The sequence below is a fragment of the Pinus tabuliformis genome, chromosome 2_1 (assembly GCF_031772625.1).
Source record: "Pinus tabuliformis cultivar Carrire ecotype Pingquan chromosome 2_1, CPIR1, whole genome shotgun sequence".
Classification (NCBI taxonomy): Eukaryota; Viridiplantae; Streptophyta; class Pinopsida; order Pinales; family Pinaceae; genus Pinus; species Pinus tabuliformis.
In genome coordinates this window covers 851,216,767-851,288,855 of record NC_142299.1, presented here as the reverse complement: position 1 = coordinate 851,288,855, position 72,089 = coordinate 851,216,767, and the positions used below count along the sequence as shown (strand labels likewise).

The following is a 72,089-nucleotide window of genomic DNA, read 5'->3' as shown; positions in this document are numbered from 1 at the left end:
GAATTTTAATGAATAAATTTTAATATAAAAAGAATATTAAAATATAATATTATTTTTGAGTTTGTTTCATAGTTTGAGTTTTAAATTTTGTTGGCTTTGAAGATGAATTTAAAAACCACAAAATATTAAAATTGAAGGGAAAAAGAAAGTTAAGGTTATTGCAGTGACAATGGTGTGTGACGGTAATATGATGATCATGACGACAATGAAAATCATAATGATGATGATGATGACAATGCTGATAACAAGGACAACAATAATGATAATGATAACGATGATGATGACAATGATGATAACAACACCAACATTAATGACAATGATAACGATGATGATGACAATGACAACTGTGATGATGATGATGAAAATGAAAATGATGATGGCAATGATGATGATGAGGAGGATGATGACGACGAGAACGATGATGATGACGAGGAGGAAAATTAGGACAATGGTGATGACAACGATGATGATGATGACGATAAAGATGATGAGGATCATGATGACAATGATGAGGACGATGACAATAAGGATGATGAGGATCGTGATGACAATGATTAGGATGATGATGAGGAGGAGGAGGATCGTGATGACAATGATGAGGATGATAATGATGATGACAACAAGGATAACAAAGAAGGAAGAGGATGATGGCGATCATGATGATGATGATGACGACAGTGATGACAATTACAATTCAGATGGCAATGATTAGAATGATGATGATAACAATGACGATGACGATGATGAGAATTACGATGATGATGAGGATGACACTGATGAGAATTAGGATGATGATGATGATGTTGATGAGGTTGATGATAACGATGAAAATGATGATGATAAATATGACAATGAGGAGGAGAAGGATGATGATGATGATGATGAGGACAATGATAATGACGATGACAATGGGGATAACAACAATGATGTTAACAATGATGATGGTTAAAATGACAATGATGATGATGATAATGATGACAACACGGACAATGACAATGATGATGACAAGGATGATGAAGATGACAATGATGACGACAATTATGACGATGATGAACTCAGATCGATATGGTCTATCATACGTTAAGAAAGTAATAGATTATTGACACTTTAGCATTTTACTTCGATGCCTAAGAAGCATTAAGAGGCATTCCAAAATCACAAATTTTGCTAAGCTAAAGGTCAAAAAAATTGGTAAAGTAACAAATATTTTTAAAATTAAATCGAATATGAATATAAGATGGACATTCTAAAATAAAATAATTTTCATCTTCAATCAATTTTAACATCACAAAAATGGTAAAATCTTTACTCTCATATTATTTTAGAATTAACCAACAACCAATTTAACTATTAATTCCATAAAAAATATTATTAATTTTATATATTATTTCCAAAAACTTTAAATTCAAATATTTAAAACAAAATTAAATATATATATATATATGAAAAATAAATCGTTTTATCCCACTTTTAAATGTATTTTCTTATAAATAAAATATCTTCTTATTTTAAAAAATAATATTTATTAATTTTATGAACTTTTGTTGTTATTGAAATATACGCATTCAAAACAATAATTAATTATACGAAATTCCATGTTGACAAAACATATTTTTGTGGAGTGCTCACAGTGAGCTATTAAACAATTATTTAATGGAGAATTGCTAACTTAATGTTATTAAAATTAAAAAGAAAAGTAAAGAAATGAGGATTATAATTAAAGTTATTTTTAAGTTGTTCGTAGAATATCAATTATTATGTTGCTGGTATGGTATAGTTTAGCATTAGGAATTTATTTTTTGTTATTTTTTATTATTATTTAAATTTATTTATCTGTAAAGTGATTGGTTGAAGTTTTATTATCGGTTGTTTAGTAGCTTTCATTTCTATTAGTTTTTAGTTTTATTTCTTTTTTATTTAACTTTTTAATTTTTTCTTTTTCTTTTTTTCTATTATTTCTATTTTCATGAATTATAATTTTTTTTCAATATTTTCAATGTAAAACTACTTATTATTATATATTTTTTTCTCGGGAAAAAATCAAACTTTTTATTAACAAGTATAAAAAGTTACATAGTATATGTTGTTGAGCATTCATTTGACTGTATGATTTTCTGATCATAGAGTTTCCAGGATGATGTTTTGTGGCTTTGTCATCCTTAAAACCTGAAGATTTCGTTGATCAATTGTTAACAGACCTCCTCTTATGAGGAAAACAACCCCTTTGATCAGCTTCTTGGCAAAAACAACGTATGTCCAAAAGTTTAAGCACCCATATCTGTTTGTTGAGTCACCCCTGGGCCTCCTTAGTGAGGAAAACAACCCAAATAGGAGTGTCATCAACTATAAGCATAAAAAGTAAGAGCAAAGTAATTGAATTGTTTTGAGCATACATATATAAAAACAAAAACAAAAATCATTGTCTGATAATAAGACAGTGAGACAACAACTGAAGGCTATGCATATGGTGGTTGATCCGACACATGGATCTCATCCTGGTCCGCCTCCTCTATCCTCCAACTGCCCAAATCTTGTTGCAAACCCATTTTAGAAAGCTGGTCTACTGCAACATTGCGTTCCCTGTAGATGTGGCATAAAGAAAACTCATTAAAAAAATGCTTTAAATGTTTTGTCTCTTCTAGTAAGGGTGATAAAATGTAATTCTGACATCTGCTCTCTCCATTGAACCATTTAATGATATTCAAAGAGTCCCCAAAGATCTGAACCGTGAGAATGCCTAAATGGGTAAGCCAACAAAGAAGTAGTTTGAGGGCTGATAATTCTGCAAAATTGTTTGTTCCATTCCCCAGTCCCACCGAGGCTTTTAGACATCTGTTCTGATTTAGGTAGATTACCAGACCCGCTCCACTTCTATTGTTTTGGGATGCCCCATCGAAATATGCCCAAGGGACTCCTTCCTTAATATACTCCTCTCTTATTGGTCGGGGGATGTCCTCTCTATTTGGCTCAAGAATACTGGAGTAGACTGACGCGCATCTAACTGCTATGTTCCTAAAAGGAGAAATCTATTCCATGAATATACAATTATTCCTTGCTATCCAAATGCCCCAAGTAATGATAAGTGGAAGGTTTTGCATGTTCCCTTCAGGATATAGTTTCCACCATCTTTGACAAACTTCCAGTATCGTTCTCCCTTCCCATCTTACTGACTTCTGAATCAATCTTCCAACCTCCATCCACAACTTCTTAGAAAATGGGCATTCAATAAAAAGGTGTTGGATTGTTTCTAGATCATTTTTACATAATGTGCATCTCCTTGGGCCCGACTTATATCTAGCCTGTAAGATATCCCGAGTTGGTACCTTTTTCTTGAGGATGCACCAGAAGAACAGTGTAATTTTTGTTGCGCATTTCAGCTTCCATAAGAGATTGAACCACCAATCCAGATTCCCCCATCCTTTCTTAGACATGAGGTACTTGTATCCTTGTTTTGGGGAGTAGGATCCTGAATCGACATGTGCCCAAACTAGCTGATCTGGTCTCTCTCTCAAACGAACATTGGATCTGGATAGTTCCTTAATAAAGACATTCCATTCTTCCCACCATTGTGGTATTAGATCTAGGTCCATCCCTGATAACCAGGCTTGTCCCTAAATGGTGGAATGGCCTTGTTTCCCAATTTGATTGAGAAAGTGGGTGCCTTTGCAATCGAGCTGATTGATGAGGCTTGGGGATAGGGTAAATTTTTCGTTGCATCCTACCCAAGGGTCCTTTCCTATCCTGATTTTCTCCCCATTCCCTATTTGCCAGGACAACCCTTGTTCAATGATCTTGAAAGCATCAATGGTGGCCTTCCACACTACTGAGGCATTCCCTTTCTTTTTGTTGGGGCTTCTTATCCATTCTTCCAAAGGAATAGGGTCGATGTATTTCCGCTTGACCACCATCATCCACAGATTCTCCTTCTTAATAATCCTCCATCCTAATTTCGCTGCTAGCGATGGCCCAAAGGTAGTGAGATCTTTGATACCCCACCCACCCCATTCCTTAGGCCTTGCCACCTTCTCCCATGCCACCCATGGGAGAACCGATTCTTCCTTTGATCCTGCCCATAGGAATCTGTTGCATATTCTTCTTATTTTTTCCAGAATTCCTTTTGGTACCCAAGTCAAAGCTGCCCAATAAACTGGGATAGCCAAGATTATAGATTTTATAAGGGTCATCCTTCTAGCTCTTGAGAGCCATTTGAAGCTCCAGTGAGTAATCCTGGCTTCAATTTTTGCTAAAAGCCAATGCCAATCCTATGACTTATTATTATATCAAAAACATATTTAAATAAATTTAATTATAAACAATTATGTATATTAATAAAAATAAAAAACACACATAAATATATGTATGTTAATCTAAACGATATTAGTTAATCCTATTTCTTAATTTTTTGTGATGGCATTCAACAAGACAATATTTCTTAATTTTTGGTGATGGCATTCAACAATACAATATTTTATTAGTTGTTTTATTTTTGTAAAGAAATCTTTATGTTTGTTATTTTTTTGTTTAATTAAATTATATTTACTCTAAAAGGCAGGTACTAGCTATGTTTTTTTATTTTACAAATCATTTTTTGATAACTTAAAAAAACTATTATAATTTTATTAAATTTTTTTAGCTAATATATATTTTAAAATTAATATAAAAATAGTAAAATAATTAATTTATATAAATTTAATAACTCAATGAAATTTATTATTTCAATTACTTTTAATTTAGTTATAAATAAAATTGAAAAAATACTCTAAAATATAATAAAATAAAACATTTAAACTACTTTCTTTACAAATAAGTCCTCCCGTAACTCGAATGTATTACAACCGGGCCCTCCACACACAGAGTAGGCCATCCACCAACCCTAATCTACTGAGTCGGTGAGCGCATGAACGCAAGCATGAATGGCCGCTGGGAACGTGCTTTCAACTACCATCGTCTAATTTTCATGTTCTGTTTTCATTATCACCCTTGCACTGCAAGCTTGTGAACAGGGGAGCCTACCCCCCCACAATTCCTCTCCTTCAGACGGTAACAATACGGAAACGGTTCATGGTGATATTTCCCTCCCGGCATGGATAACAAGTAGCCAGGAAGGAAGCCAGCAAGGTACAGTACAGAGGCACGGACCCTTACTGTGCAGGCTGAGGGAACGTGACTGAAAGAAGGTAGGTAAGCCAACCTCAGTGAATGGCTGAGCCGACTTCAATCACTTTATGGCCAAGGCAACCTGAGGGAATGGGTAAGCCAGGGTTGCTGAATGTCTGAGGACCCTTGGCTGGATTAGGCGGGTGATCCAAAGGTGATATTCAATCAATCAATGAATAGGGTAAGGTCTGTAACAATTGATTCTCATTATTTGGGTCTTAATTTTTCATTATTTTATGGTTGGTTGTACATGTTCTGTTTTCATTGTTTTCGTCATTTGGGTCTTAATTTTTTGCCAATTATTTGTACCAGATGGATCAGAACATGGCCGATGATCAGATGTGAGTAACTAAACTATTCACATTTCCATACCGCAATTAATTGGATGAATTTCTGATCATGAAATTTCAATGAAGCCGGCGTCTGTTTTTCCAATTAAATTCATGTATACGTCCGTTTCTGCAATTTTTGCAGGGAAGGAACCAAAACATGGCATGGCTGTGTTACAAAGGTAATGAAATCTCCGTGTGAGAGAGTATGGAAGTTAAGTGCAGATTTTATAAATTTGCAGAAATATGCGAAAAACGTTGACAAATGCGATCACGTGGAAGGAGAAAGGAATGAAATGGGGTGTGTGAGATACTGCTCTGGAGTCCAGAGCTCTGGATCAGATGAACGTATACTGTGGGCAAAGGAGAAATTATTGAGAATGGACCATGTAAATCGTTGTTATAGTTATTCCATCATCGATGGGAACCTGGGGATAGAAGGGTATGTAGCTAACTTCAAGGTATACAACATGACCAATGGAAACTGCTTTGTAGAATGGAGTTTCCAGGCCAATCCTTCAAAATACTATGAAGAGCAACAATTTATTGGTTTCATAACTGGTCAGATAGAGCAAATGATCCAAGGGCTTGATGAAACTGCAGCATCGGAGGAGTCTGCATAGGGTTTTCTTTCTTCTCCTTTTTTCTTAAAGAGAAAATAATTATGCTCTTATTGCATCTATTAACCTACTGCTTAGGTCGATAGATGTCCACTCAGGTATATCAACAAAAACTTAGATTCATTTGTAAGAAGTTTGCAGCTATTTTATTTATCCTTCATATATTTTCATCTTATAGATTCCATTGCAGCTAATTTATTTATCGTTCAGATCTTTTCATCTTATAGATCGCATGTGAAAATGGATTATTTTTCAAATGTTTACCATATTCGTATCACATAACTTGTATCACCATGTAAAAAGGAAGAAAATGTTGATGTTTTCTTCCATCTTCTGTGTTTTTGCTCAGAAGACAGGCCATAATTGAGAACTAAAACTATATTGTTATTGACTTTCCATGGATGATGTATAGATATGGGTGGAAATTACATTATTTTTAACGGATTCACTTTGATATGAACATGGTTTCAATGCAGCATATCATATCATCTTATTTTATTTTATCCTGTGATCAATTGTAGTCCCAGAATAATAGGATAACTATGATGGCATCTAAAAACTTTATTTTACGGAATAAGGTTGGCTTTGAGGATAGTCTACATACTAAAATGAATTTTTAATTGTCTTTCATAGGTGGTCAGTTTTTATGTGTTGTTTATTATTTTAAGAAAAATGGCCATTTTGGACGGATACTAAGTAATTAAAACGATATTTTTTTATAAAATGTGTATTATTAAAAATTTGTTTTATGGATGTAGTAATTAGCCATTGTTATTGTTAATTTACATTTCTATTTACTTTTCAATTATCTATTATATCAATTTCTTTGAAATTTTTCTATCAAGATTACTGTGTATAAATGTTTATATATAAAGATTGTTGTGTTTTATATATAAATATTATTAAGTTTAAATGTTTATATATCTGTATAGGGAGAGTCTTTACCCTCCCTTGAACTCTTATTCTCGAGTAAAGTATTGAGATGAGGTAAAACTTAGAGTTACTATATTTATGTCAGTGTTATTGTTGGAGGCATAAGTGTATTTATGTTATTTATGTAATTGACATTGTTGGACGAACAAGTGTATTTATGTTATTGTTAGAGGAAGATGGGTTTGCATGTTGCATGTTAATAGTTAATTGAAGCTCCTCATTTTGCTTGAGTTTGCTGAAATGCCTCTATCTAATACTGCTATTTTTATTATGTTATTAATTTACTTTATGATTGATTTACTTTCAAAACTAATTCTTGCAAGTATTCTTAGGAGAGATGTATGCATATGCTAACTACATACCCATGCCTTTGATAATATCATTTGATTAGCATTAAGCTTGGTTAATAGCTAAAGTTGGTTAGTGGTTAATTAATTGATTAACCATTAATCTTGATTAACACGAATCCATTTACATGAATCCATTTTGACTTGATGAACACATTAAAGTAGATATTATTATTTTATTACTAATATTAATTTATTAATTTACCCTTCTACATTGTGACATGGTTTTCTCCTCAAACTAAATACTAGGTGAGAGGAAGAGGAATGGAGATTGCTGACATTAACTCGAGGGGAGCCATATGTGCAGTAAAGAGATTGGGAAGAGGGGGATTCTCATGAACAACTTGGAGAGCGATTTTTATAAGAGACTTGGGGGAGATGTTTTTGGAGTGAGACGGAGAATGAGGGATTCATTTTTGTGTTGGGCATCAAAGGGGTATTGGCATGGGGAATTTAGACACACCATGACTACGGTTCGGACTTAGGCTCGAAGCAATAGAAACATGTGGAGGTTGCCTAGCCTAGGAAGTCACATATGCTTTCCTAGTTGGAAGGATGGCATATTCAGTAGGGTGATCTCAACCAAAGCACCACAACTGAGCCACCATAACGAGGTATTATTCTACTTATTCTGGTTTAGATTTTGTAAAATGAACATGAACTAAAATTACTTTTACATGTTTAAATATGCATTGATATGTTGTGACAAATTATATATTGAGTTGTAAATGCGTTTTTTTTTATGCTGTGAAATTTAATATGAAACTTTAATCAAATTGGATGGCCCCATAATGGGTCCTTAGACATGGTATCAGAGCCCAACTTCAAAATACAGACCCTGTAAGCCAACAAAACAACCTTTAACCACCATGACCGGCTTGTAGAAAATTCTCACCTACAATAGGCAAAACAAGGGGCATAGTTCAACACTAACAATAGTAAGTTCAATAACAACATCTATAGTGTAATAACAACATTAGCATTTCCATCGATATTGAACAGATTATGGGGAGTATAGAAAGTTGCATAAGAAACACTCTAACATCAATATCCAAAGCAAAATTCATGACAAAAAACACAACTAGCAAAATAAAATTGTCTTTCTATTCGGAAATGCATAAATATATTATGGTTCACTCTTCCTACTAGTTGCCCAACATAGATTCAGCATTATGATTAGTATCAATTCTCTCACTACTTAGCAAATATTTAATTAATCTTTATCCAGAAATAAGAGTGGTCAATAAAGGGTCATAAAAAAGAATTGGCTCAACTCTGTTTCTTGGACACTTTATGGTCTAAGTGCAGAACAATTAGGTGACATGGATTCTAAGATGAATGCAATAGAAGGAAAATACAAAATAGTATATTTTATGAGAACCCACTTTGGAATTAGATATAATTTCTTGGGAGTTGTGTTTTCCATGGTGTGAATTCCTCTTTGTTCGCTTTGATGTTTTCATTTTCCATCGAAACATTCAACTTTCATATTTAGGCATCATAGAAGTCGGTGTTGGAAATTAGCTTTATTTCCATGAAGATGAGACTTGGTGTGGAATTCAGTAAAGTATACAAAAATTCTTCACTTTATGAAAGAAATCAAGAAATTATCAAGGATTCAAGCTCTCATGATGTTAGCAAGGAGAAAGGACAAGTGATATAAGAAGAAATCCATTGATAAGATCAACCAACATATTTTAAAGCAACACTCTCCAAGAATGAAATAGGGCAGCCTTGTGTGGATGAAGGAAGGAGGTACATATGAGTTCATTTTTTAGATTCCATTTGCATGAGGACATGCAAAGATCTTAGTGTTGGGGGGATGTTGGGTCACTGAATTTGCCATAATTTTTACTTTTCTTTGTCATTCATTAAGCCATGAATTCCAACCATCCATTTCACCATCTCACTCACTTGCCACTATTTCTACCGTAATTCTTTACAAAGTACCATGACGTGCCTCTATATGTATCAGTGGTTAATTAACATCAGTTTCCTTTATTTTTAGTATATTAAGAAGAATTATGCATGGTTTTAGTAATCATAATTTGACCAATTTCAAGTTTTTGCATCTTAGTCAATTTCCATAGCTATCTCCATGGTTAAGGAAGTAGCATTACTCTAGAAGGAAATATGGCACATGGACATTATTTTTAAAGGTTCCAATATAGATTTGTGTTGGTCAAATTCCACCCAGCTCACATGTGTGGGCTTCCAACATCAAATCAAAGGAAATATGTGCCCGATTTGACCAAGCAACTTCAAATGCATTTTCTGAGCAAATGAAAACAAATTTTGAAAAAAAAAACATGGATTTTCTCTATAACGAGTCCAATTAGGTTCCCCATGAGCCACTTCCTCAAATTCATTACTGTTTGGGAGATTTTACAGGTTCTTTGGAGCCCTATTTTGCAGATTATGTGGGAAAACAATTTTCCAATTTGTGAGTCAACACCCAGTCACAAAAATGATTGGCACGAGTTATTCCTTAGATAATTCATGGCAAGGAGATCATTCTAATTAGGCATAGGCTTATCATTGATCCTAAAATCCTTCAAAATATATTTGATTTTATTTTCAAACTAATTTACTGAAATCTCATGACCAAAACTCAAGAAATAGAATTTTGAGTTTGTTAATTGCTTCAAAGCTCTATAAATTGCAATCTCTTTCATGAGAGGGGGGATTAGATGTCAATGATGAATCTTAACTTGTAATTATTGTTGTTGTTTGAAGAAGACAAATTATATTTTTTTTAGTGAATGCAATATGTGTTATGGCGTAATTTAAATGTGATTGTTGATTTAAATCAAGTGCTCTGAGTTTATCATTTCTCACGCTCACTAGGTGGACCCCTATTCAGTTGTGAGATAACGTAGTTGTTCTTTCAATTTCATTTCCTTCAACACTCGTTTCAATTTAGTTTTTGAATAGTTAGTTTAATGCTCTATTTTCAAGCACAATTTACTTACTTGCCTTTTGTTTGCAATAGGTTGAGTGCTCAATATTAAATTGAAAACTTCAAAAACATTTACTTTAAATTGTTTTTTCCAGATTAGCTTTAGTTTTCTTACTTGCTTTATTTGTCACATTGGATAGATTTAGATGTGCACACTAGTAATTCTCTAATGCTTTCTTTGAAGTTTTGAATGCTCTTTGATTTCCATTTACAAGCTTTATATTCTTTAGATTAGATGTACTTTCATGAATTGATAGATTTAGTTTCCTTTCCAAGTTGATTAGATTAAATTTCTTTTCAAAACAAAATAGAGTAATCTTGCTTTTTAAGTTCATATAATAATCTTGTCTTTCAAGTTCACTAGAATAGAGATTTTTATTGTTAGAATAGATCTTGAAGCCCTTTCTTTAGAATAAGTCTTCTTTGAATTCATTTCCAAGTCTTGTGTTTGAATCGAAAAAAGAACATGTGCAATAAGACATAGATAGATTTCCATTACATTTTAGCAACTTTCCTATTTTCAATTTTTTTTAAAATTGAAAGTAAATTGCCTAGCACATATAGTGCAAGTATGCTTCGCAAGTTCACGAACCTCGGGTTTGACAATTTAATGACAAGTAATTTATCTAACAATTAAATTACCCAACAGTACCCATCTGGTAGAAGTTCTCAAGCAATAGTTCGTCTAGTTATATATGTCTACCTCTATTCATTGATTACATGACCTACCCATAAGCCATCTAAAAAGCAATTGAAATAGATATTCCATAGCTCAAGCCATCTCACCAAGCAATAGATCTTTACCTCGGTCAAGGTAATCTTTCGTACACGACATTTGATCAAGCTATTGAGAAATAATTGTCCGCTACTGCTCAACATCATATTACACCGTCAACTACCTCTCGCAACATCCCATGTTGTGTGAAACATCAATCGGTATAACCCACATCTATTTCACTTCCAATGGCACTTGAACTACTCGTAACTCACACTTTCAAGCTCTACTCACACTCATATTTCCAATTGTAACTTAGTTATTCTATCAAATATTTCTAGCAATCACTACTAGTAACAAATATGTAAGGACTCCCACCTTTAATATAAAATAATTAGAGAACTTGTGATTACTCTAGAAGATAAGTAAAGCAATTTCATCTAGAGACCCATCCCACCACTATGCTCACCTCTCTCGACGTCCCCCACCTCTCTTAACTTCTATTATGCCATGTAAACAAATGTGAAAGCATGGAGTGCGGAGGTATTATTAATCTCAACGATCCAATTATGGGCTCAAATTGGAAGTAAATATATGTAAACAAATGCAAAAATACATAGTGTGGAGGTGCAGAGGTATTGCTAATCTATGTACTTCAACCGTGAACCCAAATACAAAATTCACAAAAGTAAATATATATAAACAAATGCCAAAGCACAAAGTGTGGAGGTATTACTAATCTCCCAACTCCGACTATGGGCCCTCAGCCCTCCGTACTTTTTCCACACTACACACTTACACATTTCCACGGATTTGGTGTGGTTATTTCCCTCACATTTCCACGGATTTGGTGTGGTTATTTCCCTCTATTGCATGGACAAATAATGGACAACTAAATTTGTGTGACACTATTGAATGAGATGTTGAGATTCTATGGAACCTCCATTGAAGAGTACCTATGATATTTCATCCTGTTATCGACATCCATCCTAATATTAATCATATAAATTAGAGCAATACGACCAATACGGAAATAGGGAGCAATGTCAATATTGATAGTATAATATATTGTATTGCTTATTCTCGGAACAATCATAGGATGATTAAATCAAGAATTCTCGTTAGATATTTCTAAGTAGCATTATAGATCTGCCAAACCTATCAAACTATTAAATTAATATGCTCATAAATTAGAAAAAATATGAATTTCCTTTTAAAACTTGGATTATTTTTTAAAAAAATTTGTCACACTAATGAGTCACCATGCCATAAAGCACAACGCTATACATAATCTCAATAAGTGGCATAAAACATCATCGAATTGCTTATAAAAATTTTAAAATGATATTGCTCATAGGACGATTTGAATTACTAGTCAAAATCGAAGCACGTGAAGCATCATCTGGACTGGTCTAACGAAATTTAAATGATTTGCAAGATTCCATTCCCAGCAAAGTAACTTTTAAAATCATTTCCAAAATATAAATTTGTTAATTTATTTTTTCAGAAGAAAAAAGCGTAATATATTCATTAAAGAAGATTACATAGCGCATATGCAAGAAGCAAATGCAGAAATGTGGCCCAAGCCACATGCAAATTTGCTAAAAACAAATCCCAAATAAAGTCCCCAAAGGCCAATATTGCCCCCCAGAAGGCAACCCATAGACATGGACTGAACGACATGCTAATCTGTTAAAACAGATCCCAAATAAAGCCTCGAAAGGCCAAAAGTTGCCCCCCAGACAAGGCAACCCATCATAAGGTGCAGAAAAGGCACCAAGAAACCAAGCAGACAAGCAAAAGAAGGAAGAGCATCATGATCTGACCACCCAATGTGGAGGGAGAGGCACGAAATGAGGAAGAGAGCAACAAAAGAAGCCACTCCTTCCCCGCCCCCTCAAACTCTCCATCCAAATCAAACGAGAAACAGAGGAAGAATGCTGACACAATCCTCCGCATCTGCCTGCAGAAAAGACCAGCAGAGTCATCCATAGAAGCGGCACGAAACAGGGCAGAAGCACCGCTGTTCCCTCAACGCTCCAAAGGATGTGCCGTGACGAGATCAAGCCTGACTGCCGCCGAGGAGAAAAAGACCCACCGGAGCAGAGGCAACTCCGGGGGCAGAGGCGGCAAGGGAAGCCACCAATTTATATTTATATAAATTTGAGGTTAATTCCGGAAGTGCCAAAAAATGGCAAGCAAGTGCCAGATCTTCGAAATTTCAGGGCCTTTCCACTTCACTAACGTCAAATGGTAATAAAATCAATGATCACACCACTGTTAGGTTTGTTTTCTATTTCATCCGCTTTTTAGAGTCATTGGCCATTTTTTTTTATTTTTCTGCTTTCGACCACTCTAGTTTGTTTTCTATTTCATCCGCTTTTTAGAGTCATTGGCCATTTTTTTTTATTTTTCTGCTTTCGACCACTCCCGCTTAGCTAATGTGGATACTCTTCTGTATGTATCTTGTTTATTTGCAGAGAGAGAGTTTTTACATACAAAGCCATTAACACTGTTGAGCCATGAATAACCCTGCCTAATCTATCAATTTTGTTAAAGCATTGTCAATTTCTTTCAATAACATGTATGAATATATCAATTTATTCTAATATATTAATTTAATTTAATATATCAACTTTAGCAAGAGGAAATTGTAAATTTCTTTCAATAACATGCATTAATATAACAATTCATTTTAATATATCAACTTATTTTAATATATCAACTTTAGCAAGGAGTAAATGCTCTCTTAGGACTATGGTTTGGTTTGGTTTTGCTGAAATTTTCTGCCAATAGCATTTGAACAATTAAATGAGTGAAGAAGTGAAGGGCTGAAGGCATTGTGCTTGAAGGCCCCTCAAGAAATGAATGGACTAGTTTTTCCAAGATCAGAGGTCATAAAATGTTGTGTGTGGTGTGCAGAGGAGCCCATGTGCGAAGTGCAGAGGTGAATTACAGAACCCCCGCACAAACATTGATTTACAAAACTCTTGCGCAAATATAGGTTTTGTTTCACTACTGATGTAGCAGAAACTATGGTTTTAATAAAACCCAAATGGATCTTTAAACCCACAATCACCCCTCTTCTCTATCAGAACCCAACTCCTTTGAAAACAATGATTTTCCCCTTTCGGGATCCAAAAGACCCTTCAACTATTAAAACTGCGCTTTAATCCTTCTCGAGACCCAAAACTTTTGGAAAAGGCTTAACAATGCTTTTCTTCCTTTAAACACATATGTGGGGTTTTATCTGTAGACCCAAATCTGACCAATTGGACGGTTAGGATCCAATCGCAGTATCAGCGATCGGTCAACCACAAGGTTTCTTATATCAGTGATTCCCTTTGGTCCGATGCGATATCGCTATCGCTATGGGCGATTTACAATGGCCGCCTAATACTTTATGAACTCCACTCCTAAAACACTGATGCGATATATTGGCGATTGCATATCGCCAAGTGTTGGGCACATGACTTTCCACGTGCCCAATGGTTTGAGCGATGCGATATATATATATTACCGGACCCGATAAGTCCCAAAATCAACCTTTATATTATTTCAAGTCCGTTCAATGGTTCCACAAAGTGTTTTTGCGTCGATTCTCTATGTTAATGGGCTTTTCGCTCGTGAACCCAAGTTATGCCAGATTTGCCTTAATCACGGGAATTCTTACTGTTAAGAATAAAAACACAAGGCCACAACCACTTCAATTGAATACATGGAAAACAAACACTCAAGCCTCCATGGACTCGTCATACGATTATGCACACAACATTGATTTCATTCATAATATACAAAAGAACAGAGTCTTGGCCTTAGGCCAGATTATACAGGAAAATGACCTCTGTTTACACAAAATATAGTGCACACACTCTCTAAGCTCTCGCTCCACTCCAAGCCTCTCCTCTCTCGCTCATTACATTTTCCTATCTTTTATCACTCAAATAATTCCTCTAACAATATCTAACATAGATCTTCTATTCTCAAGAGATCTAACAGCAAATCCTCTATTTCTTAGCTCTCCCTCACACCTATGCTAACAACTCTATCTCTAAATCTAAAATAAGATAGTCTCTAACTTATTACAATAATGAATTATAACAAATTGTTTGAGAGATCCAACCCTCTCAGTAAAAACCGGTTTTGACCCAACAGTCAATGAATTTCAACCTGTTTAGCCACAACATGTGAATAATTTTTCACATTGCTGGCTAATCCCGATGCTCCTACATCAGACTTTCGGGGAAGAAAAGACTTGTTCTTCAAGCTGTCAAGACTTACTCCATATTTCTGGAGTTCAGATGTTGTCAACCAACTGGAATCTTCCATTGGTTGCTCCTTCCACTTGACTAGATACTGGAAATATGTCTGTCCTCTGGTTTTCTTGGATATTCTTTGATCCAAGATGGCTTCTACTTCTTTCTTGACTGATTTTGGTACCTGTTCCTCCCAGTTCATGGTTTGAACTTCATCACTTGTCTCTTATTTCTTCAACTCTGTTGCTGCTTCTTTGAATGGATATAAGTCTGCAACATTAAAAATGGGGGATATGCCAATCCCTTATGGTAACTCAATCTCATATGCATTGGCTGAAAATTTCCTTTTAATTTTACAAGGTCCTATCTTCTTCATTTTCAGCTTGTTATAAGTTTTAGTAGGAAATCTCTCTTTCCTCAAATATGCCATGACTAAATCTCCTACTTGGAACTCCTTTTCTCTTATTTTAAGATCTACTCTCTGCTTGTATTTGTTGTTGTTCTCCTGCAATTTGCCTTTGACTTCTTCATGTAATCTTTGCATTTGTTCGGCAAAATATTCAGCGCTTGCACTCTTGGCTTCCTGTTTTCCCAAATCTCTAAGCTGATACACTCCTCTCGTATGAATTCCAAAGACAATCTAAAATGGACTCATTCCAGTGCTTCGGTTTGGTGTATCATTGTAAGCGAACTGAGCTTGAGCTAATGCCAAATCCCACTGTTTGGGATTTTGATATACTAAACTCTTTAATATATTCCCCAAGATTTTGTTCACTACTTCAATTTGTCCATCTATTTGAGGATGGTATGCTAAACTAAAACTGAGGTTAGTTCCCAGTTTCTTCCAAAGTGTCCTCCAGAAATGGCCCACAAACTTGGTATTTTGATCTGATACAATACTTACAGGTAAACCATGCAATCTTACAATCTCTAAAAAGAATAAATTAGCTATGTGTGTTGCATCTAGTTTTCCTACATGCTATGAAATGTGCCATTTTATAAAACCTATCCACTACAACATAAATAGAATCATTTCCTCTCTCAGTTTTTGGTAAACCCAAAACAAAGTCCATGCTAACTACATCCCACAGTCGATCTGGTATGGGCAATGGCTGATATAGTCTTGTATTCTGACTCCTTCCTTTGGCATGCTGACATATCCTGCATTTCTCAACAAACTTTTTAACATCAGTTTGCATTTTGGGCCAGTAATAAAAAGCATTCACCTGGGCAAAGGTTTTATCTTGTCCAAAATGACTAGATAACCCTCCACTATGTTTCTCCTTGATTATGTTCTCCCTCATGGAACATTTTGGAATACATAACTTGTTGTTTTTAAATAATAGGCCTCCTTGAATGAGGTAGTCCATCCACTGACTTCTGTTATGGCTCGTTGGATTTAAACTATTGTGTAGATATCTCTAAAATCTTCATCATCCTTGTACATTTCTATCATTTCCTCAAATCCTATAGCACCCACTTTAAACTCTTTCAAAATAAAACTTACCCTCCTCAACACATCTGCTACTTTATTAGACTTACCACTCTTATGCTTTATTACAAAAGTGAAACTTTGCAGAAATTCTACCGATTTAGCATGCTTCTGATTTATCTTTGTTTGGTTATTAATAAACTGTGAAGCGTGATTGTCTGAATATAAGATGAATTCTTTAGGCAGCAAGTAATGCCTCCACTTTTTTAATGCCTACAGAATAGCATAAAAATCCTTGTCATAAGAAGAATATTTCTTCTTTGCATCATTCAGTTTCTCGCTGAAATATGCTATTGGCCTTTGCTCTTGACTCAGTTCCACACCAACTGCTACTCCACTTGAATCTGTCTCTACTTGAAAGACTTTCTCAAAATTAGGCAATGCTAGGATTGGCTCTTCTGTTATCTTCTTTTTCAGCAAATTAAAGTTTCTGTCCGTTGCTTCTTTCCATCGAAATGGCTAATTGACCTCCTTGATTGTCTCAAGGATTGGTGCACAAACTTGACTAAACCCTCTTATAAATTTTCTATAAAAACTAGCAAGTCCATGGAAGCTTCTTACCTCAAATATGCTTCTAGGAGTAGGCCAGTTCCGGATTGCTTGTACCTTCTCCAGATCCATCTTCAAGCCCTCTTTGGAAACCACAAATCCCAAGTACACCAGCTCCTCCTTCATGAAACTACACTTCTTCAAATTGATTAGTAGTTTCTCCTTCTGTAGAGTTCTCAGGACCAACTTAAGATGTTCTAAATGCTCCTCTTTACTTTTGCTAAAAATCAGAATATCATCAAGGTAAACAATGACAAATTTACCTGCATACTCCTTCAAGACTTCGTTCATTAGTCTCATGAACATGCTGGGTGCATTAGTGAGCCCAAAAGGCATCACTAACCACTCATACAGTCCACTATTTGTTTTGAAGGTAGTTTTCCATTCATCGCCTTCCCGAATCCTTATCTGATGATACCCGCTCTTCAAATCTATCTTAGTAAAGTATCTGGATCCACTTAAATATTCCATTAAATCATCCATTCTGGGCAAAGGAAATCTGTACCTAATCATTATCTTGTTGATAGCTCTAGAATCTGTGCACATGCGCCATTCTCCTCCCTTCTTCAAACTAAGTACTGTTGGCACAACACATGGGCTCAAACTCTCTCTGATCAGCCCCTTGTCCATCAGTTCCTATACTTGCCTTGCAACCTCTGCGTTTTCCTAAGGAGTTAGTCTATATGCAGCTTTATTGGGTAGACTTGCCCCTAGTATTAAGTTAATATGGTGGCTAACACTTCTAACCGGTGGTAATACATTCGGTAATTAATCCACAATGATATCCATAAAATTATCTAACACAGCTTTAATTTCTTCACGCAAATCATTTAAATTCATGGACGTTAAGATTACCTTGGGCCTCCCTAGGATAACAAAGTGCAACTCCTCACTTTTTTGACCTCCTGTAGCAATTCTTTACCACTTATCAACATGATATTGTTTTCAGACAATCCTTTATCAACATCATTCTTCAATGGAAATAATGTGTGCTTGTTTCCATCCTTCCCTATGGTATAGGTGTTCCTTCTCCTGTCATGAATCGCTTTCCGGTCAAATTGCCATGGTCTCCCCAATAGTATATGACATACATCCATGGGCATTATGTCACATAGAATCACGTCTTTGTATGTGCCTGTTTGCATCTCATCACTGCATTGTTCTGTCACAATGTTCTGCAACCAAGACACTCTGTAGGCTGCAAGATGTATTGTCTTCACTAACCCAAGCTTATCCACCATCTCTGTGGACACAAGATTGTCAGTACTCCCACTTTCAATTATGACCTTATAGCACTTACCCTTTGATTTACATGTGGTTCTAAACAAGTTCTTTCTTTGCGCAGGTTCTCCAGTCTCCTTTTCTGCTCTAAGCAAAGTTCTTCTAAATAGCAGTGATTCATCTTCTTCAGTGGGTTCTTCTTTCTCCACAAGTCGAGGTGGTTCTGGCTTTTCCTCAGCCACGTTTGAACCCCTCTGGCTTGCTGATTTGTTATGAGGACAGTCTCACAACATGTGTCCCCACTCTCCACAGGTATAACACCTAACATCTCTTCCTCGCCCTCTTCCTCTAAGCGCGAATCTTCCTCTGCTAGATTCGCCCCTCTATGGTGGTCTGTCACTTGAGCTTCCTGCTTCATGCCGATGTTGTGTTCCTCTAGATCTAGCAGCTCCTCTTCCTCTCACTGAACTCTTTCCTCTGTTTCCTCAATATTTTCTCCTCCGCCTTCAGACTTGCTTGATAGGCATCCTCAATAATTTTTAGACTTAACAAGCTAATATCGTCTTGTATCTCATACCTTAACCCATTTATATATCTATCTATATTTTCAACATCATCTTCTACATGCCCTGCTCTAATACTTTATCTATAGAATTCTTCCGTATACTCCTTAATAGACATTCCTTTCTGTTTCAAATTTTGCAATTGCTTAAAAAGATTGAAATGATAGTCTTTAGGCAAAAACTTGGCTTTTAGTTTACTTACCATTTTATTCCATTGCTTGCTCTTAGATTTCCCTTTCCTCGTTCTTAATGTTTGTACCTCGTCCCACCAGATGGTTGCATAACCTTTCAATCTGGTGACTGCAAACTTCACCATCTTATTGTCCTCAACTTCTTCATAGTCAAAGTATTGATCTATGGATTTGATCCAATCCATAAGCTCCTCTGCATTCAAACTCCCTTCATACATAGGCATCTCCATCTTGGGTTTGCTTCCTACTTTTGCCAGCATCTTGAGGACTTTAGCAATTTCATTGTCTTCTTCTACTTTTTCCACATCTATAGAAAATTCTTCTGAAGAAAACTCAACTCCATCATCAAGCGCTCTTCTTTGGGCTATCTCCATTGTCTCCATTCGTGCACGCAAACTCCACACTTCTTCCAACAGAATTGCATTTGGTTCTGGTCTTCCTCGGCCAATTCCTCTCCGTGGTGGCATCTTCGCTGCAAACACCTCTTTCTTATGCTCTAGTACCAAAAAATTGATGCAGCAGAAATGATGGTTTTAGTAAAACCCAAATGGATCTTTAAACCCACAATCACCCCTCTTCTCTATCAGAACCCAACTCCTTTGAGAACAATGATTTTTCCCCTTTCAGGATCCAAAAGACCCTTCAACTATTAAAATTGCGCTTTAATCCTTCTCAGGACCCAAAACCTTTAGAAAAGGCTTAACAACACTTTTCCGCCTTTAGACACATATGTGGGGTTTTATCCGCAGATCCGGATCTGACCAATTGGACGGTTAGGATCCAATCGCAGGATCGACAATCGATCAACCACAAGGCTTCTTATATCGGCGATTCCATTTGGTCCGATGTGATATTGCTATCGCTATCGGCGATTTACAATGGCTGCCTAATACTTTATGAACTCCACGCCTGAAACGCCGATGCGATATATCAGTGATCGCATATCACCAAAGGTTGGGGACAAGACTTGCCACACACCAAATGGTTTGAGCGATGTGATATATTTATGAATTACTAGACCCGATAAGTCCCAAAATCAACCTTTATATTATTTCAAGTCCATTCAATGGTTCCACAAAGTGTTTTTGCGCCGGTTCTCTATGTTAATAGGCTTTCCGTTCGTAGACCCAAGCTATACCAAATTTTCCTTAATCACAATAATTCTTACTATTAAGAATAAAAACACAAGGCCACAACCACTTCAATCGAATACATGGAAAAGCAAACACTCAAGCCTCCATGGGCTCGTCATACGATTATGCACACAACATTTATTTCATGCATAATATACAGAAGAACAGAGTCTCAGCCTTAGGCCAGATTATACAGGAAAATGACCTCTGTTTACACAAAATATAGTCCACACACTCTCTGAGCTCTCGCTCCACTCCAAGCCTCTCCTATCTCGCTCATTACATTTTCCTATCTTTTATCACTCAAATAATTCCTCTAACAATATCTAACAACAATCTTCTATTCTCAAGAGATCTAACAACAAATCCTTTATTTCTTAGCTCTCCCTCACACCTATGCTAACAACTCTATCTCTAAATTTAAATAAGATAGTCTTTAACTTATTACAATAATGAATTACAAAAAATTTCTTGAGAGATCCAACCCTTTCAGTAAAAATCGGTTTTGACCCAACAGTCAATGAATTTCAACCTGTTTAGCCACAACATGTGAACAAGTTTTCACATTGCTGGCTAATGCCGATGCTCCTGCATCAACTAGGCAGGGAGATTTGTGCAAATTCATTTAATCAATTAATTAGCGGTAGAGGTAGGGATTATGCTGCATTGCAGTTATTACCCTTGTTAAAAATAAGCTTTATCAATGTAGCAAGTATATTAAAAGTTGGGCAATTTATATTGCTAATTTACATCTCTAGTTACTCCTCAATTGCTAGTTATGTCAAAAATTGAGTTCTCTTCGATTAAGACTACTATGTCTAAATGTTTATATACTCTAGAAAACTTATAAAATTTGGAAACATTTGTAGATTACAATTTTAGCTCCTCGAATAGGGTGTTTTTTGAGACCATGGAAACACACCCATATGGTAGGTGAATAAATTTGCACTACACCAAAAGATGCACACTGATTGTCATTCGAAGCCTTAACATTCTGAGAATCCTCCACTTAGTGCCTAAGTGTAATTCATGCCAACAATCTATCAGTTGGGACTCCACTTTTGCATACTACCATCCAATGCCAATTATGGCCATAGCCTCACACATTCTTTCTCATACCAAGCTCAACTTCAAAACAAATGGTGACCAGTGCAACAGGTCTGTCTTGCCAAGAATGACCTGTGGCAGTTGTAATTTCCATTCTTTGCTAACCTGCTTCCTCGCATTTTGGCTTGGAAAAAAGTGGCATTTCTCATTGAGAAACCACCAATTTAGTGGATTTGTTCCTTCTTCAGTTGTTTGACACTGTAGTGTAGATGGTAATTTCCATAGTTCTCACAAATTTAAGCTTGTTTTGAAATTTATTTCTTTTTACAGGTGAGAAGGAAGTCTAGTAGTTCTTGCACACAAGCTCCTCTGCAATCAACGTTTGAGTACTGATTCTCACAAGTCGAAGGGTCCAAACAAAACTCCACTAGACTCCTCCTTTCCTGACAATCTTTTATGGCTCCTTGTACCCTCTCTTGTTCTATAATTTTCCTCCATCCCTTCTAAGTTTCTCTCTTTGTTTCACTTTTATTGGCCCCTCTCTTTATACACCTGTATATCCTGCTCTTTTCTCTATGTCCTCAAACTTTGGACCTTTTCTCTAGTTGGTTTTCCATTCAATGTATCGCTCCTCTCTGGTTGGCTCCCCTTCCTCTTACATTGGATGTTGTTGATGGTTTCACCTTGTCGTAGCTTGTGTCATGTTGTTGTCTCTCTTACTCGTGTCTCTGTTATGTGACCCCCGCCCCACAAGGGAGGTCTGTAGCACTTGTCTCCCCTCCCCCGACCCTATGCCTTTTACTCATCTCTAGCCTCTCCTTCATGCCTCGTCAATTCATTTATGTCCACAAGGGTGTTGCTTATTACAAAGAGTGGACCCATAGAGGCAATACATGTATGCATCAATGCTTGAAGGAAATCACTACCCATTCTTGCAAGCTTCCTGTGGGTGCCATCCAAGAGGAATTAATTAGTGTTGAGGAGGAAGGCACCTCTCATAGGCTCTAGCAGTCAAACAAAACAGTTCTAGCTGATACGGTTGACTGGGTTTTGGACGCTAGGAACACTCATGGATGCTTCAACTAGTATATGCACACAATTTCTTTATATTGGCACATGAAGTTCCTCTTAGACATAGCCTTATTGGATCGACACAAGCATTAGGAGGATGTCTTCCATTCACTTGAGCATTTTTATTACCTCATGGAGGACCTGAATTGAAGGATGGAACGTATTAAACAATAATTTTGCATCCCACCCCCAGTTGGAGGCACATTGTTGGGTATGTGTTATATTCTTTGCATGACTAGTTATACGTGCAATACAATGCACTTAGTATGACAAGGGGGTCATAGGGGGGATGGAGGCACCCATTGTTGTGGGCTTTGTAGGGAGGGAATAGGCCCCCAACTTAAGGTTCAGGGAAACACCCAACAGAAATAATTGGGGTGCTTTTGCCCATAGCTTTGCACATGGTTTTACGCATGGTTGTTTTTCCCATGGTTTTACACATGGTTGTTTTGCCCATGGTTTTGTAGATCTAGTCAAAGGAACTATATTTATATTCTAATCCTTCGTTAATCGATTTAGGATTTATGAATTCTCTGGCATGTATATAATGTATTGTAACATTGAAATGAATATAATGAAAATTCAATCTTGTCTTCTTTGTTTTCAATCCCAAGAGAAAAATATTTGTGTATAATTTATATGATTTTCATTGTATCATTGCCAAGGGAATGGTGATGTTAAAGTTTTACAAGTATATCAATATATTGTGAGATCTCTAACAATGTATGTATCGACACCACAATCACCTTTAGAATTCAAAATCGTTCCAACCAATAACAATATATTTGGGATGAATTTGTATAGAGAAAGCTAACCTATAATAATGACAAGGACATAATAAGTTGACTTAATGCCTTATCATTTTCATACTAAGAATATTTTATCAAATTGAAATTTCAACCATACATATTTTTTTTAAGCAAAATCAAAAAACTTTCTTAACTAATGATATTCATTTTATCAAACTGAAATCTAAACAATACACTTTATTTTTCATCAAAATTAAAAATCTTTCATAAATAGTGATAAGCATTCTACCCAAATGGTGCGTCGAGAATATTATTGTTCCATTAGTAAGATCTGCATTTAACTGTATAATTATATTATATATATTTCTTCGTGAATTGACATTGTCAAAAATGAAAAATTATATATACGAATTCTTTCTGCTTCTTCCCTCATTAGTACCTTTTATAATTGAAATGAACTCAGTATTGTATTATAATTAAATAATGTTAAGGCCCACTAATATTACTTATTGTAATGATTAAGATTACAACTCTGATAAAAATGGCAATATTTGTATTAAAGAAATAAAACCCACTGATCATCTCTACGAAAGAGAGTCTGAACCAGGAGAGTCTGGCTCTGCAGAACGCTCTACATTGTTCATGCACATTACACATTAAATAGAAAACATGGTTTTAAGGAAGTTAAAACAACATCCTAAGAAATAAAAACTAATTCCTATCCTGAGGTTACGTGAACCAACTCTACCTATTCTAGGATATTCTCCATTATCTTCAACACTCCCCCTTAATGGAGAATGGGTTCACAAATATGCCTAACATCTCCCTAAACATTTGAAACTTAACTTTTCCAAGAGGCTTAGTGAAAATGTCTGCAACATTATCACATGTATTACAATATTCCAAATGGATTTCTTTGGATTGCACTTTCTCCCTGACAAAGTGGAATTGCGTATCAATATGTTTAGTGTTTTTGTGAAACATCGGATTATTGGCAAGTTTGATTGAACTCTGATTGTTGCATCTGATTATTGTTGCGTCTATCTGTTCTTCCCCAACATCCTGGAGAAGTCTCCGCAATGAAACTACCTCACACGTTGCTGCACACATGGCTTGATACTCTGCTTCTGCTGAGGACAAGAAGACTGTGTTTTGCTTCTTGTTGTTCCATGTGATCACCCCAGATCCAATGCTAAATGCATAACCTGTTATAGATCTGCGATCATCTACATTTCCAGCCCAATTTGAATCTACAAATCCTGCCAATCTAACATCAGAGGAGTTAATGTAAATAATACCGTAATCTATAGTACCTTGTAGATACCTCAAAACACTTTTCGTTGCATTCCAATGGCTTTGAAGTGGTTAGACATAAATTGACTTAGCATGTTGATTGCATAAGCCAAATCAGGTCTGGTAGTGGTTAGGTAGATTAGACTCCCAACCAGCTATTTGTAAAGTGTTGCATCCGCTACTTTTGAGCCATCCTCACACTGCAATTTGATAAACTGCTGCAATGGTACCGTTGCAGGCTTACACTGATCCATCCTAAACTTTTCTAACAGGCCTTTGACATACTTTGCTATGGACAGAAATGTTTGACCTGAATTTCTCCAGATCTCAAGTCCTAAACAGTATTTGATTTCACCGAGGTGTTTCATTTCAAACACATGTGACATCTGTTGCTTGATTTCATTGATTAGATATGTAGCATCACTTGTAATGATCAAATCATCTACATATAACGAAATCAACACTACGCACCCTTGTTCATCTTTCATGGTGTAAATATTAGGGTCATTTTTACTTCTATTATAGCCAGTTTGCAGAAAAAATGAATCAAGCTTCTCATACCAAGACCTGGGAGCTTGTTTTAGTCCATAAAGTGCTTTCTTCAATCTACTGACTAAATGTTCTTTTCCTTTCTAGACAAACCCTTCTGGTTGCTCTAGATAGACCTCTTCTTTTAGTTCTCCATTCAAAAATGCACACTTCACATCTAGTTGGTGCATCATCCAATGTTTCTTAGTAGCTAAAGCAATTAACATTCTGATAGTGTTCAATTTAGCTACAGGGGTGAAGGTTTCTTCATATTCTATCCCTTCTTTTTGTGAATACCCCTTTGCTACCAACCTAGCTTTTAGTTTTTCTATGGTTCCATATGCATTAATATTCGGTTCATATAACCATTTACAACCTATGGTTTGTTTTCTTCTAGTAAGTTCAACCAATTCCCAAGTGTTATTTCTGATTATTGAATCATATTCTTGTTCCATGGTTGTTTTCCATTCACTACATTCATTTGCTTCTTTATAACTAGACGGTTCAACCACATTAATCATACTAGTTATAAAAGAATTTTCCCTATATCTTGCAGGCATTTTAGCTTTCCTACCTGATCTCCTGAGTGGTGGGGTGGATTCAAACCTTATTTGCTCATCTTTTTCTTCCTGCTGATGTTGTTGTTGCTACTATTGTTGTTGCTCTTGTTGTTGTTGTTGCTGTTGTTGTTGCTATTGTTGTTCATCCTCTGCCTTTGTCTGTTGCTGACCTTGATTGTTCTCTGCTTCTTCTTCCACCAAGTATAGAATGTCCCATTCCTCATTGTTCTCATCAGATTCTTCATGATCCCACTCATGGAATTTGACATCTCTACTAACAAAAATCTTGTAAGCAGAGGGGTTAAATAATCTATAAGCTTTATACTATGAACAATACCCTATAAAGGTACATCTGATGGCTTTTGAATCTAATGGAATGTGGGCAAATGCTTTAGATCCAAATATTCTTAAGTGTTTTACTACAGGCTTAATCCATATAATGCTTCATAAGGAGTTTTAAACTCAAGACTCTTTGTAGGACTCCTATTTTTCAAATAAACTGCAGTATTCACTGCTTCAACCCAAAAACCATTCGAAAGATTCTTACCTTTCAACATAATTCTAGCACATTCCACCAATGTTTTGTTCTTTCTTTCTGTTACTCCATTCTGTTGTGGAGTATGGGATACTATGAACTGCTGCAAAATTCCATGATCTTTACAATACCTGATAAGCTCATCCTTCCTGTATTCTCCCCCTTGATCAGAACGGAGAATTTTTATTTGTTTCCCTGTTTGTCTTTCAATCATATTTTTAAACTGCTTAAAGTATTCGAATGTATGGCTCTTCTTACTTAAGAAATACACCCTAGAAAACTTCGTACAGTCATCAATAAACAATAGAAAATATAGTGCACATCCTAATGATTTTTCCTGCATGGGTCCACAAAGGTTTGTGTGCACTAATTCAAGTATATCCCTCTGCTTCTTTTCTACTCAAACAGGGAATTCTTCTCTATGCATTTTTCCTAATGTACAGGAATCACAATCATTATGTACTTGCTTTAGCATAGGAAGATCTCTTACCATTTCCTTCTTTTGTATTAACAACAAATCATTGTAGTTTATGTGGCCAAATCTATGATGCCATAGCTCTTTTGTAGTCAAGCTCGCTGCTGTCAATACTCGAACTGGTGTAGGTCTTACATCCAACCTATACAGTCCTCCTGTTCGGATACCTGTAGCAATTGTCTTCATGCCATCTAACAGATCTTTAATATAATAGTTAGATTTAAAGAATTCAACTTTCAAATCTTGTTCTATAATCATGGATACAAAAATCAAGTTCTTTGTTACACCAGGCACATACATAACATTATGAATTTGTTTGACATTACCATTAGGTAGAATGACATAAACTTTCCCACACCCTTTGATTTGATGACTTCTATCATCACCTAGGTAAATCTGTGCACCTTCATTGATTTCTTTAAAATCTTCGAACCAATGCTTGTTCCCTGTCATGTGTGTTGACGCTCCTGAATCTACATACCAGATGTCTGCATCAACATTCTCATCACGATCTGCCATGAACAATCTGAAATTCTGCACATGATTGTCATTCGCGAGATGACCTGCATGTCTTTTCTGCTTCTTCTGTTCTTCGTGATATTTATTTTTCCTACACTCCTTGGAAATATGACCTAGTTTTCCACAATAAAAACATTTAGTTTCAAAGTAGTTTCTATTCGGATGCATACCTTGGGTCTGATTCAGTCTTTTGTGTGAGTTTGCTCCGTTTTGCTATTGTGGACTTCCTTTCCCTTTGAAGAAGTTTTTCTTCGCCATCAATGCAAGATCGACACTCTGGGGCTTCAAAGTCAATCTTCTTTCTTCTTCCTGCATCAGTATTCCTGTCAGCTCTTCAAATTTCGGGATCTTCTCTCTGGCATTTATCCCAGTGATGAACATTTGGTAATCATCAGTGACACCATTCATTGTAATGGTTACAAGATCTGTATCGTCAACTGTATGACCAATGTCTGCCAATTTGTTCTTCAGATCTTTGATCCTTGCTATGAATGAAGCAATTGTTTCATTCTCGTCCATCTTCAGGGATAGGATCTTACTCTTGCGGAACAGAAGACGATTTGAATTCTTGATGTCATATAACTCCTTCAGAATTCCCCAGATCTTGTTAGCTGTATTACAATCTCTAATGTGTGGTATGATGCAGTGTTTCAATGACATTTTCAACAATGTACTTGCTTTACCTTCTCGCTTCTCCCAATCTGGGATCGATGCTGATCCAGCCGCGGGCCTCGGCCCATCCCCATTCGTAATCGTCCAAGCACTCTACATGTCTAGCAGAGTCTGCATCTTGAATTTCCAATTTGCATAATTGGAACCATCGAGCTTGTTATTCTCATTCAAGCATGCTTCAAACATGTTGTTATTCATCTTAGCAATTTAGAAAAAAAAATCGACAGATAAAAGAAGATGTTAGATTTACCCTAGATCTGTGATAGAGATAGATCACTGATCTTCAATGTTGTTTGATCTTGCAGCACACTCGCTGATCACTGTGGCTTCCTTCACAACCTCCAGACAACCTTCTGTTGTCAGCCTCTGCAGCCTTATCCAAGATGCAACCTTCTCTTGGAGCCTTTTTGTTGTTTACACGATCTTCGCAGATGTACATCAATTTTCTGAGACGTGTCGCAGATGTACACCTAATATCCGAGACGTCGTCGCAGATGTACGCCTAATATCCGACACTATCGCAGATATACACCTAATATCTGAGATTGTCGCAGATGTACACTTAAAACCTGTGACGGTCATCGTCGCGCTTATTCACTCAAAACCAACGACGATTTCGGTTTAGTCGCACCCACGAGACAGCGTACAGGTTCCTCAGCCCTGACGCTCTGATACCATGATAAAAATGGCAATGTTTGTATTAAAGAAATAAAACCCACTGGTCAGCTCTATGAAAGAGAGTATGAACGAGAAGAGTCTGGCTCTGCAGAACACTCTACATTGTTCATGCACATTACACATTAAATAGAAAACATGGTTTTAGGGAAGTTAGAACAACATCCTAAGAAATAGAAACTAATTCCTATCCTAAGGTTACGTGAACCAACTCTACCTATTCTAGGACATTCTCCATTATCTTCAACAAACTCAAAAGCAGTAAAAGAAACTATTAACTTAAGAAACATATGCAGGGATAACTAGAACTGTTTAGAAGAATTGAGCTTTATCTTTAAAATAAAATAAAATAAAATAATTAGAAAAAATAATATAATAACTAGAGTTGTTTAGAAGAATTAGACCTTATCTTTAAAATAAAATAAAATAAAATAATTAGAAAAAATAACCATCAATAAAAATGAAAATGGTATCGAGAGGTTCCAAAAAAGGTTGATTGTGAGGTAAAACCCTTTTTTTTTTCCGGATTAGGTTAATATGGACTGTAACTTCTTGGCAGAAGTTGATTGTGTATTCTTTAGCCGCCAGTTCGACCAGAGACAATATATACCTGATATATCAAATTCACAAATTCCAAAAGTATTTTAAAATCTAATGCACAAATGCCCATAATCTAATGGTTAAAGTCCCTACATCTGCAATCAACATAACGCCCTAAAAACCTTTGACTCGTCTCAATTATAACGTACCTCCCACACATCACTAGTTTCAACATACTCGCTTTGCGGTTCAGTTGGGTAGAACGATGCGTTGGTCCGTGACGCCCTAAAAACTTTGAGTCGTCTTAGTTGGGTAGAACGATGCCCACAAAAATAAATAAATATTGAGCGCATCATTTGAAGGTGACAGCCACATAAACAAATAGGGAACCCAATCATCAGCGGCATCCACCGTTGAACGTGGTACATGTCTTAATTAACTAATTTCACATTTTTTTTGGATGGAAAACTAGAGTTAAAAAATCAACGCTTGACCATGAAACTCTCTTTCATGGTTGTAGGTTTAGGAAAACACATTTGGAGAATGACAAAGAATCATAAGTCTGCTTCATTTTAAAATTGATATTTATATGTTATATTAATTTTTAATAAAAATAATTATATTAAATAATTGTAATATTTAAGGAAATTGTAAGAAATATTAAATGATCAAATTTCTAAAAATTAATTCCAAACATTTTACTCGTGGTTGATTAATTTTAATATTATAAAAAAATATTTAATTATTAAATTTTATATTACATATTGTGAACTATCGTACAATTTAGCTGGGATGATTAGATTTAATATTAAAAAAATATTTTATTATTAAATTTTATATTACACATTATGAATTCTAATTCAATTTTAATGGGAGAATTAACCAGTTTTGTAATTTTTTGGTTTGTATTTGAAAAATGATTTTGATGAATAAATTTTAATACAAGAATATTAAAATATAATAATTATTTTTAAATTAGTTTGTTGGATAGTTTGAGTTCCGATGATGAATTTAAAAAACTTTAAAGATTAATGTAACACAAAAAATTAAAGCGGTGGCCACCACGATAACGATGACAAGGATGATGATGATAATGAGGAGAAGGATGACGATGATGATGAGGTTGACAATGACGAGGATGAGGATGATGATGATAATGATGATGAGGATGAGGATGAGAGTGAAGATGAAAATGAGGAGGATGAGGATGATGAGGATGGTTAGGAGGACGATGAGGAGGAAGAGGACAATGAAGATGATCATGATGACAACAATGGGGATAATGATGAGGATGGTGATGACAATGATGACACCAATGGCCGAGGAGAAAGAGGATAATGATGACCACGATGACAACAGTGACAATGATGGCAATGATGAGGATGGTGATGATAATAATGATGATAACAATGAGGATGATCAGAATTAGGATGATTACAAGGGTGATAATGATGATCTGACAATGAGGATGATAACGATGATGATGATAATGGCGACGATAATGATAAAAAATGATGATGATGATGATGACGGCAATGATAATGATGATGATGGTGACAATGGTGATGAGGACAACAACAACGATGATGAAAATGACAATGAGAATGAGGAAAATGAGAATGATGACAACGTTGATGATGATGATGACAACATCATGGACAATGACAACGATGATGATGACGAGAAGGAGGATGATGTGGAGGGCAATGATGATGGCCACAACAACAATGATGATGAACTAAGATTGATATGGTCTATCAGACCTTAAGAAGGTAGGAGATTATTGAGAATTCTTTAGCATTTTATTTCTATGCTTGAAAAGCATTAAAAAAAACAGTCTAAAATCACCAATTTTACTAACCTAAAAGGTCAAAGAATTGGTAGGGTAACAAATATTTTGCAAATTAAATCAAATGTAAATATAAAATGTACACTTTAAGATAAAATATTTTTCATCCTTAATTATTTTAGCATCACAAAAATGATACACTCTTTAATCTCATTGTATTTTAGAAATTAGCCAACAACCAATTTTATTATTAAACTCATGAATATTTATTATTAATTTTATATATTGATAGTAAAAACTGTGAATGAAAAATAAATCAAACATTAAAAACAAAAATATATAAATAAATAAATAATTTTATCTCACTTTTAAACCTATAGTTTATAACATATTTTATTAAAAGTAAAATATCTTCCTATTTTAAGAAATAATATTTATTAATTTTATGGATTGTTAGTGTTATTGAAATTTGGGCATTCAAAAGAATAATTAATTATACGAAATTTCATGTTGACCAAATATATTTTTTTGAAGCGATAACTTGAGGTATTAAAGAATTATTTAATGGAGAATCACTAAATATTGAACTCAAAACAAAAGTAACAGGCGGGGCCAAGCAGGAATGGAGATCGATGGGGACGTGCTTCAACATTGGTCAAACATCCATCTCTTAATTTCAAATTGAACTATTACAACCATCTCTCCTTTACTTCCCACACCTCCATACAATGTCATTCTCAGATAGTGAAAAATCTTGAAATCGCACAGCGACCTGCAAAAGAAACTGCCTCTGTTTTGTAAAATTACAGACACATTAAGGTTATCATTTTTGCAAAATAAATCATCTGTTTCAGATTATATGTTTCGGTCTTGTTATTCTATGGTTGGTTGTACATGTTCTGTTTTCGTTATTTTCATCATTTGGGTCTTAATTTTTTGCCAATTATTTGTACCAGATGGATCAGAACATCGTCAATGATCAGATGTGAGTAACTAACCTATTCACATTTTTATATCGCAATTAATTGGATGAATTTCTGATCATGAAATTTCAGTCAAACCGGCATCTCTTTTTCCAATTAAATTCATGTATACGAATTAAAACTGACTAGTATACGCCCGTTTCTGTAATTTTTGCAGGGGAGGAGCCAAAACATGGCATGGCTGTGTTACAAAGGTAATGAAATCTCCGTGTGAGAGAGTATGGAAGTTAAGTGCAGATTTTATAAATTTGCATAAATATGCCAAAACCGTTGACAAATGCGATCACGTGGAAGGAGAAAGGAATGAAATGGGGTGTGTGAGATACTGCTCTGGAGTCCATAACATATAAAAACTTTATTTTATGAAGTAAGGTTGGCTTTGAGGACAGTCTACATATTAGAATGAATTTTCAATTGTCTTTAATACGTTGTTAGTTTTTATGTGTTGTTATTGATTATTTTATGAAAAATGGTGATTTTTTTTTTTATGGATATTAAGTAAATTAATTTTTTTTTTAAACATTTGTATTATTAAAAATATGTTCTATTGATGTATTAATTAGCAAGTGTTATCGCTAATTTACATTTTTATTTACAGTTTAATGGTTTATTATATTGAAAATTTTGAGTTATATTCTATCAAGATTATTGTGTCTAAATATTTATATACTAGTAATTGTTCCTAAAGATGTAAAGATACACCAAACAAATAGAAATGCCTATGATCATAATGCAAAAATATTTTAGCAAAAGAAAAGATAACAACTTAAAAGGTGGAGGGAGGAAATGTGTTCAAGCTTGCAATAGTATTGGAAATACTCTCTCATGGGGCTTAACCTACAACCCAATATTGCAAGGCATGTATTCATGTTTATATCATGAGGTTATATAACTCACACATAAATGTAACCACATCATTATGTTATGTAGATTTGATCTAATAAAATCTAGAGGTTAAAATCCATGATATTGCATTCCCAAAAATAGTGATAGAGATGGCTATGCCCATGAAGAAAATGTATTTTCCTAAGGGTTTGGAACGCTAGAAGCTAGATATAAGACATCAATGCTAGGTTGGGTTGCTAGAACCAATGCCAAATCTAGAATGGAAATGGGAAGCAATTCCAATGGATTTGAAAATAAGCTTATAGAAAACAATTAAGAAACATGATCCCATCAAAGTGATCATGGATAATGTTGCCAATGCTACTCAGTTTAGTCTTGTATGGGCTACTTGCAAGGCTTCCAATATTACCATGTTATTAGTGGATGAGATAGCTCAATTGCATGAAGTGATTTAAAATATTGTTTTTGATCAAGATTTAGAATTCAATTCTAACCTTTAGAAGACTATGTTCGAGTTACTTTTGAACTTTACCATCACTTTTCGTTTATGGGAGAATGAATTAGCAATGAAATTAAATTGAGTTTTTGAAGATATAGACCATTTTACATTGTTATGAGATGGAGAATGCATAAAAATGGGAGGAAAATGTGGACCTTGTTAATTTGGGTTAGAAAAATATATTTCATGTGCATCACTTGACATGAGTCTCTTTGAGACACTTTACGAGACTTGTAACACCTATTGATTTAGAGTGATAAACAAAAATTTAGATATTGAGTAACAAGATCTAACTAGATGTGTTAAAAGATATGGATGAATAAATTACTAAGATTAAATAGCATTGGTAGTAAAAAAAATAAACTTTTTATGAAAATGCACATAAAATTCAAAAAAACTTTTAATTAAAAAACATGTATTTTTAATAGTCAATTTGAAATATTGCTTCAAAATTCAAAATTGTATTAAAATTTCATATAAACATTATAACTCACTTAGAATTTTAATTTAAAATTTAAAATAAAAATAAATTATGACATATAAATCATTATTAAAATACATATTATATTTTAATATTTTTATTTTTAAAATATGTAAATAATCCAAAAAAATATTTTATTGTCCTATAATTTAAGTTAAAAAAAATCATGATAGAATAGAAATGCATCATCAACACAAACGTCACATCGTTCTCAAATCAAATCATAGCAAACGTAAATATTTAATTTAAAAGAAATTGTGATAACAAAATACCCCATTGAAAATGGAAATATAAAATATGATCAAGGGTAACGTCCACATTGGTTTACTAATTGTAAATTTAAATGGTAAAAATGCTTCAATTTATAATACGAATTTTTTAAAAAAAATTTACAGTTTGACTAACAACTTGAAAATAAGATTATCATAACTTTAAATTCTGATCCTACAAAGCTAGATATATCTTTCCACCATTTCTTACAAAGAATTTGGCGCTTTAAAAAAAATCACAAGTCCTTAAATCTGCCCTATTCAAACACCATGAAAGGGCTTCACTAGAGCGCTTCTGTTCTTTAAATATAAGAAAAGGAATGGTCAACCCTTGATTACAACATGAGGACAACCATGGTTTAATATTTTGAATATTTATTTAAAAAATATTATAGTATTATAAATATATTAAAATTAAAATTTAATAAAAAGAAGGAATTTAAATTATTAAATTACCATTTTTATATTGAAAATAGAATCAATTATTATATAATTTATATTATAAAATATTTTTGATAATTAGAAATATAATAATTTAATATATATATATATATATATATATATATATATTTTTTTTTATTTTTTTTTATTTTTTTTTTTTCTTCAGATTTTTGTAATCCATAATGATATTTGAGATTTTTTTTATTAATCATATCAAATAATGTTTGGAACTTATTAATTATATTCATTTTAAAGACTAAGGTGAAAAAACATATCAATCAATATAAATAAATAGCGACATGATACATCAAGTTCCAAATCAGTTGTTATAAAAATTATATTATTTAATAAAAACTACCCTTAATGGCTAGTTTTAGTCAAGAGATTATAACCAATAAAGTCAATGGTAAAAGATATTAAGATAATTTATATTAATTATTTCATATTAAATTATTAACATCAACAATAGTTATTAAAAAATAAAGTTTAGTCAAAGGAAATTATTAAAAGGAATAATTTAAAATAATTATTAAAATATTATTATTAATAGGTTCATATTATTATTAATCGTTTCCGTTGAGGTGCTGAACTCAAAGACTGTGAGGTTCTAATTAATTTCTATAGCAGAGTCAAAGTTCAATGGTGAATATCTATCGTGGAGTTTGCCTAGCGTTTATTCCACGACCATATAACTATTATATGTGGTCAATTTTAAGCTGCGGTGGAGTTCGAGTTCCTGCTCCTTTGAAGTTCAAGCATAATCTTTGCGGTGCTCGGATAAGAAGTGATATTATTTGGGCCCAGCGATATTAAAAAAAAAATGATTTGTAGTCTCCGTGCCTCATAGATCATTCTATGATCTTTGCATAATTTTTGAAGGGCATTGATTTGTCATGTTTCGGATCTTTGTGGTCTCTACAGTGCTCGGATACAAAGTTTTGCGTGAGATCGCTTATCAGACGAGTGCGCATGGACCAAAAGAGTTTTGGCTAGTAAATAGAGTGCACGTGGTTTGTTTAGAATAATCTCTGCGGTGCTCCAATAATCTCTGCGGCGCTCAAAAAAGAATAATATTCTACGGTGATATTATTCGGCCTCGGCGATATTAAAAAAAAACATTGATTTGCAGTCTTCGTGCCTCATAGATCACTCTATGATCTTTGCATAAGTTTTGAAGGACATTGATCTGTCATGTCTCGGATCTCTGTGGTCTCTGCAGTGCTCAGATACGAAGGTGTGCCCGCCATCATAATATTCTACGGTGATATTCTTGGGCCTTGGCGATATTAATTGCAAACCTTTATAATCTGTCACGGTGGTCTCTGCGGTGCGAGTCTCGGCATTCGATCCCCCTTTAACAATCTTTGTCAGCTTTCAATCCATTATAATATTCTACTCTGCGGATCTTGACGTATACTCTGCGAATCTCGACTTGTGAGCAACGTATCCGTTCACGCCCTCGATGCGACTTATACTCTGCAGATCTCGAATTGGGAACAACGTATACTCTGCGGATCTTGACTGGCATAAACACTTCTTTAAGGCTCTCGGTTTTCTCTACAGTGCGCCCAGAAACCCTAACCCTCAGCCTTGGGAGTGTTATCACCCCAAGAAACTCTCCTAGGTTGTAGCTCGGAGATGCTCGGGAACACAAAAGCTCAACTTATTGTTGCAAATGGATGAATGGAAGGAATGATGCTTGTTCAAGCTAGATAACCACTTCTACTTTGCTTGACTCCAGACATGCGTGAACACCCCCAGACTACAAGGCTTTAGACCACCAATTACTCACAGTTTAAGGATTGGGTGATTATGGAGAATACTGACCACACCAGCAGATGCACAGGACCCTGTGATGGCCGGCTGCAACCAGTAAAGAAGTCTGCAAATCTCTTCCCTAATGCACAGACAGGATGACAACTCTCTGGCACTAAGTGAACAGAAACCTGAATAACTCATTCACTGATACATACAAGACTTTAACATAGAGGTAGGATGACAGCTACTCTAATGCTAAACATCAAGAGTTCATAAATGTAGCATATCAAGCACAACTTAGAACAGAAGAAGAATGGAAAGTGAGCAATTAACAGCAAAAGAAGCTTGTATTAGCTGAAAATGAAGACGAGACGCTGCAAGTATCAAAATAGTTATAGTCTCCAGAAGTTGAACCTTACATCAAAACATCAACTATCAACCCTGATTACATCTTGTTTCCGGGTATATATAGAGTTTCATTACAAAGGCACTCATCCATTCTAAGTATGGAGGGGTCATAATTGACCACCAACTGCTTTAACTGCTTGATGGAGTCTCTGGTGCATTTGCTTGCTTCAGTGGATGAATCTGATCTTTTCCTGTGCTCTGCTGTCCTCTCGAGCAGGTGGAGTGTCGTATAGGATGAAGTCCCATAACTATTAAATGCAGTCGCCTACTCGGGCTCTGTCCTTTTCTTTCTCGGCCATACTTTTTGTTGAATGCGGTTGTTGAGGAGAAAATATAACTAGTACTGGCGGGTCGGTCACCTTCATCCTTTGGGTATACGGAAATGATCGAGGGGCGTGGACTGCATGGCAAATGTACGAGCTGGATGGAGGAGCGAGACTGGCCGTCGGATCGAGCGGATGGACGGCGGATATGGCTTGGCGAGAACTATCGGGAAAAGCGGGAGCGAGATGATCGTGGGCCATTGGATCTCGGGCAGACAAATCTAATGGTCATCGGGCGTTGGAAGCATACGGGCGTTATCGGGCGAGGACGGAGGATCGGGCGGTAAGTGGTATTGCTTGCACCGGCGTTGGGGGGTTGGGCGGTAAACGACGACGGCGCGCGATCCCACTCAGTGCGTGACGCATGGCGGTGGAGGGGAGGAGAAAACCGCCCTCCATCGCATGTTAACGCGCCGTTACGTTGTGGTCGCGGGGAGAGCGGATGTCGTTCGATCACATCGGAGGTGATTGGACGGCAGGGATTAAATCACGCGGATTTTCGTCGGATGTGACAGGGAATCGTTGGATCGGGGGTGGCGGAGATCAACGGCTGAGGTCACGGCAATGAGAGTTTGTGAAGGCGCGCAGTTATATGGGCGTGGTTTTATGGGGTATAGGTTTTAGCGCTCGGGGCTTAAGAGTGAGGGTCTTTTATATGATTTTTAACCAAAAAGCACGAGAAATGGAGATGAAGGGAGTGTGAGAGAAGTAAAGGAGAAGGTGAGGGCAACCGTTATAGGCCTTCTTCGAGCACGACCAGGGGCCAAGTTTGCCTCCAGCCTTTAGAACATCGATGTTATATAGCAGAGCTAAAAAGGAGCAACGTATATTCTATGGTGGAGTTTCTTCCAGACTTCCTCTCAGTAACAAGTTGTAGACCAAAAAGTACTCCTTCTCTTCAACACAGTGACCAATTAATGAAACAATTTCTCATTATGGGAAAAAACAATTCTAGCACTAACTCCTCATAGGAAAGGAAACGTCTTCAAGCAACTAAATTTGACATAAGATCAGAAACTCAAACATATATATGCAACTAAAGAGAATAAGAGTAATTACTCTGTTCATTTGAGATCGAAACTGAGCTGCCTGTCTCAAACAACATGCTGCACCAATGACCATTCTCTTCATCTTGCTCATGTCATAAGTATCTTCCAAAAGTGGATCTACAAGTTCTTTTACAGAGCCAGCTGCCAGTAATGGCCTTGCCTAAATTTTGAAATTTACAAGAGATTAAGATTCTGAACCAAGACAAAGAAACCAAAAGAATCCAAAATTATCAAATACAAAACAAGCAAGGACACTAGAGCCCTACCCACATAACCAGGCTTTCTTGGCCTTTAGGATTCTTGTCATTGATTGGTTTTCTTCCAGTTATTAGCTCTGGAAGAACTATTCCAAAGGAATACACATCCATCTTCTCATTAACCTTGCCATACATGAAATATTTTGGAGCCAGATACCTGAAATATGATAGCAGCTAGTTTTATGAAGTCTTGATTATAAATGACATTTATTTTCCTAAGGAAAGAGCTGGTGTAAAGAAAGAAATGGATATTTACCCAAATGTACCTACAACATCACTACATGTGATATATGCAGATGTTATTGAAGCCCATTTGGCCAGCCCAAAATCTAACAACTATTCACAGAATATCTTTAGTTAACGATCCATCGAAAGATGATTTGCTAGATAATGATCAAGAAAAACTTATTATAACATCTCCAACTAAAAAATACAAACAATTCAACAGAAGCTTGAGAACTTGTTTCTCTCACAAAGATGAAGGTACCTAAGGTTCAAAGTCTTCAGAAAGCAAAATATTAGATGATTTCACATCTCTATGGATGATAGGATGAGAACAACCTTCATGCAGATAAGTCAAAGCTTCAGCAATTCCAATGGCCACTTTCAGCCTATCTTTCCAATGAGCCTGTGGCTTGTCCTTTCCTCCTATCACCCAACTTTTTCTGAGAACTGGGAACAACACTTAACACTAACCTAAAAAGCCCATCCCGGGAAGAAGAAATTTTCAGCTCCAAGCGACATGTCAAGATTTCTTCTTCCTCCTATGATATCCAATAGGACCATGCCATAGCTGTAAACATCAGCCTTGATAGTGATAGGGCGATTGGTCACCCACTCTGGAGCAAGGTAGCCTCTGGTACCCCTCACCATTGTAATGACATGGGAATGCTCCCTTCCCATCAGCTTTGCCAGCCCAAAATCAGATACTTTAGCGCAAAAGTTCTCATCCCTCAAGATGTTCTCAGGCTTGATGTCGCAACGTATGATCCTATCCCTTCATTGCTCTTGAAAATATGTAATTCCATAAGCTGTAGCTAAGGAGATGTTGTAGAGAGTATCCCAATCTAGAAACCTTGGATCATTCGAAGATGAACGGAATATCCATCTATCCAGGGATCCATTTGGCAGAAACTCATAGACAAGGAGCCTAAAATGAGTAATTTACAAGTTAAATTGCAGTAGTATTTCTGTGATACACACTTTAGCAGGGATTTGTTACCTTAACATGTAATCTGGGATTCTAGCCTATTCTTTGCAAAGATGAAGATGTCAAAAATCAAAAGGAATGTGAACAAACACTCACCTTTGTAATCCCTCGGAGCAATATCCACAGAGACAGACTAAATTCCTATGGTGAATGACACCAATCGTTGTCACCTCTGTTTTAAATTCCCTCTCCCCTTGTGGCAACAATCTCTCCAACCTTTTCATAGCAATCAAAGTTCCATCTGAGAGTGAACCCTTGTATACAGTACCAAAACCTCCTGCCAAAGCGGTCTCCCATTAGTACAAAACAATTTTTAAAATCAAAACCTTTATATTCTGCAAATAAATTGTTAGGCTTTCATACCAGTTCCAAGCCTCTCTCTGGAGTTGTTTGTCGCAATGTGCAGATTCACGAAGGGAAAATTCACGACAGTCCCAGAAACAAAAATGTAAGCATCCAAGCTTCGTCTATTATTCATCATAATTATGCTGCTACAGCAAATAAGACTAAACACGCACACCAGAAATATAGCACCAAGAATAGTTCCTAGAATAAATATCTTCAGATGGGATTGATATTTCGAATGCCGAAGAGGGTACCCATTTGAGGATACCATTTTGTTATTATTAATGAGGCTGACTTTCATGAAAAATGTGTAATTGGGATTTTGCAAACCTCCAAAAAGAAGGTTTCCTAGTGTCCAACAGTAGGGTTTCAAGTCAGAAACCCCATATGCAAAAGCTACACATGAGCATGTAGACAAGCAGAGATCTCGACATGCAGACATTACAGAAATATTTCTGTAATTGAAAATGACTGAACTTCCACCATAGTAATTTGTTTTTGGAACAGTCACAATCTTGTACCTTGAAGACTCATTACTAATATCGTTGATGCAATCTGGTGAAGAATTTAGAGGCAAACACCCTAGAAATGGTCTACTTGAATCAGCTGGATTTGATCCAGGTGGGCAGCTGCAATGTCGGTTACCCTTAGCATCAAGGTGACAGATACCATTCCCACAAGTTCCAGCAATACTACAGGGATTCGAAACTGCAACCCAATCTACAATCCAGCTGGAACTGACATTAGCATCCCATCTGTACAATCTCAAGTTGTCATCATGTTCAAGAGTGATCCACCTCAACGCTCAACCATCCTGAGCCAAACTATTTTTGTTATGATAAATATATACTGACTCCTTTGAGGGCTCACCAAAGCTCATGCTAAAACTTCTAGACAGATTGAGGAAAGCAACCGCAGAACCGATAGCGTTGTATATCATGGGCCCTGAGAGGGGGGGTGAATCAGTATTATCAAATTATTTTCAATATTCCCTCTAGATTTATAATTTAATTTATTCTTCAGATGTTGACCATTAATTTGAATGTCAGTGCCATATAATAATGAATAGGAACAAAAAGGACAGTCACACCAATGAACACTAGATATAAGGTGGAAACCCAATGTGGGTGAAAACCACCTGCTGCAATGTGTCTCTATCTTCTTTCAATTAGAAACTTCTTTTTACAACGATTTTGTACTGGTTCAGTCCTTTACCAATACGTAGGCTGCAACCTGCAGAGAGCTACAACACTCTCTCATTTTCCAGACTCTCTTGGAGGGGAGCTACAACCCCCTTAGCTCTTGTACTAGCTGAGCTACTAGTACGTAGGTGCTGACCTACTTCTTTTCTTCCAAGGACCTCGTTTCATTAATTTTCAGACTGGATCCATGAACGTCAAATAATCATCAAGTACATGTGAATCAACCAATCTCCTTTTACAATCAACTAATGAATCAACCAATAGCTTCTTAGAACGCAGTAACCAGAAAAGAAATACCAGTAATCTAAACCCAGAACTCTGCAACAATAGACAAAAGGCAGCTGACAAATATTTCAAGAAAAGTCCACAACTTCACCAATATAAACCTGCGAATATCCGCACTTCTGCTGTGTCTAGCCTACGCAACTCCGCACCTGCTCTGTCTACTCAACAGCGCACCTCTGCACCTGATCCGTCTACTGGACTGCGCACCTCCGCACTTGATCCGTCTACTGGACTGCGCACCTCCACACTTGATCCTTCTGCTGGATTACGCACCTCCGCAACTGCGCCTTCTGCTGGACTACGCACCTCCACACCTGCGCCTTCTACTGGACTGCGCACCTGCGCCTTCTACTGGACTGCGTACCTCCGCACCTGCGCCGTTTACTGGACTGCGGACCTCCGCACCTGATTCACCTGCTGGACTGCGCACCTCCGCACCTGAGCCGTATCTCGCCTGCGGACCTCCGGATTTAAACACTTTATCAGTCCTCAATTGTACCCCAGTCTGTCGAATTCACAGATCTGATCATGCGCCAAAGAGACCACGACCCCTCAATTGATCAGTCTTCTCAAGCTAAGGTTTAATTTTATTTCATCAACCGATTACAAGTATTTCAGATCTTGTTCATCTTAAGATATTCAACATTCACAAGTGCCTAGCCAAATGATCTCCTTTCCTTTTTATAGGCAAGCCCTTACATAAACCATGGATCAAAACCATAGAAAGCCAATACAAGGGACCCAAAACTGGGGTTCAATATTTTAGATGCTATACCACGGACCAAAACCATAGGATCAAACACGTCGGACTAAATACCATGGATCAATCATAAAAATTCCCACGTGCACGCACTTCTCTACATTAAAGTGAGTGAAATTGACGTCCACACCTTTTGTTCGCAGAACCTGCGGGTATACCCGCACTTCTTGTTCGGGGCACCTGCGGGTCCATAGCTTTTGTTAGGCTCACCTGCGGGTATCTCATTTTCTATTGTTTTGAGAGCCTGAATAGTGCTTTGCCACTTGAGTGAGTTTCCATCAAGGACAACACCTGTGTCATAGCTCCAAACCTGAGTCATAATGCCAACAGAATTTAGAGGCAAACACCCTAGAAATGGTCTACTTGAATCAACTGGATTTGATCCAAGTGTCTAGCTGCAATGTCGGTTACCCTTAGCATCAAGGTGACAGATACCATTCCCACAAATTCCAGCAATACTGCAAGGATTCGAAACTACAACCCAATCTACAATCCAGCTGGAACTGACATTAGCATCCCATATATACAATCTCAAATTGTTGTCATGTTCAAGAGTGATCCGCCTCAACGCTCAACCGTCCTGAGCCAAACTATTTTTGTTATGATAAATATATACTGACTCCTTTGAGGGCTCACCAAAGCTCATGCTAAAACTTTTAGACAGATTGAGGAAAGCAACCGCATAACCCATAGCGTTGTATATCATGGGCCCTGACCAGTATGAATAATTGAAAAATTCATAAGGGATATTGTAATTCAATGCAATCTTCAGAGATTATGGCTCTTGAATTATTTTGAGAAAGTAACCGCCTCTAGATACATCATTAGAAGAATTCTAGTTGGTGAGGTTTAAAGATTGTGTCAATTCTTGTCCTAGTAGTAGTGTGTCTATTGGAGATGCAAAGCTTTGCCAAACAATGTCTAAGTCGGAGTTGTAGAGAACAAAATTGCCTGAATCTTGCATCTCCCCGACTCAACAGACAATCCAGTGGTCTCAGGCTCTCAGCCATCCAGACCGTTGATTTTCCATCTCCCAGTTGAAGATTTCCATCTTGGCCAAGAGTGAGGAATCCTTCTTCACTTACTGGCTGGTCTCTGACAAACCCAAAACCGTAAACCTTCAAATTTAACAGATACATAGATAATACAATAATAAAAGTGGATCATCACTGCAATCCAAGAACTTACGCATCCAAATAGGAAATTTCACTATATAAAGACACTACCATAACATATATGAAAGATGAGTTGGCTAATAGAAAAGCAATACAGTAACAACCATAAGAGATGAACGTAAAAATGCAAAAACAGAGGGTGTATTTTTTGGGGGCTATTTTTCCATGAATTCCAATTTTAACATTGCTGACTAATCTCTGTACTTGATGATAAGGAATTGGCATTCATGATTCCCATCGACCTGATTTGGTGATCTTTGGACATTAATATAATTCCTACTGCTTTCATTCTCCCTGTCATTTTACACACCTTTAGAGAAAATATTAAGCACCATATAGTAAGTTACTGATTCACTCACTGCCTTTACATCTTCTCTCTTGAATGAGAATAAAATAATATTCAATGAACAGGACAGAAAGAATCAAACATTCACTTACTACATGATGTTTAATATTGCCCACCAAATATGGTACTAAGGCCAATGATCACGCCTTGATGAGAAAAAGAAACAGCTTGGCTGCATGTCAGCCAAACAACAGGAACTATCTTCTCAAAAGCTATGATTAGGACCTTACACTAAATGCAACGACAGAGAGTTGAACACTAGTGTAGCGTGGCTGGCTCATCACAGTCCTATATTAATGCATGCACCTCAGATGCTAAATTCAAATCCTGCTCCTCAAGTCTTCATTCATTCAAAGATGATTGAGATAAATGTCAGGAGGAGTAAACAAGTGAAGAAGGCAGGATGGGGCAAAAATGACTGCAAGGAATTGAAGGACATCCTCTACAAGATGTTGACACTACACAGGTACCGGGTTGTCATGGATGATGTTATGGTGAAAAGGAGAGATAGCTATAGAGGAGATGACTCGGATGGCCCAAACCAACAATCTACACACCAAACAATCACCAGGCCTTGGATCCTAATTGGTGGGAGTTGGAGGGTAGACGTTCTCTGGTACAGGTATCAAGAAGCAAGAAGTTCAGATAATGAGTTATGAGCTCTCATCTGTTGTTCTCAGATCTTTGTAATTTTTTTCATCTCCTAAGGCATGTACTTAGCTTCATGAGAGAAGTAGCAACACCAGAATTGATGATACTCTCCCATCATTCCGTGCAGTGAGCTTCACTAGAGAAATAGAAACACCAGGTTTTATAATTTCCAAGTAGTTCATTTTTTCAAATTTTTGAAATAAGATTGATTAGCAAGTTCCTCATACTTAACTTTAAGCTAAATATAATAGACATCTTTATCTCAATTACAGATTCTAGACATTCCAAAGAGAATGAAACAAATCTCAATTATAGATTCCAGACATCCCAAAGAGAATGAAACAAAGTTAACTATTGGCTTTGTTCCATGCCAGGATACCGGCATATGCAAGCTCAAAAAAATGTAATACTGTTTAAGAAATGTAATACTATTTGAGTTTAGATCAAATTTAAAAAGGAGAAGCTACTTAAAGCAAGCACCTTCATTTGGCTAAGTATCGTCGGGACTTGCACTCAGTCCAAATAACTTATTCTTGAGGGAATCCAACCTTGGCAGGTGGCAGCATGCCACCCAACAACGCATCAATAAACAGATTCTTATGTTAATAAGAGGCATTCTGGTTTTATGTGGGGGAAGTTTTCTCTTAGTTTGTATGATAGCTTGAAAGGAGTTATTCACCATTGGATGTATCTCTTGAATCTTAATAGCATCAAATCTCTTTTAACGATAACAACAAGCACACAAAATGTTGCAAATAAAAATGCAGAGTTGAACATACCTATTTGCCATCCAAACAGGTTTGTTATTATTGCCCGGTATGCCTACATACAGAATGCCCAACACATACAATTAGCAAGACACGGGATAAAAGCCTAATGCAAAGGTCCCATTCTTGGACATCCAAAACTCTTGCCCCTTCACTGAAATTGTGGAATTGAGGGAAACCCGACCCGTCGTCATCTCAACCTGAAATTGCAAGGAGGGTGGTATGAAGCACATTATCACGAACGTTATTAGGGCCAAATATGAATACATTCCTGCTACTACTGAATCAGTAAATAATGATTCTAATAATAATGGCCTCTCTATCAATGCAATTCCCACTTCTGCTTCCTCCTCCACTGCCACATGTATCACTCAGTTTATACATGTATATATATATGTTGGGTCCCTATAATACTAGTGATTACCCCATTACTATTGTAGTTATACCCCTTATTTATATTGTTGTGCCCCTATTACCCCCATATTATTATTTCTGTGCCCCATAGAATCCCTCTATTGTTATTTTTGTGGCTTTATATTATTATTGTTAGGTCGGCTGGATTATAGTGTGACTCCTTAGACTCCTATATATAGAAAGGAGGTTTTGTCATTTGTATCATCCAAGAATTGTTCATTTATGTAATGTAAAGGAGGTTGCCCCCTCGAAGAGGCTGAATTCTAAGGCGTTGATCTATCTTTTCTATCTTTTCTTGAGCTGGTTTCATAACATTTAGTATCAGAGCTTTGGATTCTAGGGTTTCGCTGCTCCAAACAGGCCATCGTGGCATTTTCGCTATAACTTTTTTTCTGTGACATTTCAGAAGTCGCAAAGAAAACCCATTTGAGAAGAATTGGCGCTGAACCTTGGGTCCGAACTTCAGAGCTTTTCTCGCGATATTTTCGGAGATATGATCTGAGGAATTTGGTCTTTTTGCAGACTCCTGAATTACATTCAAAACAGGTGACATAGGGAAAATCGTCATAACTTTCTCTCTGAGGATCGGATTGAAATTTCGTAAAAATGTACAAAAAGAGGACGGATTGTAGTTTCGTGTGGGTGTTTTTTAGATCCAAAGGTCGAAACAGTGACTCGCGGCACGTCGTACAAGTTAGCTCTACTGAACTGGTCTATAATGAAGTCATTGTGGGAGATTTCGCATAACTCTTCCTTGGAGAATACAATTTGGGTCAGACTTGTGGCATTGGAAAGAGGACACAGAGAGCTACTACAAGTCACAAGTTCAGAACTAGATGACTGGAAAGTACAGAGATACATCAGAGGCAATATCGAGCTCCTACAAAGTGAAAAAAGGTGTGTAGATTTTTTTAAATTTTTGCTTAAGCTTGGTTTGAACATTTATTTTGAAGGAATTCAAAGGGCATAATAGAGCATTATTATCGGTAACTGATGCCCCGAGGAAATAAAATGCAAACACCTAGTAAGGAACCTGAAAGCTCTAGCATGACTCATGAAGAAGAGGAAGAAATGCTACATGATATATCAAAATTACAAGAACAAGTGCAACAAATGTCACGCTCACAAAAGTTAACAGATGCTAAGATAAATGGCGTGGAAGCTAAGATGAATGGCATGGAAGCTAAGATGGACAATTTGAAGATAGATTTGAACACAAATTTGAAGACAGGCATGGCAGATTTGAAGACAGATTTGACTAATTTTCTACAAGAAATACTTACTAATGGTGAAAAGGTAGTAAAGGAAACTCATGATGAGAACAAATAAATGTTAATCATGATTCCATAGACGCTAATGTTGGATCGAAGAATCACCACATTCCAAAAATCGATATGAGGAAGTTTGATGGCAAGGATCCCGCCACATGGATATTACAGATGGAGCAATTCTTCGATCTCAATAATGTGCAAAACACACAAAAGGTACGTATGGCAACTTTATATTTGGAACCAAATCAGTTTGTATGGTATCAATGGCTTTGTTCTCGTAAACAATTTATCACTTGGGCAATTTTTACGGAAGAATTGATAACACATTATGAGGATACAAAAAGCAACACTTTTTTTAGCCAATTGATAAGTCTCAAACAAAAGGGTTCAATAATGGAGCACATTGAGGAGTTCCAAAAATTGAACATAAGGGTAAAAGATATTCCAAAGGAGCATAGGATTGATGTGTTCATAGGGTCTTTAAAGGATAATATCCAACATGATGTGCGCCTTTGGGAACCTGATTCATTAGAGAAGGCATTCAGGTTAGCAAGAAAAATGGAAAGCAAAATTATGGCAACTAGGAAGCATACCATTCACAACTATAAAGACGGAAGTGTTGTTGCCCGTAGTCTTCCACAACCTACAAGGTTGACACCACAACAATTGGAAGAAAAAAGAGCAAAAGGGCTTTGTTACAATTGTGATAGCAAATACACAAAAGGTCATAAGTGTGCTGAGAAGAAATTATTCTACATAGATTGTGAAGAGGAAGAAGAAAAGGAGCAAGAAAGGTCAAAAGAAGAGAATATATTCCAGGAACAAAGCCTAGATGAAGAACAAATAAATCCGACCATATCTTGTAATGCATTGGCGGGAATTACCACTCCTCAAACCATCAAGATAGAAGGACAAATCAAGAAGAAAAAGGTAATAGTGTTGATTGATTCAGGAAGCACCCACAATTTTATTCATTGTAGGGTAGCAAAAGAATTGAATTGCTTCCTATATCCAGCACCAGAGTGTCAAGTGATGATTGCAAATGGAGGAACAATAAATTGTTCTGGAAAGTGCCATAATATCAAGCTATCCATGGGAGAATATGTATTGACTAGCCCAATGCTTTCCATTCCAATGGGAGGTGCTAATGTTGTACTAGGAGTCCAATGGCTACAATCCTTGGGTACAATAGCTTTTAATTTTCAAGAACTTTTCATGAAATTTTCTGTGGAAGGAAAGGAAGTTGAATTAAGGGGTATTGCAGGGAAACCAGGAAAGATAATCAGCTCTAATGGCATGACAAAGCTTCTAAAAAAGGAGCAAAGAGGTGTAATTGCACAATTATGTTCGCTAGATGTTTCCACATTGGAATCATCTATTTCTCCAGATCTCCAAAAAGTCCTGGACAATCATTCCAAGGTATTTGAGACTCCCAAAGGTCTCCCACCTATGTGTGATCATGATCATGCTATTCATCTGATTCCAGGAAGTGTTCCTCCAAACATCAGGCCGTACAGATATCCATATGTCCAAAAAAGTGAAATTGAACGTATGGTTGCAGAAATGCTAGAGGCTGGTATAATTCAACCGAGTCAAAGTTCTTTCTCAGCTCCAGTAGTATTGGTGCACAAGAAGGATGGATCATGGCGCATGTGTCCAGATTATAGGGAGCTCAACAAGCTCACTATTAAAGATAAGTTCCCCATTCCTGTCATTGATGAATTACTGGATGAATTGCATGGATCAATTTACTTCACCAAGTTGGATCTTCGTTCGGGATATCATCAAATCAGAATGAAGATTGAAGACATTCCGAAAACGACATTTAGAACTCATGAGGGTCATTATGAATTTTTGGTCATGCCTTTTGGCCTTACCAATGCACCTTCAACATTTCAAGGTTTGATGAATTCAATTTTCAAACCATTCCTTAGAAAATTTGTGTTGGTATTTTTTGATGATATACTAATCTACAGCAAGTCTTGGAAGGATCATGTTGAACATGTTGACAAGGTGCTACAACTATTGGAGGAGAAACAATTATATGCAAAAAGATCCAAATGTTTCTTTGGAGTCCAGGAGGTGGAATATTTGGGTCATATTGTATCTCATGAAGGAGTTAAGGTAGACCCTAGCAAAATTAAAGCCATTAAGGAATGGAAAATCCCCACATCCATAAAGCATCTGTGAGGATTTCTTGGGTTGACAGGGTATTATCGCAAGTTTGTTAAGAATTATGGGAGAATAGCAGCACCTCTAACAACATTATTGAAGAAAGATTCATTTTCATGGACTCCGGAAGCAACAAAGGCCTTTAAACATCTTAAAGAGGCAATGTGCCAAGCACCGGTCTTAGCTACACCAGACTTCACAAAAACCTTTATTGTGGAATGTGATGCTTCAGGAAATGGAATTGGTGCTGTTCTAATGCAAGATGAAAGACCCATTGCTTTTGAAAGTCATCCAATCAAGGGAAAGCTTTTAAGAAAAGCTATTTATGAGAAGTAAATGTTGGCAATACTCCATGCACTTAAGAAATGGCGACCCTACCTAATGGGAAGACACTTCAAGGTAAAAACGGATCATGATAGCCTTAAATACTTTTTAGAACAAAGATTATCCTCTGAAGAGCAACAAAAGTGGGTCACAAAGATGTTGGGTTATGACTTTGAAATCATCTACAAAAAAGGGAAGCAAAATGTGGTGGCAGATGCACTCTCAAGAAAGGATGAGGATATGGAAGCATTGTTGTGTGCCATTTCTATTATCCAACCAGATTGGATAAACGAAGCAAAGGAGGAATGGAAGAATGATGAAGAAGTGTGGGCACTTATTCGAAAGCTACAACAAGATTCCAGTACTTCTGATACATTTAGCTGGAAAAATGATTCGTTATGGTACAAAGATCGCTTATACCTCTGTAAGAATTCCCAGCTAAAACAAAAGATTCTTATGGAATTTCACACTTCTCCCTTAGGAGGGCACTCGGGATTTTTAAAAACTTACCACAGGGTTAAGAAGGAATTTTTTTGGGATGGCCTTAAATCAGATATTCAAAAGTTTGTGGCGGAATGTTTGGTTTGCCAACAAAATAAAGTTGAAACAATTAAGACACCGGGTCTATTACAACCTTTATCCATTCCAAGCCAACGTTGGGAGAAGTTTTCAATGGATTTTATCATAGGTTTACCCAAGTATGAGGGAAAGAGTGTCATCATGGTGGTAGTTGACAGACTTACCAAGTATGCACACTTTTGTGCATTATCACATCCATTTAAAGCCAGTACAGTTTCTACTGCATTTATGGAAACAGTTCAAAAGCTACATGGAAACCCAAAGATTATTGTAAGTGACAGAGATCCCATTTTCACTGGAAATTTTTGGACAGAATTATTTTCTTGTCTGGGTACTCAGTTAGCTCATAGCTCATCTTATCATCCTCAATCTGATGGGTAAACTGAGATAGTAAACAAATGTTTGGAAGGATATCTTCGTTGTTTTGTATCTGATAAACAGACACAATGGGTCAAATGGTTGCCTCTGGCTGAATGGTGGTATAACACTTCCTTCCATACATCAACAAAAATGACCCCATTTATGGCACTTTATGGGTACCAACCACCATCAATCACATCATATTTAATAGAAAATTCTAAGGTTCAAGCAGTGGAACATCACATCGAACATCAACAACAAGTCCTCCAACTCTTAAAGGATAACCTCGTGTTGGCACAAAATAGAATGAAACAACAGGGAGATCAACATCGCAGTGAAATAAGTTTTGATGTAGGTGATTGGGTATTCCTACGGCTACAAGCATATAAGCAACTGTCCCTAAAGAAAGCTAAGAAGGATAATAAATTATCACCAAAGTATTATGGTCCCTACAAGGTGTTGGAAAAGATTGGTACTATGGCATACAAATTGGAGCTTCCTGCAGCTTCTCGATTGCACCCAGTTTTCCATGTTTCATGTTTAAATAAGGTTATAGGCGACAAGCTCCCAGTTCAAACAATATTGCCAGAACTTGATGAGGAAGGAAAAATTATATTGGAACCGGAAGCAGTCACAGAAACAAGAATTCGACAGCTACGAAATCGATCAATTTCAGAGTATCTTATCAAGTGGAAGAACTTATCCGCTGAAGATTCCACATGGGAGGATGAGAATTTTATGCAGAAGTATCCAGAACTACTCAAGCGTTGAGGACAACACTTTTTTGAAGGAGAGGGGCATGTTGGGTCCCTATAATACTAGTGATTACCCCATTACTATTGTAGTTATACCCCTTATTTATATTGTTGTGCCCCTATTACCCCCATATTATTATTTCTGTGCCCCATAGAATCCCTCTATTGTTATTTTTGTGGCTTTATATTATTATTGTTAGGTCGGCTGGATTATATTGTGACTCCTTAGACTCCTATATATAGAAAGGAGGTTTTGTCATTTGTATCATCCAAGAATTGTTCATTTATGTAATGTAAAGGAGGTTGCCCCCTCGAAGAGGCTGAATTCTAAGGCGTTGATCTATCTTTTCTATCTTTTCTTGAGCTGGTTTCATAACAATATAAGAATCAAAACCAGAGTTTGACCTGATTCGGACAGTAATGTCCAATCTGATCCAAACTTTAATTCCAAAAGGTTGATTTTGAATTGCATTAAATTGGAAACGGGGATTTCGATTATTGGGCAGGCGGAGGGTTGTACCAGACATTACCTTGAATCGCCCTCCATTGTCAAAGAAATGTGAAGTAGGGTCTGAGACAGAAACCCTCTTCGGGGGTGGTGTGCATTCCTCCAACCGCTATAACGTTCGAGTTGTTGATCGACCTGCAGTTCTGGGCATCCTCCACAGAATCAAAGGTGATAGAATAGAAGCATGGGAACTTGTTGGAAAAAATGGAGAACCCGACACCAGTTCCGCAGGCCACTAGTCCCTTGATTTCCGCTTGATTTTCACTGTGCTGGGCTTTGCTCACGCTTCTGCCGACTTCTTCCCCGACATTGTAGTACTTATCGGTGCCGAGATCCTGGACCTCGATACCCTTTGATCGGAGGTGTTCGATAAGGGAATCTTTGAGCGTGCAGCCGAAGTCATCAGCTCCTGCAATGATCTTGAGAGGCTTATTGCCGAAGTCATCAGCTCCTGCAATGATCTTAAGAGGCTTATTGGCGTCAGTGCTTCCCATTTTCCTGGACCGCCAATGAGGAGGGTTTGGGAGGTTGGAAAAGCAATGAAGGGAGCGAGGGTAGTGTCGAATGTAGAGGGAGGAGTTTGTGCAGACAGGTGCATGCACCTGGACTTGGGATTGTGCTGCACCCAAGTGGTGTCTTGGAACTCTGACCTAAAATGCGTAACCACTGGCGGTAAAATTGGCAGTAGAAACCACACGGTTGAAATTGTCTCACCTGATCGAACGGAGCAGGGTAAATTGGTTGACGATTGTTGATGCACAGAAAGGCCTATCAGCTTAAATATTAATTTAAAGTCATTTAAATATATCTTAATTTTAAAAATAATATAAAATTTGAAAAAAGTTTTTTACTTTATAAATTTAATTATGCTTCACTTATAATAAATCTCAAATTAAATTAAATTTATATTAATTATCTAAAATAAGGTAAATAAAATAGGGAAAAAAATTCCTTGCCATTCATTATGAAAAACAAAACAATTACTTTTTTTTAATTATTAAATTAGATGCTTATTAGTTTTTCTTTCCATCAAGGGAAAGTGAATTTATAAGAATTTTTCTTTTCTTTTAAATATTCTTACTAAAATAGATTCTCCCACCTGTGTGTGTCACAAACAAAACAATTATTCTAATTTGATGATTAAATTAGATGCTTATTATTTTTTATTTCCGTCAAGGGGAAGTGATTTTATAAGAAGATTTTTTTTCCCTTTTAAATATAGATTCTCTCACCGGTCTCTGTCACAAACAAAACAATTATTCTGATTTAATGATTAAATTAGATGCCTATTAATTTTTTTTTGTCTATAAGGCGAAGTGGATTTATAAAAAGATTTTTATTTTTTCTTTTTCTTTTAAATATTCTTACTAAAATATATTCTCTCACCTGTCACTGTCACATCTCTGGTAAAGCAAGAACAAACATGCTACGATGTTTTCGGAATTGGAAAAGAAAACATTGAAAAGAATAGTAAGTCTCTAAACTTTCGGAAAATATTTACTTTTATTCGCAATCGAAGTTACTGGTAGAATAAACTTTAGTACATCAACGAAGAGTAAATATGACAAGAAGGTGTTATAAAAAAATGTCAAGCACATTAGTCCGGTTGGATTGACTACATGTGAGACTGAGAAATATGAAGAGGCTTCTGTTGTAATGCTGTCATACAACAGGCCCGATTCTACCATGAAGCAATTCATGAAATACAACTCCAATGCCCATGATGTGCAGTCCATCTTTCTGTCTTTCAAATGTGCTGCTTTTGCAAACCCGGAGAATAAGTGTAATCAGAAGAATCATACAATATGCAAATGCATTGTATTCGAGAATGTGCATAAGATCACGGTCCTGCTTGCTCGTCGGATGCCTGGAACACTCAAGCTATTGCATGATTCCCATGAGTGCCTACTACCATGTGTGGGCTGCCTAACAAATGGCTGCCATGGATGCAACGAGGGTATGTTGTATGTGGAGCGATCGGGAGGGGGTGACCCTGAGCAGACTGATGACTTTGAAAGCCTTACATTGAAATCAGACGGTGCCGAGATCAAATTTGCTCCTCCAGTGTGTGAAATGCTTGAGGATCGCGATACCCAAAAAGAGTGTACACGTATCTGCATTCCACTACGTCGACCAGTGAATGATGAGTGGACAAAGCTGCTGACCACATCTTTCATGACTAAAGACAATGAAGACAGAGGAGTGAGCGCCATGGCTTCGGATGCCATGGAAAATTACACGGCTCAGGAACTTAAGGGTACTCGCATGGATTGGACTAGAGGAAGAAAGAATCTGAGAGGAGGATTGAAAGTAGAATTCAGGACTGCCTCCTTAATATTGCCAAGGTTGACAGAGATATTAATCAACCTTCTATTAGTTGGATGGTTCAGGGTTGATGGTTTCTCTACCTCTATGGTGGCAAGAAAGGCTGTAAAAATTTATTTGATGGGCAGAAAAGAAAGTGGATTTGCCGCCAATGTATTTCTAACCACAGCCCTGCTGAAGTCTAAGGATACCGAGTCTGGTGATGTCAACCCTACTGAAAACGACACCCATATTTGCCAACTGCTAACCTTTCGAGGTCCTCTTCTAAACCTTAGAACCTTGTCACTTATAGCAGGTACTGTTAACTTGCTTTGCTCCATTTTTTGGGCCGTGTTTATGGCATTTGAAGGAAGCCGTGGTAAATGGTATGATATACACTCCATCCCACCCTCTATACCTACAGTTGCGCTCATAATTGTAGCCATTGGTATTGCTTTGGGCATGGACTGTTTGCATTTTAGTTTGTATTGGAGGGATAGAAAGGAGAGAAAAAAGAGTATACCAGAAAATACTTCAGAGAAGCCAAGAAACGCTCTTCCCATAATGCCAGTTTGTGCAGTGATAGTTGTTGAGATAATGTGCATTGCGTCAGGCAGCGTAGCACTAGGAGTTCTTGGTATAAAGCCGTTTAAGAAATGGGTATATAGTGTTGTGCAAGCCCTGGTTTGGGTGAAGTGGGGAATTGGCAGCTATCTTCTTGGAGAATTATATTCAGAATCTAATTCGGAATATAATTGGAAGAGTGGAATTCTGGTGTATTCTTCTTCCTTCTTCCTCAATTTTATGTTGGCTGCAGTTCGGTGCAGTTGGCACTACTCGCCACAGTTATAGTATGTCTGTGTGAGCTTTGTAATTAGCATTAAGCAGAATAAGGCTTTGTGAGATTTGCTTTTCAACCTTAAGCCGATCATAATCATGTACCCTAGTGAATCTGAAAGCTTTGAGTGGATTATAGGTGTTCGTGATATTTGAGTGTATATCACTTTTGTATTTCCAATTGATTTGAGATAATCAAGATAATTAATGTATTTTATTATCTTTCATAATAAATCTCAAATAAATCCGGCTTTCTTCATGTTTTTCATTGTTTTTATGATGAATTAAATAAATCAAATCCATCTTTCTTTTTGAAGTTTGTGATATTTGAGTCTATATCACTTTTTTTTATCAATTGATTTAAGATAATCAAGATAATTAATATATTTTATTATCTTTTATAATAAATCTCAAATAAATCCTACTTTCTTCATGTTTGTATTTGTTTTCCTGATGAATTAAATGAATCAAATCAATCTCTATTTTTGAATGTTTTTAATAGTATAGTTTAAATAACTTTTAAATTAGTTTAGGAAATAAATTCTCGTAAAAGTATAATAATATAGTAAATTGTTAGTCTTGTATGGGCTACTTGCAAGGCTTCCAATATTACCATGTTATTAGTGGATGAGATAGCTCAATTGCATGAAGTGATTTAAAATATTGTTTTTAAATCACTTCATGCAATTGTCCTGACGATGAACCACACTTGTTGGTTCAAAACGCGTCGACAAATGATTTTCCATGTGATTTTCGCCGAAAAATCTCTCTCTTAATTGATATGGATCACAGAAGCCTGAACTCTAATATTGTTTTTATCAAGATTTAGAATTCAATTCTAACCTTTAGAAGACTATGTTCGAGTTACTTGGTTGAACTTTACCATCACTTATCGTTTACAGGAGAATGAATTAGCAATGAAATTAAATTGAGTTTTTGAAGATATAGACCATATTACATTGTTATGAGATGGAGAATGCATAAAAATGGGAGGAAAATGTGGACCTTGTTAATTTGGGTTAGAAAAATATATTTCATGTGCATCACTTGACATGAGTCTCTTTGAGACACTTTATGAGACTTGTAACACCTATTGATTTAGAGTGATAAACAAAGGTTTGGATATTGAGTAACAATGATCTAGCTAGATATGTTAAAAGATATGGATGAATAAATTACTAAGATTAAATAGCATTTGTAGTAAAAAAAATAAACTTTTTATGCAAATGCACATAAAATTCAAAAAAACTTTTAATTAAAGAACATGTATTTTTAATAGTCAATTTGAAATATTGCTTAAAAATTCAAAATTGTATTAAACTTTCATGTAAACATTATAACTCACTTAGAATTTTAATTTAAAATTTAAAATAAAAATAAATTATGACATATAAATCATTATTAAAATACATATTATATTTTAATATTTTTATTTTAAAAATATGTAAATAATCCAAAAAAATATTTTATTATCTTATAATTTAAGTTAAAAAAAATCATGATAGAATAGAAATGCATCATTAACACAAACGTCACATCGTTCTCAAATCAAATCATAGCAAACGTAAATATTTAATTTAAAAGAAATTGTGATAACAAAATACCCCATTGAAAATGGAAATATAAAATATGATCAAGGGTAACGTCCACATTGGTTTGTTAAACAAGTGCAACTGCGTAGCGGCAGTCCCTGCCTATAAGAGACTATGCATGCACTCCACGTAGTTGTGGTTCCATTTTGCATGCACTCCACGTAGTTTAGTTTTGACTATGAATTTTTTTAGGGGGTGAGGTATAAAGTCATGAAAGGTGGGAGTTGAGTCAAGTTTATATCAAGACTAACAAGATGGCAGCGGGGCAGCTAGTCTATTAGCTAATGTATATTCTATCTTATATCCTGGAGAATAATCTAATTAAAAATTAGTATAAAAATTTATATACAAAAAGAAAAAAATACTTAATATATAATTATTTATCTCTTTTATAAATTTATAAAGATAAATAAATAAAAATAATTTTAAAATTACCAAAAAAACAACATTGTACCATAGCATAAACAACGTGATAATATTATAGTAACGAGAATTCATTTAATATCACTCACTCGTTGTCATTACTAAGAGTTTAATGGAATCCATGAATTTATTATTCACTAAGAGTTCTAAGCAACTGTACATATTTTAAATAAATTTATAAGTTCCGTGGAGAGAGAAACTGTGAAGTGGAGAACAAACGCCCTACCCATCATGCAGAGGCCCACGAGTTAAGTATTGTGTGAGTGAAAAGGACACGTCCTATCAAAAGTTTTAGAAGATGGTCGCTGAGTTGTAACTCTATTCATATGGCGAACATGCATGATGCATGAGCTGTGTCCACCATTGACAGTTGTAATACACAATACGATATCAATGCCTGAATCAACAACTTCATTATTATTTCCATGAGCCCAATACAATGTCCCCTGAAACAGAAGATGGGTTTCTTTACCTTTCGTCCATGGAAAATGCCAGAGAAGCACTCCAGAAAATTCAAGCATAAAACCTAGAGAATCCATGAGTTCAGCTGGAGAATACAACAACCCAGCTGAAGAATACAACAGTTCAGATGCTTTTGGTCCACTCCTGCCGAACAGATAACTGGTGCCTCTAGGTTGAGTCCAGCCTTTGACACTTTTGAGGATTAAGATCAAGGGCTCTCGCGCATGAACCAAGATTTGATCTTTTTTTTTTAGCTTGTTTACCATAGAGACAGTAAAGTAACAGTTTGTCACTGAGTTCCAGCGGCTCAAGTCTGAAAAATAGAGTAACGCGGAGATCAAGGAGATGTAAAAATCATGGGTGAAATTGCATGGGATTACATGAAATGATTCAGGCCGATTTGGAAGCAGTTCCAACCCAGCTTCAACTGATTCCAGCGGTTTTAGAATTACACCATATGTACCTCCACACACTAGAAGGGCTAAAACTACAAATTTGGAACGATGGAAATGCCGAAAAGCTTTGCAAATTCAGAGATAGTGACAAAGCGTTGCAAATTCAGAGACAGTGACAAAGCAATACAATGCCAAAGTGTAGATGATCATTGCTTGGACTCAATTAATGGGTTATTGTGGAATCTTTACATGAAAAACAGGTCACAACCTACACCTGTAGCTTTTGAACTTTTAATTTGTACAGAACATTATTCACTGGTAAGAACTTTTATTTACTAGTGCTTTTGAACTTTTGTTTGTACAAAACATTATTCACTGGTAAGAACTTTCATTTACTGGTAAGAACTTTTAGTTTGTACAGAACATTTTTTACTGGTAAATGAGGTGTTTTTTAATTTTAAGTTTTTACAGAACATTATTTACTGGCAAATGAGGAGCTTTTGAATTTTTCGTTTGTACAAAACTGAATTTTTCGTTTGTACAAAACATTATTTTTTTTTTAACTGAAACGGTTGTACTTTATCGAGAATTCCAAGTTGGGCAGAGCCTAATCAACCAAATTACAATTCATGGCTTTACATGGGCACCTCTCCCAGTTAAGGGATGATTGCCATTTTCAGAGTGCCTGTGTTTATGCTGATCATTCCACTTTGCTGAGTGCAGCCTGTATTTGCCAATCTGTCCGCCTCCTTGTTTAAATCTCTGAGGATATGAAATGTTTGCACCGAGGAGAAGTCCTTCAAAATTCTGTTCACTCTTGAGAGTTGTTTATTTAATAAGGGGTCCTTCAACCATTCCTTACTTATTAATGCCTTTATCAACAATTCTGAGTCCCCAAAAATGATGATTTCTCTTTGGCTTTCTTTTCTGGCTAATTGACAGGCTTTTAAGAGACCAAGAGCTTCTGCCTGGTTATTGGTTTTCGTTCCTAGGCCCCAACTGAAATCTTCTTTTTCTCCATTCGGATAGTAAATTACCCCTCCTGCTCCTGATTTGCCTGGATTGCCTTTTGAAGCGCCGTCAAAGAAGATAGTGCACTCGCCCTGGGATTTCCACCACTGCTGAAATCTATCCTCGGGTTCTCGGATCTGCCATCTTTCCTTGTGGGTTGGCCGAGTGATTGTTGAAGGTCTGATAATGAATGAGAAACCGTCCAGCCAGGCCTTTTCCTCTGTTCGAAGGGAATTGTCATCTTTGACTGAAGCATAATTCAGGGTTTCAAGAAGGAGTTTCTTTGCCTGTTCTGCCACTTTTTCTGTTGATATTTCATTTTGGTTGAAGATAGTTTCGTTTCGGGCAAGCCAGAGCTTCCAGCATACATATTTTGGAGCAGCAATCCATATCTTGTACCATAGACATTTGCCAGCAATGCTGTGTGGGTAACTGGCTTTCCAAGTGGTGAACATTTCTGCAATCGTACAGTGAGCTGGGGGTCTCACATTTAGTCCAGTCAGAAAATTAATCCAGACCTTCTTGGCATACTCACAATTAATAAACAAATGATCTGTGGTTTCCAGAGCATTTTTGCATAGAACACATCGATGGGGGCCTGCTATGTTTCTCTTGCTCAGGTTTTCTCCAGTCAAGATTTTGTTATGGAACAGAGTCCAAAAGAAAAAATTGATCTTAGGAATGCTAAAACTGTCCCATACCTGCTTCCATACTTCTTTCGGATGAGGCGAGTTCTTTTTGCTTTGCATTTGTAGATATCCTTGCCTTGCTGTGTACACACCCGTCTTCCCCCATCCCCAGGTGTCTTCTTCGTCTCTATGGACTGGAGCGAAGTCTGTAATCGCCTTTTTAAGAACGTGAAGCTGAGTGGTGAGATGCGCTGGAGCCTTGGGGAAATTCCAGCGTTGCCACTCTCCTCTGTTATCCCAGCCAGCTATGTCTTCGATCTTACGGATTCCTTTTGACTGTAGCCATAATCTTAACGCTGCGATTTCACTGTTTTCTTTGAGGGGAGGGTGTCCCATGACTCTGTCTTTCCATAACATAGTGTTTTTGTCGTTCCCAGGAATTTTGTACAGGTGAGCTTTGAAGAATTCGATACCTTTGCTGCATAGCTTCCAGGCTTGCGTTCCTTTAGGGGCTTTCTCCGGATTGAAGGTTCTGATTGGCTGTTGTTTGAAATATTTGTGTTTTAATATCAGACTGACAGGGTGACTAGGCTCTTCAAGCATTTGCCACAGTAATTTGCATCCCAGTACTATGTTTGCAAGGAGAGGGTCTCGTATTTGGAGGCCTCCTTCCTCCATAGGTCTTTTCATTGTTTCCCAATTTATTAAATGAAATCTATTGTCATTTCCTCGCCCTCCATTCCACAGGAAATTTCGCATAAGACTGGAGATCTGGTCTGAGATTTGCTTTGGAGCTAACATTAAGGAGGCCTGGAACGTTGGTAGTGCCGAGAGTACAGCTCTAATGAGCGTGAGTTTGCCTCCTGTGGTGAGCCAATAACCCCCCCAACTTGCAATCTTTTTCTTAAATTTGGAAATCACCTCTTCCCACAGTTGATTCCTGTTGGATCCCATTGTTATTGGGAGACCCAGATATTTGAATTTGTCCCAATCTGCGTATCCATTGAAGCCCAGGTCGCTGGCAATTCTGTTGATAGTCTGCTGATCTGTGTTCCACCCATAGACAACACTTTTCCTTTCGCTGATTAACGCTCCAAAGATGCTGCAGAACTTTTTGAGAATGTTTTTGAAGGAGTTCGCAATTCGTGGTGATGCGCCCCCAAGCAATAGTGAGTCATCAGCAAACAGCTCATGGTTCATTGGATCGATTTCCTTCACAAACCTGATTCCAGGGAGGTTACCATTTTGTTTTTCCAAAGTTAATTTTCTGCTTAGAGAATCTGCCATCAGTATGTAAAGAAATGGTGACAAAGGGCAGCCCTGCCTCAGTCCCCTAGTGGCTAAGAAGAAATCTGCTGGTCTACCGTTTATCATTGGGGCTATCCAGATCTTTTCTAGGCATGCTTTGATTAGATTTATAAACTCTTGATTGAAACCAAAGGCTGTAAGGACCCTGTACAAAAAAGAGCGATTAACTCTATCAAAAGCATTACACATGTCCAGTTTTAAAAGCATACCTTGTTCTTTGCGTGAGTGGCTCGAGTGCAAAGCTTCTTGGACTTGAATAACATTATCCAGAATGTGTCTTCCTTTCACAAATCCCCCCTGAGCTGGAGAAATGAGCTTTTGCAAGAGAGGCTTGATTCTGTTCGCCAGGAGTTTGGACACTATCTTGTAGGACGCATTGCATAGATATATCGGCCTGTACCTGTCAAAAGATCTTGGATTTGTCTCCTTAGGAATTAAGGCGAGAAAGGTTGAGTTAATTCCGCCCCCGATCCTTGCCTTCCTCATGAATCCACGTATCATTCTGAGGAGGTCTGGTTTGATTAATGCCCAACAGATTCTATAGAAATGAACTGTAAAACCATCGGGTCCTGGCGCTTTGTCAGGCTCCATAGACCACACAATGTTGGATACTTCTTCTTTCGTTACTGAGCTCATGAGGTTTTCATTATCCTCCGTACTAATTAGCTTTGGAATGTTAGCAAGGAACTCTTGTGTATCTTCCTCACTCCCCTCTTTTTCTGCTGTAAGTAGAGTTTGGAAATGGTTTACAACAGCTTCCTTAATTTGGGTGAATCCTTTGCAAACCTGTCCGTTAGATAAGGTGATTTCTGCTATGTGGTTCCGACTGAGTCGAGCTCTGAACTATTTATGGAAATATGTGGTATTTATGTCCCCAGCTTTAAGCCACAGACTACGAGACTTTAGGCGCCAGTACTCTTCCTCATTTCTAAAAGAACAATATGTTTTCCTTTGTGCAATTTTTCCTTGATCTAATTCCGTGGAATGGATGTCTTTCTCTTCCATATCAAATTGAATTTCTTCCAACTGGGTGACAGCCTCTTTCCTCTGACTGATGGGAGTTTTCAAAGGTTTCTTTATCCATTCTTTAGGAGCCTTTTTTGTATTTTTTATTTTTTGCTCCCAGAGATAGCTTGGGGAACCTGAGACTTCTGTACTCCAAGCTGCTTGGACTGTTTCCATGAATCCTTCTCTTTCCGCCCAGAGAGGACTGAAGCGAAAGGGGAGGGGTCCTAAATCCTCTTCATCTTTCAGGCAGAAGAGGACAGGTTTGTGATCCGAGCTGAGCTTTGGAAGGATCTTATTAATGACTATTCTTTTTCCCATCATTATAGAGCTGCTGACAAGGAATCTATCCAACCTTGCTGCAATATGATTTTCTCCTGTTCTATTATTGGTCCATGTGTATTTTCCTTTAACCGGCTTGAAATATACTAAATCCATCTGTAATATTATGTTCTCCACTGTGGTAAGAAAAGGGTCCCTTGAGTAAGTCCCTCCTCTCTTCTCTTTAGGGTCAAGAATTATATTCAGGTCACCTCCTATTATTATGTTCCTGGGATTGGTGTGGTCTAGAAACTCTGAAAGTGTCTTCCAGCACTCTCTCTTTTCCTCGTAGTGCACAGGAACATACATATTAAACAAGGCTATGCTGAGATTGCTTGTTATATGCCGTAGTTCTATAAATATCCAATGCTGGGTCTCGAATGATCTTTCTAGAGAGAAGGAGTTTTTTGCCCAGAATGTTCCTATTCCTCCTGACGTGCCTCTTGCACTCACAACCTTTCCATAGTCAAATTTCCATTTGGTGTTACAGGTGCTTAGAAGGATCTCCCCTTCTACTTTTGTTTCTTGAAGCATGAGGATGTCTGTGGGTTCCATTTTCAAAATATCTTTTATGGCTTCTGCTTTTGTGGGATTCCCCAAACCCCTGCAGTTCCAAGAGACCAGCTGCATCATTTACCGCTTATAGGGGTAAGCCCTCATCCTTTGGAGGCCCTAGGCTTGGTATTTCTCCCAAATGTCATTTCTATGGTGGCTTGACTGCCGAGGGTTTTTTGTCTTTCTGACTCCTCTTCTCTAGTTTCCCTGTTTGTTCTTCGTCCAGCCTTTTTTGCTGGCCTTTCAAATGTTTCATCATCTGATGAGCCCATGTTCTCTGTGGTTTTCTTCTTTTGTTTGATAATATCTGCATAGGAAGGGGAGGAAATATTGCTTGGGGTAGGGATTGAGTTATTACCTGGATCTATGGTGTCGTTATTCTCCAGCTGAGGTGGATCTTCTTTCTCTGCCTCTGGAGGATCTGAAGGCGGCGTGAGAATTTCAAAGGGGTTTTTGTCCCCCTCATTGCTGTTTGTGTCTCTGCTTCCGGTGTTTTGATTGCTTGTACTTCCATTACCTGCTTTATTCTCTGTCTCTTTGGCCTTATTTTTGTTGCTCTGTCTGTTGTTTGTAGGTTTCTTTGCCTGTTTCCATTGCTCTCCCTTTTCCTTCTCTGTTGTCTCCTCGTTTCTCTTTTTGCAGTATCTTGCGAAGTGCCCGTACTCATGACAGTGTCGGTACTTGAAAGGCAAATGTTCGTAATCGAGCTCTTGGATATGTGTCCAGTCTGCCACCGATAGCTGTATTGCTTCCGGTAATCCTATTTCCAGGTCAACCTCCACGCAGATCCGAGCGCAGGAGAATTGATCCTTCCTTGGGGCCTGATCTATGTATCTCCCTAGTGCATTGCCGATGGATTGAAGTGAGTTTTGGCTCCAGCAATGAAGGGGAAGATGCGGGAGGCGCACCCAGACAGGAACAGCCTTGGGCACATCTTGTGCTGGGTCGAAATCTGGAGACCATTTGTTCAGGTAGAGGCCTTGAGGGCCCATGAAGTATGGCCCATTTCTGAAGATCAGGCTTCTGTCCTCTGTATTTTCAAACAAGAAGACGAAGAACCCTTTGCCTACGAAGTGACTCTTTATTCCTTCGTTAACCAGTGGTAGCCAATTTCTTTTGACCCATTCTTCGACTGCTCTCGGGGATGGCCACAATCCGGTAAACTGGCCAATGAGGCCTCTTTCTGCGAGATTCAGCGCTGATCTACAGGTTTCCTCCACTGGCAAGGTCACCTTGGGGATACTGTCCAGTTTTTTAACAAACTTTTGCTGCGGGCCTGAGGGATGGCGTTTCCCTGCAGCAGCTACTAGAGCTTTGAAAGCTTCGAGCTCCGGAGGTAAGGGAGGAGGGGCCGCAGGGCCACCTCCAGGCTCCATGGGGGAGATCGCGTGAGGGGGAGTTGCTTCAGACGGCGCAGCTAGGGTAGCGCAGCGCAGTTCCACTTTCTAGACTTGTAACTCTAAAATGGTCCTTAGGAATTTCAATTTTTAAAAGGAATGTTTTTTTGTACAAAACATTATTTACTGGTAAATGGTAAATGAATTTTTTGTTTGTACAGAACATTATTTAATGGCTACTCCCAATCTGTAACTCATGAGTCATATTCTAACGCAATTATATGTTACAGTGTGTTTGAATAATGTTGAAATCATGTGCGCTTTCAGTGTATTACCTCTGAAAAATACGGGGTATATCCTCCTTCCCTCGAGCCGCTCACGCCCTCCCAAGCGCTGGAACTCCTGTTGCCACTGCTTGTGCTGCACGATTTTCTTTCTATTAGAACTTCTGCAATAACTATGGTCTTTCCTGAAACACCTGAAATACAGGTAGACTTAGATGCACGTTTAATCAAGTCTTGGGATATGGCAGGTCACACTCATCCATGGACAATGGCTGAAGAGTCTGCCTGCTGAATAAACCTTATTTATTGTAACATGGAAGAATGGACCTAGAAAAAACAAATAGCAGTCAAATCAGAGGAAAGTTGGGAGAGAGAGTGTCACTGTACCCAAATGTACCCATTACTCTCGTTGTAACATGGCTCTTTCCTGATCCAAGAAGCTTTGCTAAACCAAAATCAGAAACCTTTGCATTGAATTCATGATCTATCAAGATGTTGCTTGATTTAATATCCCTGTGAACAACCTTTGGTTCTAGCGCCTCATGCAAATATGCCAATCTGCAAAGAATGCAATCAGGCTTTCAGAGCTAAAATGATGACAAGGAAATTAAATGCACGTCAAACAGGTGGTTGCCACAAAGTTTTTAATTCAATAATAGCCTTGAAGAGAAACAAACTTACAGCCTAATATCATATCTCAAGTTTTAGATCGTATCCAATAAAAATATTTAATGAAGTACAGTTATCTACGCATAACATAGTGGGAAGAATAATAAGAAGAAAGATAACAGGACACAGACGCTTTTGCAGTCCCAAAGATAATTTTCATACGGGCCTCCCAAGTCAGAAAGCCCCATTGCCTCATAGCTCCGTGAAGCCATTGCTCCAAATTGCCATTATTAACGTACTCATATACCAAAATCCTGAAAGGAAATAAATAGTGAACATCATTGTAAAATAGAGAATAAGAGAACAGTGCATTAGCACTTTCGCAGATAATCAGTTCTAGTTCTTGCATATACTATTTTTTTATACACAATAAAAGCGTGAAAAAAAAATGCTCCACATGAATCCTGCATTAATAGTTTGTACCTGTGAGTTCCTTCTACACAATAGCCAAGCAACCGTACAAGATTTTTATGTCGGACACGGCCAATGGCCTCCACTTCCACCCTGAACTCTTTCTCTGCTTGGCCTCTGAAACAAATCACAGAGAATCAAGTAATTAAGAAAAGAACCTCCAAAAAAGAGTACATACCTGCATTTTATAACAAGAAAGGTTTATTAAGAAAGCAGAACAGCAAAGACTGCACACATTATTTCAAGATAAAACAACTTACAAATTGTTAAATAGGTTCTTAACTGCAACTATAGTTCCATTTGCAAGCTGACCCTTGTAGACAATTCCATAACCACCTTCACCAAGTACGTTTTCCTTTGCAAAATAACCTGTGGCAATTTCTAGATCTCTTAAAGTAAACCAATAACCCCATCCAAGATATGAGACTTCAGGCATACCACTCATCGGTGAAGCTGTATTCGTTGCAAAAGATGAGGAGCCTCTATAAATAGAATGTGCCTCTGAGCTTCCCCCGTCTACTGATTGTGAGACTCCTCCCTTCTGTTGAAGAGAGGAACCCCCTGGACTACTCTTCTTTGCATCAGAAAAACCCTTTACCCCCACGGGCACCAAAACTTTGTCCGAATTTTTCTTGCTGGAATTGCCCTGATTAGTGAAGCTAATTGCATCACCTTGGGGAGGATTGTTAATCCCTTTTCTATCAACCTTTACTTCTTTTATCTCCTTTGAAACTTTTGGGATCTGGTTAATGGGCAGCTTTTCTAGTATTCTCCTCGACTTTCTCCGAGAACCAAGCCAAAGAGATAACATAAAGAGAATTAAGAAAATGAATGTTCCAACAGCCAAACCAATCAGGACCCAGAGTTTCATCCCAAAAATGGATGTCTTCTTGGATAACTGAGCATTCAAGAACCCTCCAGACGACATTTTTAAAGTCTAGTTCCACTGCCAGAGAACAGTAATTTTCAGGCAAGGAATAGGAAGGTAACAATCAACATTGCATTAAACCAAGCAATGAAGTAAAATGAAATCATCATACCACGAACGTTCTATCAGTGCCAATTGCCAAGGTAAACAGCTAAATTCCCCAGAAGCGCAGCTTGCATCTGCAACCAAACTAGACAGGACACACACTAAACCCATGTTTGAATGCGAACCTTTATAAATATCCCATCACCAGCCAAAATTGCTTTTACAAAATTAAATCTGTGTTATGGTCGATAGGTTTTCACCGATAATAATCTGAAAGTAGAGCTTGTCCGTTATGGACTTTTAGGGAACCTTACTTCAACTTTTAAAACTTACTGAAGCTACATTGCAAGAATAACAATTTATAGGTATAAACCAATTTAGCAGCCCGTGCCTGCACACCCAAATGCTTTTGGCAGGCATAATCAAATGACACTTCCTGATTAAGTATGCATGGTATCGATCTAAGCCTAATCAGTAAAAATAGCATTGGCTATGGTTATGCGCAGAGGATAAAAAGAATTGACAATTGAGTTTAAAACTGTGGCTCTGCTACCTGTAAATTACAAAGTTGAAGAAACAATTTTTCCTTGAATAACGAATCCAAAACTAGGCTCTTGCATTGTTGGGGGCATGGGGATTAACAATGTACAAGCAGCAGTAATTAAAAGACGAAATTCAGCACCATAATATGAAAAAAGATTGCAATTTCGGCAATTGAAAATCACCTCTCAGATATGTGGATTACTCGGGTGGTCATGAAATGAATGACCATGCTTGAATTAAGAAACTCCCCTGAGAAAAATATCCCATAGTGCCCAAAGTCTCTGTATTCTGCCCTAATTGCCAGGAACCCCTGAAACATTTGCTAACATGCGCGCATGTATGAAAAATGTGTTCGCTAACCTGAATGAAGATAGATAACCTGAATGAAGATAGAGGGCGGTGAATGAAGATAGATAACCTGAATGAAGATAGAGGGCGGTGGAATGAAGACATGTCGACAGCTGTAAACAATCGTGTCAGTGAACGATGACAAGTATAAGGGTGTTGCGTTCATGCAAGGTCCACATGCCAATTTTGAAACTTAGGATAAATTAAGTTGCCCACACCAAACTAACATCGGGGCAAGTGATGCGGGCAATAAAAGGGTAAATACAAAATTTTGGCTAATTTTTTTTTGCATAGAAACTGCCCAACATAAACTTTGATTAAATACTAAATAATCAGTACAAATTTACGGTCAACGCATGAATTAATAGTCAGTCAACCGCCGATCGAACGCACGCTAATAGTCCCTGCGCTGTCGTAGGCAGGGACTAATAATGCTGCATCTAAACTAGTGCATTTTTTATAAGGTAGACAATGTAATATTGTGTTCACAACAAATAAATCATCCATTTTAATTGACATGTATGCGTATGCCAAATGGAGAGTGCATATTATAGTACAGACCGAGATAACAATTTCAGGAAAAATACTAAGCATTTTTTGATCCTACGTGACACATTGATGTTATTCATGAGTTTCAGATTAAGAAGCATAGTTGCTCTTCACATTCCTTTTGAAAACCTTCTCATAGGTGTTATTCCCAGTTATTTTGAAAAACTGATAATAAGGTCAAAGAAACTAAACTTCATTCTCAGACTCACTTAACAATGAATGCTTAAATTTTGAAAGAATGACTTGGAGTTATTGGGAATTTGGTTAAGAACTTCTATTCTCTTATTTCAAATAAATATGGGAATCTTCGTCATTAGCATTGTGATTTTTAGCTCGATAGGCGTCTTTTTTATTGGAATTGGAATTGGGCACTTTAGCATTTTACTAATTAAAAAAATTGATAAGACTATTTAAATTTAAAGATGCCAGTATATTCTCGTTATTGACATAATAAAAAATTAATAGGACTATTTAAATTTAAAGATGCCAGTATATTCTCGTCATTGACACAATATCAATGGATGGAATTCACACCACTAACTTCCTTGCATATCTAAATGACATGATTAAACCTTGTTTAAATTAATTTTTTACAAATCTTGATTAATAATTTACCATGCCATTTGTTAATTGACACTTATCAGGATTAATGAGAATGGGAAGACTACAAAATGTTACACACACGTACCATAACAAGAATAGGAGGATTACAAAACCTTACACATATACTTGTCATAGTAGTGGAAAGGTGTATTTCGGAATAAGATGATTATTTGTTTCGAAACATTGATAATGTGTGTCCAATTCCAAATAACATGTATCCGTTTCATTATTTTGTCTATCAATTTCACCCTTTCATGTTCTTAATAATAATTTATAAAGAGATAACCTGAAAAAAAAAATAAAAAAAAAATAAATAAATAAATAAATTCATGGTTTCATTCCGTCTTTATAAATTTAATATTAAAAATCCAATTTATATATTGTAAAACATTGTAATAAATGTGAACATTGTATAATATAGTTATGTTTCTTAATTTAATGGTTATTAATTATACCACATTTCCATTTAACAAATAAATTCACGAAAATTGATAATATATTTCAATATAAATTATATTGATAATATATAGTTTTTTAGAGTGTTATTTTTGGTTTTTAATATTTAAATTTATTTTATGACTTTGAAATCTATATTTAAATTTGGAATATGTTACTTTAATGATGAACTTGCATCTCTCACAGTAAAACTAACAAATGCATGTCTGTGTTAGGTGACGTGTAGCCTTCACTATTTTGACCGTAATGACGAACTTGCATCTCTCATATTTAAAACTAATAAATGCATGCCTGTGTTAAGTGACAACGCATGCCTTTGTGTTAGGTGACAACCCCTAACAATCGAGTATTTTGGTTTGGTTTAATAGGATTTTTTTTATATATATTTTATGAAAATAAAAAATTAATTTTGATCATGGAGATGCAGATATGATGGAACACTTTCTTATTTTGATCATGGAGATGCAGATATGACGGAACACTGTTTCTTATATGATATGATTTCCAAAAAACATTATTATTGTAGTAAATGTGAAAAAAAATATAATATTCTAATTTTTATTGGACTGACTATAATAATTATGTATTTTGGAAGTTATATAATAGAGTTATGTTTTTTAATGGGATTGTTATCAGTTTTATAACATTTCACAAATCAATTAATGAAAATGGATAATATATAGTTTTTTATTTTTATTTTTATATTTATAATTATCTGTTGAGATTAATTATCCTGTTATTTTTGGTTTTTAATATTTAAATTTATTTTATGACTTTGAATTTTATATTTAAATTTGGAATATATTATTTTAATAATGTACATATTTTGTGTTCCACATATTACTTTTTAGTATGAGTAATGGTTCTTTTATTGTACCTATTTTCAATACTAATATTTATTGTACATGTTATGGTTCATTTGCAATGTTTTGCATGCTAAAACCTGGAGGAATATATGGCAACGTGGAGGAATAAGAGAAAGGTTTATTGGATGAGCGTTTCAAATTGTCATTAAATATTTATTGTTATTCATCACCATGTCACTAAATATTATGTTTTATGTTTTATTACTCTGCCACTCCATCTAGGATTGTAACTTGGAAGAATAAGAGCAAGGTTTCTTGGCTGAGCGTTTCAAATTGTCATTAAATATTTATTGTAGCTATTATTCATCATCACTCCATCTATTATAAGAAAAGCAGTGTTCCCTGGATGCACACATTCCTTAGTGCTTGGGTTGTTGGAATTGTTGAAGCAAATCAATATCCAATTACAATTTGCTGGAAAGATTACTGGAACGATCTGAAGGGGCTTCTCTCGGCTAAGAAAGGTGCACAATCTTTCAGAGTCTTCTTTTTCTCGACCTAGGGTACCTACTAGGGTTGTATACAATAGTTTTTAGTCTTGTAGTTCAACATGTTTTGGTTAGTATTTATTTATTACTATAAATTTAAGTTTGGTTCTACACTACAACCCATGTAGGGTTGGTTCTTATTGAATTAAATTCACAGTCTCTGTTGGACAATGTCAAATACCTTCGTACATGTTATAACCTTGAGGCTTAGATGATACACATATATATTTACTATTTCACTTTATGATTAATACTACATAGAGAGAAAATAATTATTTTCCTACTATTCTTCTCAGTTAAAATGACAATGGTAGCAGCACGAAGTAAAATTTCTTTCTCATTAGATTTCTTGAATATATGTATTGATTGTCTTTGTTGGTATAGGCATTAGAGTATTTCAATTTTTTTAAAATGACTTTGTTAATATTTCTTATTCTTTCCCCCTTGACCACGCCCAGTAGGTTTGACCACAGTTGTCCGGGACTTTCTCTCCACCCTAGGGTGTTTAGCTAGGCAACATTTTCCTGGTTTCTAGACTACTCTTGGACCAACATCAGTGGTTTGTATGAGGCTTAACCACTGTAGCTTAACGAGTGCGCACACAAACCATACCCTTCAATACTTTTGTACATACTTTAAGATTTCAACATTAAACCCAGATCAATTATTTCTGAGATTATCTATCTTTCTTCTCAAAACCATAACAAGAAGATATTTTTTTACTTTTAAAAAATATATCCAAAATATTTCATATCATAATAAATAAAGACACCGCAATCTAACCTCACCTCGCCGCTGCTTACCCCTTTCAAGATTTCGTCTCCCAGCTAGCTAAATGAAACCGCTGGTCTCTTTGCCCTCTATGAAACGTGACAATGAGAACAAATTTAAAGAGATTTCCATTCCTCTTAATATCATTTTTAAATTCCTTTCTGCCCTCTTTCTTCCACGCTAGCAATAACACCGTTATTCTGCTAGCTCTCATGCCGCCCTATTGAATTTTGAATTGGCCATATTTGTGTAGTTTTTAAATTATGTCATCTCTCATACTGAAATTTTTTTGGTAAATGGATTTTCATATTATACGCTCTTTTAAAGTGTTTTAACTTTCCTATTAGTGGTGAGCGAATTTTCGTGGTGATGGAAAGCATGAATGTTATTATTTTGGTTTTTTTTAATAGTGGCATTGTTATATTTACCTAATAGATTTTGATAATAGTATAGTGTTACAAAAAAATATAATTTATTTAACATTGTATTTTTTAGTAAGAAAAAACACAGTATTATATTCATAGATAATTTAGAATATACAACATTTCACAGAAAACTATGACAACCAATAGGCTTATGAAAAGTATTCATGAGAATGAATACTTTAAGAATCTTAGCATAGACATGCAAAACAATGGAATGATGTAGATCCATATGAGATCAGGAACTAATTCTGTCTCTCGACATATCAAAAAATATATAAAGGTCTGTTGAATAAAGGCATCTATAATTGAAGAGGATGATAGAAATAGAAAAAACATAGAAGACAATAGGATCATGCTACGTACCATTCTGAGAAGAGTAGTAAACAAGAAGTATAGAAGAAACAGGTTCATACAACATACCAGATATGAGAAGAGAAAACTATTATGCTCTGTACCAGGAAGACGAAATTCCTCAATGTTGTGCCGAATTTCTCCAACAATGATGGAAACCTTCCATAGTTCATTTGGTGAGGAAAGACCTTCTTTGGAAAGCACATCTTCCTCCTTGTTGAAAAACCTTTCAATGTGTTGAATTGAGAAATCCTTGCGAGAGTTCCATATAGATGCAATTCTATCCATCCACCCAATTAGATTGATATTCTGTATGATATGAGAAGATCTCACATGATCTATGATCACCTTGGAATCACCAAAAATGTGCAGCCCTTGTATGTTTAGGAAGTCACAAAAGCTCAGGATACCAGCCAAGGTGTTACAGGGAAAAGAACTGCTAATCCCACTAAGGTGTGGTAACTACCTTAGAAACAAAAAAAGTAAAGCTACTTTCGTTTTTCCTTTACGAAATATAGATGAGAGAAGAATAAAGGAGACCAACCTCTGTCTTGCGCTTGGTTCCTAGTTCGATTCCTCTCTCTTCTGATAGTCCTTTGCTACTTGCTTCCTTGTACACCCAGCTTCACAGAGTACCTATAGAATCAAAGTGGCATAACACTATACAAGAACATAGATCTATTATCATAAACAATCTAGGATCAGATGTAAATTGACCATACAAATGCATAAAACATAAATGACACAAGAGTATTACTCATCCTTGGTCGAATTCAGAATCGAACTAGGAACCAAGCGCAAGATAGAGGTTGGTCTC

At 36.5% G+C, this 72,089-nt stretch overlaps 2 protein-coding genes and 1 pseudogene across 3 annotated transcripts; 1 reads left to right on the top strand and 2 right to left on the bottom strand.

Annotated features, from left to right (window-relative positions):
• Positions 1 to 4,986: 4,986 nt before the first annotated feature.
• Positions 4,987 to 6,281, top strand: LOC149203329 (lachrymatory-factor synthase-like). 2 transcript variants are annotated; one of them, XM_089400173.1, is made up of 3 exons: positions 4,987 to 5,338; positions 5,470 to 5,498; positions 5,632 to 6,281. In XM_089400173.1, the coding sequence occupies exons 1-3, from the start codon at positions 5,330 to 5,332 to the stop codon at positions 6,107 to 6,109; spliced, it is 516 nt and encodes a 171-aa protein (XP_089256299.1). In that variant the 5' UTR covers positions 4,987 to 5,329; the 3' UTR covers positions 6,110 to 6,281. The 2 variants fall into 2 exon arrangements, with proteins under 2 accessions (XP_089256299.1, XP_089256300.1); XM_089400174.1 differs by having other exon boundaries at positions 4,987 to 5,343.
• Positions 6,282 to 37,919: 31,638 nt separating this feature from the next.
• Positions 37,920 to 66,509, bottom strand: LOC149203327 (putative receptor-like protein kinase At2g42960). Its single transcript, XM_089401829.1, has 7 exons — positions 65,940 to 66,509; positions 65,160 to 65,845; positions 64,912 to 65,016; positions 64,620 to 64,742; positions 64,207 to 64,377; positions 38,242 to 38,389; positions 37,920 to 38,135 (listed from the first exon to the last, which is right to left on the bottom strand). The coding sequence occupies exons 2-7, from the start codon at positions 65,825 to 65,827 to the stop codon at positions 37,920 to 37,922; spliced, it is 1,431 nt and encodes a 476-aa protein (XP_089257955.1). The 5' UTR covers positions 65,828 to 65,845; positions 65,940 to 66,509.
• Positions 38,929 to 45,324, bottom strand: LOC149203328 (G-type lectin S-receptor-like serine/threonine-protein kinase At5g24080; annotated as a pseudogene).
• Positions 66,510 to 72,089: the final 5,580 nt, after the last annotated feature.

Bases quoted from the DNA above. Each gene is read 5' to 3' on its own strand.
- LOC149203327 (XM_089401829.1), bottom strand. From the start codon at position 65,827: ATGTCGTCTGGAGGGTTCTTGAATGCTCAGTTATCCAAGAAGACATCC. The intron at 64,743-64,911 runs GTACAAACTATT...ATTTCCTTTCAG, and splicing joins TGTGTAGAAGGAACTCACAG to GATTTTGGTATATGAGTACG. The intron at 38,136-38,241 runs GTAGGGCTCTAG...TTCAAAATTTAG, and splicing joins AAGAAAGCCTGGTTATGTGG to GCAAGGCCATTACTGGCAGC.
- LOC149203329 (XM_089400173.1), top strand. The intron at 5,499-5,631 runs GTGAGTAACTAA...CAATTTTTGCAG, and splicing joins AACATGGCCGATGATCAGAT to GGAAGGAACCAAAACATGGC.